The sequence below is a fragment of the Suncus etruscus genome, chromosome 11 (assembly GCF_024139225.1).
Source record: "Suncus etruscus isolate mSunEtr1 chromosome 11, mSunEtr1.pri.cur, whole genome shotgun sequence".
NCBI classification, from domain to species: domain Eukaryota; kingdom Metazoa; phylum Chordata; class Mammalia; order Eulipotyphla; family Soricidae; genus Suncus; species Suncus etruscus.
Window position 1 is genome coordinate 104,809,649 of NC_064858.1, and position 71,761 is coordinate 104,881,409.

General features: G+C 46.3%; 1 protein-coding gene and 1 non-coding gene across 4 annotated transcripts; both read right to left on the reverse strand.

The window, feature by feature from the left end:
* Nucleotides 1-10,404: 10,404 nt before the first annotated feature.
* On the reverse strand, nt 10,405-10,512 carry LOC126023472 (U6 spliceosomal RNA). Its single transcript, XR_007500593.1, has one exon. It is a non-coding gene; the product is annotated as a U6 spliceosomal RNA (small nuclear RNA).
* A 23,324-nt stretch (nt 10,513-33,836) lies between these two features.
* WASHC1 (WASH complex subunit 1) lies at nt 33,837-54,172 on the reverse strand. Of its 3 annotated transcripts, none has more exons than XM_049783217.1 (11): nt 54,112-54,172; nt 50,016-50,169; nt 38,247-38,358; nt 37,894-38,040; nt 37,578-37,714; nt 37,219-37,354; nt 36,862-37,063; nt 36,612-36,782; nt 35,347-35,505; nt 34,594-34,662; nt 33,837-34,286 (listed from the first exon to the last, which is right to left on the reverse strand). In XM_049783217.1, exons 2-11 carry the CDS (start codon nt 50,162-50,164, stop codon nt 34,141-34,143), a joined length of 1,428 nt encoding a protein of 475 aa, XP_049639174.1. In that variant the 5' UTR covers nt 50,165-50,169; nt 54,112-54,172; the 3' UTR covers nt 33,837-34,140. The 3 variants fall into 3 exon arrangements, with proteins under 3 accessions (XP_049639174.1, XP_049639175.1, XP_049639173.1); XM_049783218.1 differs by lacking the exon at nt 54,112-54,172 and adding an exon at nt 53,153-53,198; XM_049783216.1 differs by lacking the exon at nt 54,112-54,172 and adding an exon at nt 50,751-50,985.
* Nucleotides 54,173-71,761: the final 17,589 nt, after the last annotated feature.

Sequence of the window (71,761 nt, forward strand, 5' to 3'; positions counted from 1 at the left end):
TAGGAAAGGAAGAAGTCAAGCTCTCACTGTTTGCAAATGATATGATACGATATTTAGAAAACACTAAGAACTACAAAAAAAAAAAAAACCCTCTGGGAATAATAGGTTTGTATAGAAAAGCAGTAGGATACAAAATTAATTCAAATAATGATAGAGAAGAAATAGTTAAAAAATCTCATTCACATTACTGCTACATAAACTCAAATACATTGCAGTCAACTTAGCCAAAGAGCTATTGAACCTATACAAAGAAAACTACACAACACTGTCTCAAGAAATAAAAGATGATACCAGGAAATAGAAGCATATACCCTGCTCATTGATTGGGAGGATCAACATTATTAAAGTGGAAGTACTCCCTAAAGCACTCTACAAATTTAATGGAATCACTCTATGGATACCAATGTCATTCTTCAAAGAAGTGGATCAAACACTCCTGAGATTCATATTGAAGAATAAATGCCCATGAAAGCTAAAGCAACCCTTAGGAAAAAGATGGGAGGCATCACTTTTCCCAACTTTAAATCATATTGCAAAAAAATACTCATCAAAACATCATAGTACTGATAAAGACCCTCAGATCAATGGAATAGACTTGAGTATTCAGGAAATGAACCCCAAAGGTATGATCAATTCATCTTAGCTAACGGGGGGTGGGGGGGGAGGGATGCACAATGGTATAAGGAATGTGTCTTCAACATGTGGTGTTGGAGAAACTGGTCAGCCACAAATAAAAAATACAGAACTCGGGCTTCTATCTAACACCAAGTACAAAGATGAAATCAAAATGGTGCAAAAGCTTGATATCAGACCTGCAACTATTAGGTATATAGAAGAAAACATAGGCAAAATACTCCATGCCATTGAGATTCTAAAGGAAGAAACACTACTGTCAAAACAGGTGGAAGCAGAGATCAAGAAATGTGAGGATTACATTAAATTAAGAAGATTCTACACCTTTCTTTCCACAAAGAAAACACTGGTGAGTATACAAAGGCTACCCACGGAATGGGAGAAACTATTCACCCAAATCCAATCCAACTGATAAGGGGCTAATTTCCAAGATATACAAGGTACTAACAGAACTTAACCAGAAAAAATTCATTTTAACCCCATCCCAGGTCACATAAATGAAGCAGACAGAGCCTGGATCCACAAAGTCAGTGTGGCAACAAGCTACACATATACCTCCAAATCTTAGGAAGATACAGAGAAGAAAAGAGAGGCAACAGGCACAGCAATGGCTGAAGGTGAGGAATCAAAGCTTCTCTCCAAGGGAAAACCAAACTTCAAGCCTCAATACCTTTTCCTAAAAGGCTCAGCAAATGAGCTTCAATCTTTGTTCCATCTCTAAACAGATTCCAGAATTCTCTTCAACTCAGTGAAAGAACACCCCCATTCATAAACAGCTAGAATCTGACTCGGAAGTACCATCTTTGTAGATTACTCCAGCTGAGAGTGAGCTCAGACTGCCTGAGGTGACTCTGATCCAATGAGTTCCATACTTGTGAGGAAGCAGGTCTCATAAAGAAAGAAAGGATCCTTGTGGGAAAAATGGAGGGATGTGCCATGATCAGGAATCACCAGGAACAAGGAGGGATGCAGGGAACAGTTTCTCCTTCAGAGGCTCCAAGGAGAAACTAACCCACCCATAGCTTGAGTTTGAATTTCTAGGCTTGACCACAGTGGGAGAAGAAAGAAAGAAAGAAAGAAAATACATTTCTGTTGTGTGCAGGAACTCTGTAGTGTTATTATTATGGTCTCCCTAGAAAAGGAAAGCAGCAATCTTCCTGGGCTCTTCCCCACTGACCTCAAAAAGGAGCTCGATCCCTTCTCATCAACAACAGCTTTCATTAGGTGAACCAGAGATTGAAAGGTCTTCTTGAAGATTATCTGGGGAGAAAAGAGGGACACAAACAATTGGCATGTTCTCAGTCCCATCTCACTTCCAAGACCTTGTCAGTCTGTGACTGTCCAATGGAGTCTTTTTGAAGAAATTCTGCCCTTTCAGTCAATACCAGTCTCAGTTTCAACAGCCTACTCTGGCCTTCTACTAAAAAGAGGAAATGCCACTTTTCTGTTCATTAGAATGTGCAGTAGGTGCCAAAGACCTGGGATATCCTGAGGACATGGCCAACCCCAATTCTGCTCCAGTGAGGCAGCCAGCCTTCTATGCAACTGCCATACAAAACCTACCATGCTCGGACATGGCACTGTCCCTAACACTGAGAGTCAGGAGAGGATCTCACAGCATGGAGCACATCCCCTTGCACGTGAATGTGCCAGGTTTAGGGTCCCACCCTGCTCTGTAAATGAAGACACAGCCTTGTTGGCCAGTCCTCAGAGGCCCAGAGCGGTCCTCTGTGCGTTCTACAGACAAGAATGAACTACATGCAACACAGAACACACTCATCACAGACATTCCCTTTGGTGCCTCAAAAAGTGGCATCTAGGGGTGGAGTGGTGGCGAGAAACGATAAGGTGTCTGCCTTGCCAGCGCTAGTCCACGACAGACCGTGGTTTGATCACCCGGCTTCCTGTATAGTCCTGTATAGTCCTGTATAGTCCCGTAAGCCAGGTGCATAGCCAGGAGTAACCCGAGTGTCACCAGGTGTGGCCCAAAAAATAAAACAAAACAAAAAAGTGGCAGCTAGGTACCCACTGTGCTGTGGCACTCAATAAAGATCGTCAGGAACTGAATGAATAAGACCGGGATTCCTGCGTGTTCCATTTTATAGCCCTAAGCCTCCCCCAACAAAGCTTTGCATATGTGGTTGGTGCTTTGTAAATATTTGGTCACAACCAGACAACAACGTCTTGGAAATAAGATGTCTGAATTCCTGAATTCAGAATCCTGAATTCCTGAATTCAGAATCCTGAATTCCTGAATTCAGAATCCTGAATTCCTGAATTCAGAATCCTGAATTCCTGAATTCAGAATGAGATTTCTGAATTCCCAATCTACCCAAAGACTAAATCAAGTCTATTCGGTGACAGGAAGACACACTTAGAAGTCTCACAAACATATCCAAGCATCTGTTTCACAAACATACGTGGAAGATTCTCTGGATTATTTCTGGACCTGTAGATCTGTAGATATGATAAACAGCTCTTGGGTCCCTCCCTTCTGAGATGACAAAACACTCTCCCCATTTCCTTGTTTGATCCTCAGCTCTACTTCAGGGACCTAAAGGTGATTTTTGCTCCTACGCAAATGAGGCTACTTACTATCCTTTGCAAAAAAAAAAAATAAATAAATAGAAAAAAAAAAGCAGCAGCACAAACCTTTTTATTATATAGTTGCTGGTTGGGGATTTCTGAATTTTTTTTGTTTTGTTTTGGGGTTTTTTTGGTCATTTTTGTAGTTGCTGGCTTTGATTTTTTGTTTGTTTGTTCTTTGTGTTTGTTTTGGGGTTTTTTTGTTTTTGTTTTTGTATTTTTTCTTGTTATTACTTTGTTGTTTTTGTTTGTTATTGTTTTCCATTTTGTTACCTTTTTCTTTTTTCCTTTCCCTCTTATAAATTGATATTTTTTTTCTTTTTCTGTATCTCCACAGAACCACATTGCTTGAATCATCTTGTTCAGCCTCATAAATTGAAGGGGATAATGAATGGTACCAGGTCCAGACACTCTCATGAACATTTAGTGAAAAAAAAAATGATCAGACCTGAACATCAAACCCAACATCAACGACAAAAGAATCTATACCTAACACACAGCAAGCTGTACAAGAGGGGACCGGTTACACTAGTATTCTGCGGGTAAAGGAGGGAGATATGGGATGCATGCTGGGAACACGGGGGAGGGAGGACATAACTGATGGTGGGAATGCCCCTGATTCACTGTCACTATGTACCTTAAATATTACTGTGAAAGATGTGTAATTCAATTTGGCCACAATAAAAATTAAAAAAAAAAAAAGATGCTGTCATTAGAAAGCTACACAGGAGACAGACTGGATCTTCTCCAGCCCCACTCCTTCCCCATTTCCACACTCCACCCTCTATCATACTCCCACATTATTCCTCCAAGCTTTATGACCTGTATTGCCTCTTTTTAGAGCCTTTTTGATCCTTGGACCTACCTCCTTATCCATGACCATCAAAAGGCCTGGGATTAAGGCGAACTCAATTATTTGTGGAATGATTGAATAAAAGGTCATTGGAGAAATGGAACTGTGAGTGAATAGATGGAATAAAGGGGGAGATTAAAAGGAACAAATGAGCGGCTGCATGGATGAACAGGGTGATTGAGTGAGTGGTCACAGATCTAGTAACCTTCCCAATATCACTTACCAAAAGATTGATCATGAGTTCCTGAGAGGACATAAGCTGGGGGGCTAAGTTAAGAAAAAAATAAAGAAAATATAATGAGTCCAAGGTCTATGTGACTAAACTCCAGCCCACACTGGCAGCCCAACATCAGTATTTCCCAAGATGAGAAAAAAACAAGTGGCAGGGAGGCATGATGCCAAGTGCACAGAGGCATGTGACATTTGAACTCAGTCTAGGAAAGATGCATGTTCAGCATAATTCACACACACCTAGCATAAGCTGAGTCAACTACCTCACCCTATCCTGAATCCCATTGAGATGCACATCATAGATGGGCTGAGTTAAAAAGAGGCTCAGGGCTATTAAAAGAGGCTCAGGCTTGGGACTAAGGAAAAAAGAGAGTCAGGAAAGGCTACAGAATCATGACTTCATAATTAATAATACCATCTTTGTGTCTTAAATCCAATGATTTTCACATGATGTCTAAAGGGAGAAGGAATAGTGCCCAAGTTACTTGACTCTCCAATGGGCCCTAGCATCAAGTTATTGATATTGCCCCAACCCTTTACCTGAATCCTCCCATTCTGAACAGAATCTGATCCGCAGCCCTCAAACCACACACAACTGTCACCTCTCTCTTGCAGACACAGCCTGCCTGGCCCCAGACTGGGTGCCCCTAGGAATCTGTGTTCTCAAAGTCACCCCATCAGAAATAAACCACCAGTACTTACAATTGAGGTGAAACCTGTTGAGGTAGGGTTCCTGGTCCTGAACCATCTTTCTCATTAATATTTCACTCATTGGCACAAATAATGAACAATTCTTAGGGTGACAAATCACAGTGACCAGCTGTGGTAAGCTGACCTAGCAGGGAATGAAACAATGCTTTCAATGCCAGCCCCAAGTCCATTTGCCCCAAGCTACTCTCTGATTTCCAATCAATACCTTCCTTCCCTGGGAGCCTGGACACTCATGCTGCTCCCTCCCGCTGCTTATCAGTAAAGCACCAACAAGTCCTCAGCTCCATGTCATGAGGGCTGAGAGGAGGCACAGCAGCCTCCTGAAATGGGGAAGCCCGAAGAGCACTCCAGGAGTAGGTGTATGTACTAAAGGCCAAGGGGACAGGAAATGTGGTGCCAAGCATAGTGGTGACTGCAGGAAGGAGACAGCCATGTCCTGCCCTTCCTCCTGATTTCTTAGCAAATTCTGATTGATTTCTCATGGCTTATTCTCCCTTACCCTCTTCTCATTTCTGAACCATACCTCAAGGCACCTGAGAGTTGGGGAGGAACAGGCATGGAGGAAGAGGTGAGGAGCACCTGTCTTCCATGTTCACAGCAGGGAAAACTACAGCCCAGCCAGAAATACACTCATGATTTCACAGGGTGAAAGAGGCCGTGCAATGTCCAGCTGCTTCTCTAGGCTCTCCCATAGTATCCTCAACTGTTCCCCCAAACCACTGCTTTGATACCCAGAGGTTGAGTGAGAAGCTATGGAACTTGAGGTGTTGCAAGCAGCCCCTGACGGGGTTGACTGGTGGAAGGATAGAGGATGAGGTCTTTCCCCTCCAGCTCGGAGCACTCGTCTGCACCCTGTCTAGCCGACGGTTCTGAGGTGAAACGGCGGGTAAACAGCTCGCAGACAGTCAGGCAGGCTTGTGGAAATATTAGCTTTATTCGGTGGGCAAGACTGAAGTCCAAAGACTCAGCCTCAGTTCCAGCAAAAAGCCTCTCGCCTTCCACAGACCCGTTTTTATCCCCAGAATCAGGTACCACCCAATGGTGGGATCAGATACCACCCAATGGTAGAAGCAGAATCAGGTACCACCCTAGGGTGGGGGCAGAATGCCAGATCACACCCTAGGGTAGGGCACAATCACCGATCAGGGTAGGGTCAGTAACATCATAATCCACTAAAATATTTACATACACAACACTTGAGGGATGGATTTACTATACTCGGGTGAGAAGGAGGGGGCAACACTATTTTATAGTCAGGAAAGTGAGGGGGCCCACTGTGTCCCTGAGTGAATGTACCATCACTAGCAGTCGTTGGCCTTCCAGTTGGCAATCCCTTTTAACCTAGAAATGGAAAAGAGTATGGGAAGGTTGAAATTGTGAACAGACGCCACCCTCCTTGACTCACCTCCCCTCCTACTCCCAACCCTCTCCTCCCTTGCTCCACCATCAATCCAGACCTTCCTCTGATCCTACCAATGGATCCACACTCAACTTCATGAGCTCTAGGAGGAGAATGTTGCCATTAGGGGACAACAAATAATCTTCCCCAATCATCTCTTCAATCAGCTGAAGGAGGTCATCATATACCTGGGGAGACACAGCCAGGATGAGCCAGAGAATAAAACTGGAGACCACCTAATAGCCCTTCAGTGTGCAAGAGAACTAAAAAAAAGCAAAACCAAGCCAGGGAAGGGATGTCCCTACAGACTCAAGCCCAGTGTGCTTCTTCAGGGAGCTTCAGAAACAAACCTAACTTCTGGCTGGGCCCTCCTCACGCTATGCTACTGGGGAACCTAAGCATGCATAAATGGTATCTTCAGATAGAGAGACTAGCAAAAATGTGGAGCCAGAAGAGAATGCAAGTCCAGGCTAGATCCCATACACTGGCATTCAGCAGAAAACCCAGGCAACAGTATCAAGATTCTGGGCTCAACATTGAGGTTCTTGAAGGGTTAGGAAGAGTCTGAAGAGTTGGTCTTTCTAAATCATTTTCCACCATTTTCTTCCAGTTCCCAAGCCCAAGTTCATAGACCATCCATCCAGTACAATTCTGAGGTGATACCATTTGTGCTGTCTGAACTCAGCGGCAGATCTTGGTCAAAAAGGGCCTCCTGGAGCCTCACTTAGTGGACTGAGTACATCTATGCATGCTGGAATAATAGACTTGAGCCCAGGCACAAAAAGGTGCCCTGAGAGGGCCAGAAAAGACCTCCAACATCTGAGCACTGCCAGGTTTGCTATTTTACTCCCACCTCCAAATGAGAATGGTACAGCAGGTAAAACATTTACAGTGCATGCTGTCAAATTACATTAGATTCATGGCAACCTATATGGTCCCCTGAGCCTGACAGAAGTAATTCTTCAGCACAGAGCCAGGAGAAATGAGTAGGCACTACCAGTCTGGCCCAAAAATCAAAAGAAATTGCAAAATGAAGGAAGAGAAGGTCAGAGGAAAGAAGGGACGGAAGAAGGAACTGAGAGGAGGGATAACAAAGAGAGGTAGGAAAGAATGAAGAAATGACAGAAGGAAGAAAGGAAAGAAGGAAGGAAGGAAGGAAGGAAGGAAGGAAGGAAGGAAGGAAGGAAGGAAGGAAGGAAGGAAGGTAGGAAGGGAGGGATGGAGGGAGGGAGGGAGGGAGGGAGGGAAGGGAAGGAGGAAGGAAGGGAAGGAGGAAGGAAGGAAGGAAGGAAGGAAGGAAGGAAGGAAGGAAGGAAGGAAGGAAGGGAGGAAGGAAGGAAGGAAGGAGGGAGGGAGGGAGGGAGGGAGGAAGGAAGGAAGGAGGAAGGAAGGAAAGGAGGAAGGAAGGAAGGAAGGAAGGAAGGAAGGAAGGAAGGAAGGAAGGAAGGAAGGAAGGAAGGAAGGAAGGAAGGAAGGATGGAAGAAAGGAAGGGAGGGAGGGAGGGAGGGAGGGAGGGAGGGGGAGGGAGGGAGGGAGGGAAAGAGGGAGGGAGGGAGGGAGGGAGGGAGGGAGGGAGGGAGGGAGGGAGGGAGTCTTGAACCCACACCACTGAAGATGATTCAGTCCTCTACCTATGGCTGTAAATTCTCAAGGGTTGAAATGACATTTAGTCCCCGCTGGGCACACCATTGCTTCCCAAAGAAACGTGTAGTAAGTAGGTTAAACACAGCCATTCTCTCTCAAGCCTACTGAGATTTGGAAGAGCTAAATGTGACCCGCAGCCAATCCTGACAAAGAGTTGGGTGAGTAATCCTCATTATCATCCTCACCAGCTTCCTGTTCCTTTTCCCTTCATCTCCATCTCAGAAAGCCCTCAACACTCAGGGACATCACACTGGCTGCTCACTCCTTCAAGATTCAGCCTCAGCACTTCAATGGTTGACTGCACCGCCTCTCTCTTCAGCTCAGTACTCTGGGGCCCTGAAGAGAAGACACACACAGAGCTCAAGTCAGCTTTCAGGTGCTGTCACTGCTACATGGCAGTGGGGTAGGAATGGCATGAATATGCAGGCAGTGTGTGTTTATTTTGCATGTGGTCAATATAGGTTCAATCCTCAGCACCACATAAGTAACTGAGTCCCTCCAGCTCTGCCAGGAGTGATACCTGAAGCTGAGCCAAGAGTAAATATTGACAACCACCAAGTATTGTCCAGAAACAAATAGAGGCAGGAGGGGGAAGAGAAAGAACATTCTCTGTATTCAAAGGCCATGTACCAGCCATGCACCATTGCTCTGCTTTAGCCCTGATAGAAAGAGACCTAAAATATGTACCCTGGAGATGGTCCCCTGGCTCTGTTGAGAAACCTTCCACTTCAGTCCATATCTCCCACCATGCCATTCTCTACACTGCCAGGGACTTCTATCCTCAGAATGGTGTTCTCTTGTCTTCTTCCCTGGGAGTTCTCCATCCTCTCTTTCCTGTTCTTAACACATTATCATCCTCAGCCCAATTCATGGCTCCTACTTGATACCTTTTCTGCATGCCTGTGTCATTTTGCCATGTTCAAATGAAAGCTAGGTACTACCAAATATGGCGAGTCCCCCAGAGAAAGCTCCTCTTGGAGGAGAGCAGCAGTACCCCTATTTCCACTCACCTTCTCGGAGGAAATAACTGAGGGATTTCAAGGCCAAGTCGATTGTCCCTGGGTCCCTTGATTTAATCCCTTGGCGCAACAACTGCACTGAGACTAGAGAGGTGAGAATACAAGGAAATAAAAATTACACCGGAGAGGATTTGAGAAACTTTTAGGGTATCAGTGATTACTCAGGTGAGGCATATGCAAGCAAATGCCTTCCTTACTGTGCTACTTATTGGTTTCTCAGGGCTTTCTCCAGGGACTACTCTCTGGAATCACACGTGGTAGGATTTGTGAAACTTTTTGGGGTGGCAGCAAAATTACTCAGCAAATGCCTTCCCTGCTATGCTATCACTATGTCTTTGAAAGCTAAATATATGAAGGAAATAATACCATTACCTCTGAGACTAGTTTGAATAGAAAATCCTTAGTTTAGAATTTCATTTCATACAGTACACCAAGATTAGTACCATTGGAAAACCCCCTCATCAGCATCATAATTTAGCCTGGGCAGCCAGCACTGGCTTCTTCTCACCCATATCATCCAAGATCTGTACCACAGAATCTAAGAAATATCCTCAGAATCCATCCCAGCCCTGACCTGATGTGGACACTGTAAAGAAATTATAGAAATTGTATAGGCTAAGCACTGTGTAGCCTCCTCCTCCACTCACCTCCTCCTCCACCAGATCTTTTTCCACAACAAAACTCTAATTAGAACTCGAAACCACCAACCACCTAAAAGAAGAGGATCAGATTAAATCAGAGCAGTGCCTCCTGCTTACCTGTTGAAAAAAATCTCATTTGAACAACGTTTTGGGGTTAAGACCTATCCCCATACCTCACTGTGTCCTGAATCAAGTACAGTAAGATAGGAATCTATAGCTCCTCAATGGTTACTTCAGGTTAAAATTTTTCTTAGTTTCTTTACTTTACCTGCCCCAGTCATCCTCTAATGACATTCGTGGCTTCCCGATAATGCAAATTTTCTCTGAGCCCTTAGGACATATCTTGGACCGATGATGTAGGTAGGGGGAGTAGAAATGTGCCTAGCTGTGAAATTCTGGTCTATAGCACTCCATCTTTATTAACATTTTTATATAATATTTAATTTTATGTCTGTTTTTATACATAAAAGATATATTTTTGTTTATTCAAAAATGCATTTATCCAAATTGTGCCTTCCCCATAGAAAATATGCACAATGATCATTTTCTCCTGTTAGCAAGAAAAGAGCTGCAACAGAAATATATAAAATCAACTTGTGTTGATGGAAAATTGTGTCTTTGTTCTTTTTTTTCTTTTTTTTTATTGTGACTGAAGTTCATTTACATAGAATTATTTACGATACATAAAAAATATGGAACGCTTCACGAATTTGCGTATCATCCTTGCGCATGGGCCATGCTAATCTTCTCTGTATCGTTCCAATTTTAGTATATGTGCTGCCGAAGCGAATCACAAGCATATACATCTGAAAAAATGGCATAGACCTCCAGGTACTTGCAACCAATTTGACTATGTATAAATGGATTAAAAACTGAACAAGAAGCCCAGAGTCGGTCTTATGCCAATAAACTTTGGGGGTAAGGCCTTCTTGTAATCAGGCCAAGGATTTTCTTTCCTTTTTCCCAATATTTTTCTGGGCCTATGCAAACAACAGCAATTGCCACTGTCACACCTTTGTTATTCTTTTTTAACCCTTATCCTTTAAGAAATAAAAACAATTTACTGAACTTAAAAACAAATAACTGTAGTAGAATGCCTGTCTCGAATACAGGCAGGAGATGGAAAGGGGGGAGGGGGCCTTGGGAGGGGGGAATGTTACACTGAAAAGGGGGTGTTCTGTTTGTGACAGTAACCCAACTATAACCATGTAACTTAAATAAAAATATATTTTAAAAAAAAACTGAACAAGATCTGTGGATTAAACTCTTAGCTGGTAGTACATGGACTATATCTAAGAAGGTGAACTGCTTAAAAGAATTACATTAGACAATTTTCATCACATATTTTTCCACTTAATTGTTTGAGTTAATTTGGTAACACACAAGCAAATCTGCTGCAATATTGAAGTGCCTGAAGGTCAACCGCTGACATTCCCAGACACAGAGAATGATAACTCCTTTCTTTTCATATCACAAGACACATTATGGCAGCCCCACTATCTCCTAACCAGCACCACCCACAACCCTGCAGAAGAGTGATTCTAGCAAATCCCTAAAATCCTTAAAATACCTAAAATCCTTCCTTCCTTGCCCTGAATGTTTGTCTAACCTCCTACCCAGTCATAACTCTGCTCTCCAAATATCCTCCCCCAATTGCCGTATTTAGGGCTAACATCCACCTCCAAACCACCACCCTGCCACTAAAAACCCTCAAAGACCAGGAGCAGTTAAAACAGCCAGTACCTCTGGTCAATTTTGGGGAAATAATCTCACCTCAGCAGCCAGCCCTGACAAGTGTCCGGGCTCAATATCCCACCATGTTCCCTTTGGGGAGACTTAGGCTGAAGAGGTTCTTGATCCACAACTCAAACTCAGAAGAGAAATCTCTGTCAGAAATAATGCTTCTTCTTTGTGTGGCTTTCTTGGGGTCCAAACTTATTGGTATTATGGGCTTTCTTCATGGACTGCCCTCTGGGATCACACCTGGTAGGATTTGTGAAACGATTCGGGGTGGCAGCGTTCACTCAGGTATGACACGTGCAAGCAAATGCCTTCCATGCTGTGCTATCCTTGTTGCTTACAAAGCTAAATATTTTAAGGAAATAATTTCTTAACTCAGAGGCCAGTTTGCATGAAAATCCAGTTTAGGACTTTCACTGCATAGAGTACTGCAATCTTAGCACTATACCCCCATTTAACAATCCCTTCACTTGATTCATAACTTACCCTGGACAGCCAGCACTAACATTTTCCTCCTGCACCACCCATGGTCTGTACCACAGATACTAAGGTATATCCCTAAAATCTCTCCCAGCCCTGCCCTGATGTGGACACTGTAAAAAAATGCTGGACACATTGTAGGCAAAACACTGTAGCTAGGCTCCATCCCACACTCACCTCCTCCTCCACCAGATTTTCCCAACACCAAACTCCAATCACAACTCCAAACCACCAACCACCTAAAAGAAGAGGATCGGATTAAACCAGAGCAGTGTCTCCTGTTCAACAATTGAGAAACTATCTCATTTGAGAACATTTTGGGGCAAAGAACTAACCCCATGCTTCACTCTGTCCCATATCAAATACAGTCAGCATGGGAAACTTAGCTCCTCCATGTTTATTTAAGGTTAAAATTATTCTTACAGTTTCTTTACCTTACCCGCCCCAGTCCTATATCATTTAATGAGACAATTTGCTTCATGTAATTTTTATCTGAGCCCTTCGGACATATATCTGGACCCATGATGTAGGTGTGGGGAGTAGAAATGTGCTTAGCTGTGAACTGCTTATCTATAACACACCAAGTCCTTTAAAATTTATATGTCATCTTTCCTTTTATGTCATTTTTTTTCATAAAATAGATATTTTGCTCATTCAAGAATGAATGTGTCCAAAATTATGCCTTCCCCATAAAAAATGTACAGTGATCGTTTTTTGATGTTAGGGAATAAGCTGCAACAGAAATACTCCTTCCTCCCAAAATACCAGCAACACTGTGGCAGTGACACTGTCTCCAATCCAGCACCACTCACAGCACTGCAGATCAATGATTTTTAGAAATGTCCCTGAAATACACCCTTTCCCTGTCCCGAGTGCCTATGGGATGGATTCAGGTCTGTCTAGTATTTATCCCAGACTCATCTCCTCCACCAAATCCACCAATCGCCATCTATATCGCTAAGCTCCAAATCCACCACCACAAACCCTCAAAAGACAAGTTCAGATGAAAAAAAGGCCAATGCCTCTGGCCCAATTGTTAGCAAGCAATCCCACTTAGCAGCCATGCCCTATCCCATGACCTGGACCAATGCCCCACCCTGTCCACTTTGGTGAGAACAAATGCTGGTGGGAGATGTCTCCCCAATTCTAATTCTGAACAGAAATGGATTTATTTTGGAAAAGCTGCTTTATTTGGTTATTTCAGCACTACACCCATTGGGACTAATACCTGACTCTGACTCTACCCATTGGATTATATCTGGTAGGAACTAGGAAACCATTTCTGGTGACAGCAATCACCCCATATAGGGCTCATGCAAGGAAAATACCATCCCCTTTGTACTATTGCTACATTCCTGATGTCTTCCTTATGTTAGTGACTATGTGACTGGTTATTGATAATCTATCAGTAAATGAAGTTGATTTTGAAAATCTCATTGTCAATCAAATGTATACACAAGTTCTGAGGATGTGATCAGCACCAAATCATATTCCATATATTCATGTGGTTTCTATTCAATTCCAGGATGTCACAGAAACAAAAATGGACACACAGAACAAACACACACAGAGTAGCAAGCATGGGGACAGGGATAGGGCTCAAAGGATTAGAGATCATCATTTCCATTATTGAGGCCCAGGTTAGTTTACTGTTATTGCATGGTCACCAGGTTCTGCAAGGAGAAACCAATTGCTAACCCCATCACTGCCAGGTGTGGCAAACAAATAAAACATAAATCAGTGGGTAAAGTGAGTGAAGAGCACATGAAGGCATTCGCTATGGAGACTTGACCAGTGAGAACAAGTGTGTGGTGTGGAGGAAGGTCAGTTATCAAGGCCACTGGCATCATCATAATCCTCAGATTGACATTAGGGATTGAACATGCTCTACACCTGAAGAGAGTTTTGTCTTCTTTCTCTTCCAAATGAACACTCATAAACACTGTTCAGTTTAGATCTGATTCTCTTGGTCTCTTCTCCCATTCTCTTGCCTGCCAGTCATGCTTTTGATTGGGTAAAATGTTTTAAGCATCTAACACACCTGTTACCTCAAAAAAATTGCAAGAAAATACAAACAGAAATTTCCAAAAGCATGCAGATGATCAAGAGCCATAAGGCAGCCATGTTTTTTTCAAAACATGGAAAGATTTCTAAATCACTTATTATCAAGGAATGCAAATCCAAACAACAATGGCTAATCATCGTAAACCAGTGGCACTGACACACATCCAAGTGTTTTTGTAGATATGGGGAAAAAGGACCCACATTCACAGCTGTTGTTTGTAAAACAATGTGGACGTTGCTCAAAAACAAAAACAAAAAAAAAATAAACCAGTAAATTGAGCTTCCATATGAGACAACAATTCCATCAATTCTCTACCCCAAAAATCAAATGATTCTATTCATATAGGACATTTGCACTGCCATTTTCAAAAAGGCCAAAATCTAAAACAACCCAAGGATTTAGAATAGACAAGTGAATCAATAAGCTAGGATACCTATACACAGTACAATACTTCTCAGCTATAAAAAAGATGAAGTCATGCAGTGGTTTGCCACATGCACTGATCTGAAGCTGAGTGAAATATCATGCTAAAAGAACCTAGTAAGAAGAAGTGGGACAGACACAGAGTGATCTCTCATATGCAAAACCTAATAAAATACAGTAAGGTAAATAACAAATGCCGAAAGGCCACAAAAAAAATGAGAACTGGTCTTCAGTAGGAAGTTAGCAGACCTGCAGAGAGTTAACGGGGCACTGCAAGGATGGAGGGAATGAGGCATTCTGAGTAAGGAGGCAGTGCTGGAATGATCTCTGTAAAAAATCATTTCATAACTCCCACCAGGAGTTATTCCTGAGCACAAAGCCAGGAGTAACCCCTGAACACTGCCAGATGTGCCCCCCTAAAGGATTCCAGGCACTGGATCAATTGTACAGTGGGCAGAGCACTTGCTTTGCAAAAAAAAGTGATACAGGTTTGAGTGTATGTCACATGAAATATGGTTCCCTTAGATCCACCAGAAAGATCCTTGAATTCAGAGCCAGAAGCAACTCCTGAGAAGTACTGGCTGTGATCCAGTAGACCCTAAACTTATTTTAAATGGTCCCACTAAAATGCACCAGTTAAATAGCACATGGGGTGAATTTGTCCTTGCATGTGAGTGACCCTGGCCCATACCAGGCATTATTCACAATCCCCCAAACACATTCAGGAATGACCCAGTGCACTGAGCCCAGGCAACCCATGAAGGGCCAATGAATTATAGAAAGTGCTAAACATCTACTTCTGGTGTCCTGATGGCCCAGAATTCTGAATCATGAGCTCCTACTCAAAGTCAACTCTGCTGAGGCCAGAGAAATAGCATGGAGGGTGTGGCATTTGCCTTGTACTTGGCCATCCCAAATGGTCTCTTGAATCAGCCAGTAGTGATTTATTTGGGGGGGGGGGTTCACATCCAGCAGCACTCGGGGGTACTCCTCGCTGTATGCTCAGAAATCGCTCCTGGCAGGCTCTGGGGACCATATGTGATGCTGGGATTAGAACCACCATCCTTCTGCGTCTAAGGCAAATGCCTTACTGCTGTGCTATCTCTCCGGCCCCTGCCAGTAGTGATTTCTTTTGTTTGTTTGTTTGTTTTGTTTTGTTTTGTTTTTTTGGGCCACACCCATGCTCAGGGGTTACTCTTGGCTAAGCGCTCAGAAATTGCCCCTGGCTTGGGGGGACCATATGGGACACCGGGGATCGAACCACGGTCTTGATCCTTGGCTAGCACTTGTAAGGCAGACACCTTACCTCTAGCGCCACCTCGCCGGCCCCGCCAGTAGTGATTTCTAAGCACAGAGCCAGGAGTAACTCCTGAGCACTACTGGGTAAAAATCCCAGAAAAAAAGGTCAACTCTGCTGAGCACTTCAACTTTAAGGCAGGTAATGGAGAGCTGTTCAAGTGGTTGAGCACATGCCGAGCTTATGGGAAGCCCTGAGTTGGGTCCCAGTCACTACACAATCTCCACCAGCATTATCAGGAAACCTCAGGCCCGAACCTCTCAGCCAAACAGCCACAAGTCCAACCCAAGCTCCCCAAGCATTATGGCAGTAGTTCCAAGTAAGAAATTGACAACTGAGACAGGAGTGAAACTGAGGTCTGGTGCCTCAACTCGATTGGGTCACCACAGAAGTACTTGACATTTCTGAACAGGAGAGGACAAGGACCAGGACTATGATCTGAATTCCTCACATTTTGGTAGTGCTGGGAATCCAAGTCAGGAGCTCCCATTGGCAAAACAGGAGACTTCCCCTGAGCCCCAGCCTGAGAAATAAGTCTAGGGAAGTGTCCTAGAGAAGCAGAGACATAGCCCAGGGCTCTAAGTGATGCTGATTCAAGCTGCTGCCTGAACTCCCTTTCAGGCTCCTAGTCCACTATGAGCATGGGAACAGGTTATGGACTCCCACAGCAGAATGTGAAACCCTCCAGGAAAACTGCCTGCCTCCCCCAGGCATAGAAATCAGAGCAAACTCACCTCCCAGAGGCATAGAGTAAATTCTCAGGGATGGCCTTGGTCTCTGTTGCCATCTTGTCTTCATACTGTTGAAAAGAAAACAAGGTTTCAGCAGGCCTCTGCCATTCCAGGTAGTGGAAAAGACTAATAATCCTCTTAAGCTTCGCTTGCATCGCCAAGATAAGTGACTCAAAAGCCCCCACTTCGGGGAGCTCCCCTTTCAAGAGACACTAATCCTCATCAGCCTCATATCCTGGTCTGGGAGGTCTCAACAGAAAGGGGGATGTAGTCTGAACAGATAATGGGAACTACCCCCTTGGGACTTGGTGGCCCAACCTATATCTCCACCTCTGTGAACTGGTGCCAGAGGAGAATGAATGGAATGTGCACTTGCAAAATTATATCAATTATAGGCCCGTAATGGCAGAGGTGCCAGTAATGGTGTAGGAGTTGCTGTCGCCGACCGTCCCTCAGGTTGCACCAGTGAAGCAAAAAAGTGTCAATTACAGCAAGTTGAATTTTATGTCTGCCCCCACAGAGATAGGGGGATAGGTTAATAACCAAATGTGGCAGTATTGGTGATTATTACTGTAATAAATGGGAATGTGAAATCACAGGTGAAGCCAGGTGAAACCCATCCTCATCCTGGGATTGGATCACTGTAACACGTAGAAACCCTTTTCTGAAAAAAAAATGCCAATGCAAACAAAGGCAGTCTGTCAGCAACACTGTAATACCCTACAGTTAGGCTTTACTGAAGGCAGTCAGCAAATAGATGGGCTCACTGGCTGTAGTTAACTGCCTGCTTGCTTTTATTCAGGAACGAATAGGGGCGGTCAAACTATAAGTCATAAGGCAGCAGTGTCAAGAGCTGGAGGCGGGGAAAATGGCGGAACTTTAGGATTAAAGTTATGACCCATAGGAGAAGTGGGGAATGAAAAGGAACGAAAACAAGGTTTCAGCAGGCCTCTGCCCTTCCCCCAGCGTGTGTACATGTGGCTTTGCACATGAGCTTCCAGCCTGCAAAGTTTCAGTAACTAACCACCCACATCTTGCCATAAAATGTAGCCTTGAGTCTTAAAGATCTTCTTTGTGGGAAGGTCATGTTTTTCGAACCCTGTAAAACGGTTACAGTGCAGCTGAGACTGCAAGATAAATGATGTTGCCTGTTTGAAATAATGCTTGTTCTTTGTGTCTCCCTAAAATGTAGCCTATACAAACTCTACTTATTCCTTGCTCAGGGTTTTTGTTCACTGGCTTGCTCTGAGGAGCGCCATGAGCATTGAACCTGACGTGCCAGAAATAAATCACCTCTGCGACTTGCATGGCTTCTGTATCTCCTTGAAAGGCTTGAGACGCCGCTTGGGAGAGGGGGATTCATCCCGGACCCTAACACCGTGATGAGGTATGAGACATCAGCAAGGCCCAAGTCTGGACTCCTGGAAAGTTAAGGTGGCCCTGGGCCTAGAGCATGGCAACTCTGACCTGAAGTCTGGCGTCTTTTCCCCAGCCCAATAGCTGGCTCACGCTGCAGAGACCTTACCAACTCCTGCAGAAACCCAGTTCATCTCCCAGAGATGAAGTATGTCCTTCAGAAACACCAGGCCTGCAGCCCAAGGGATTGTCCTAATAGGACTCATACTGCACATCTTCTCTCAAACCAAATGTTGGAGTTTCTTGTTTTATTTGAATGTACCTAAGTATCATATATATTCAAGTATAAGCCTAGGTTTTTGGCACAAAATTTGTACCGAAAACCGCAACTCAGCTTGTACTCGGGTTATACATGTTATTTGATTCGGTACACCTATGCTGAATCAAATGCATGTAGTCTCCAGTCCTCTTCTACCGTCGGATGGAGGGGGTGGTGCTTCAGCTCAATCTACAAGTCGCAGCTGAGATGAAGAGGTAGGTGGCTGACCTGAACTGCATAGCACTGAACTATCTAACTCACAATATTCAATGGCACATTTAATTAAGTGAAAAACCCACTTAAGGCAGTAAAATCGTGTAAATGCATGGTTATAAATCCTGAATCCTTATGATCCGGGGTTGGGGAGTATGAGGATTCGGGATTTTTAACCATTTATTTACAATGCTTTACTGTCTGAAATGGTTTGTTCACTTTATTAAAGGTGCCGTTTCATACTACGGGTTAATGTGGTATGTTAATGGTATACAGTAGATCATGTATTGTAACTGTAATCATGTATTTATTTATTTACTCCTCAATTATTGTCATTGTTTTGGGTATTTATTTTATATTTGAAATTTACCAGTGGCTGCTGCATATTCCACCTCGGCTTATACTCAAGTCGCTAAGTTTTCCCAGTTTTTAGGGTAAAGTTGGGGGTTCGGCTTATACTCGAGTATATGTGGTATTTGCTTGACTTCACAAAATGCCCAACATTTCTCCACTGTTGTCTGGTTCAACCTCTGTGGAAACTTGAGGAGTCCTGAGTAAACTTAGGATTGAGCTGTCATAGGACCTAGCAACTCTACTATTGAGTATAAAACTCAGGATATAAAATTATTCATGGAAAAGAACATACACATCATTTATTGCTCACTTATTACAATAGGTATGATATGGAACTAAACAAAGTGCCACAGAAAGACGACTAGATTATGAAGATATGGTACATATACACACTGGAACACACCACAGCTGCAAGGAAGAATGAAATCATACAATTTGCTAAAACTTGACCTTTTCTGGAAGATACCAGTTGAATGGAGTAAACCAGAACAAAGACAAACACAGGATGCTCTCAGTTATCTGTGGTATATAGAATAACTGCATGATAAAATGTCATGTAAAATGAAGTCATGTAAAGGTCTGATGCCTAGATCACCCTTGACCTCAGAGCTCTGTTAGGAGGACAGAAAAGAAATGAAATCAAGGAGAAAAGGAAGATGAGAAATAAGAAGTAAGAAGGACATAGATGCTGGGGCTTGGCTTACTGTACTAGCGATATGGGGCACTGATATAGCTAGATAATTCAAAGCACAGATTCAAGGACACTGAAAACATATCAATGCTGTACTCACAAACTCTGTCCTGTGCCTGTCAAGGGAATGCAGGGAGGAGGGTATGGAATATGAGAACATTGGTGATGGGAGCTGAACTCATGATGATATTGATGTCAAAATATTGCATGTGGGGCCGGGAAGGTGGCACTAGAGGTAAGGTGTCTGCCTTGCAAGCGCTAGCGTAGGACGGACCCGACCGTGGTTCGATCCCCCGGCATCCCATATGGTCCCCCCAAGCCAGGGGCGATTTCTGAGCTCATAGCCAGGAGTAACCCCTGAGCATCAAACGGGTGAAGGCCCAAAAACCAAAAAAAAAAAAAAAATATTGCATGCCTAAAACTCAACTATTAATAGCTTTGTAAATCATTCTGTTGTTTTTTTCTGTTTGTTTGTTTGTTTGTTTTGGGGCCACACCCGGCGATGGTCAGGGGTTACTCCTGGCTGTCTGCTCAGAAATAGCTACTGGCAGGCACAGGGGACCATATGGGACACCGGGATTCAAACCAACCACCTTATGTCCTAAATAACTGTTTTTTTAAAAATAGCCAACATCATCATTTCTAAAGTATAGCGGTTTCATCAGCATAGTCAAGAATAAATACTGAACAATGCCAGTTGTGACTCAAAATTTTGTTCTCTTTCTTTTGGTCTTTAGGCCACACTCGGTGATGCTCAGGGGTTACTACTGGCTAAGTACTCAGAAATCACTCCTAAATTTTGGGGCAAAAGGGACTCAGGGACTCAAACCCAGATCCGTCTGGGTCAGCCTCATGGAAGGCAATCGTCCTACCACTGTGGTATTGCTCTGGACCCCTGCTCTCTTTTTTTTGTTTGTTTGTTTGGTTTTGGTTTGGGGGCCCTACTCAGGAATGCTCTAGGGTTACTCGTTTTGCTGCAATCAGGAAATACTTCTGGCAGTGATCTGGAGACCAAATGGAATGTCTGGGACTGGACTAAGATCGTCTGTGTGAGGCCTGGAGACAGAGCACAGTGGTAAAGCATTTTCCTTGCATGCAACCAACCCAGAAAGGATTTGATTCAATTCCCCGCATCCCATATAGGTTCCCTGCTTGCCAGGAGCGATTTCTGAGTGCAGAGCTAGGAGTGACCCCTGAGCGCTGCAGGGTGTGGCCCCAAAGCCAATCAAGCAGTAAGGTTTCAAAAAATATTGGCTGTAAGGTAAGCAACGTACCCATTGTACCGTAGCTTTAGTTCACTGGCTCTAGAAAAGATCACAGAGGCATCACGTCTTTGCCTTCCGTGTTCATCCCTGGGTGCAGGCACTCTCATGCAAGAATAGCCAAATATCTTGTTTCTACTGAGTAAGCAAAATCCTAAATGCATGAAACACAAATTGGAAAGTCATCAAACCAATGTTTTTAACTCTGAGAAGAGTCCAACCCTCGGCATCACAGCACTCGATGCCATTGGAAACGTACCAGAAGAGGAACAACCATTCCGGATGCCTAGAACCAGTGGATCAAAGGCACTCCACCACCACCAGGCAGGCTAGCAGAGCAAGGAGAGCTCTCTGGTTCTCCTCCAGCCACACTTACATCCCCCCAATGCTTGGCTTCGAGACACGTTCCTCCTCCTCCTCCTCCAGTTCCTTCTCTTGTTCTGGAAAGGGCGCAGTCTCCTCAGCTGACTCAGATCTCTAGATGTCCACCACCTGCTGATCTGCAGCAGCTCCATCCCCAGATCTCTCCAGCTAGAGCAAGCCATGCCAAGTCCTAGTGCTTACCTCCCAGCACTCTGGACAACTCCATCCCTCCCAGACTTCTTGGCTGGACCCGTTGCTCCCCTGTTCCAGTGTGCAGGACCATCATGCTGCACCAGTTGGAGCCTGTGTCCAGGAATCTTCTCAGACTCCAGTTTCCTCTGTCTGAAGGAGAAGTAGAAATAGTGTCACCAGAGAGTGGCCTCTCAGCTGCCAGAGACCCCATGGACACGAGGGGCAAATGCACAGGCGGCTCCAAGGGCTCCGAGCTTTGCACCAAGCTTTGCACCGAGCACCAAGAGGCGAGGCCCAGCGCCAGCCACACCAGGGGCAGGAGGACAAACGCCCAGAAACCCGAGCACAGCCGGCCTAGTGCAAGGTTCTCAAGTGCCCTCTTCCCCCTCCACTGCAGGCCTCCCTCCTCGCCCCTCCCTGGTCCCTCCTGGGCCACCCACTAGCGCCCAGGCCCAATCCCAACCTCCTGCTCCTAGACTTGCCGCCATGATCCCGAAGCAGAAGGCAGCAGGCCTAGCCCGGGCACTGCGCATGCTCACTCGCAGAAAGCCCAGTAGAGGGGAGATGGGAGGGGGAGAAAAACGGAGAGTCAGAGTCACTGCGCATGCCCACTCGCAGAAAGCCCTAATGGAGGGAAGCAGGATGGGAAGGGGGAACTGCAAGGCAGAGTCACTGCGCATGCCCACTCGCAGAAAGGCCTGGTGGAGGGAAGGAAAATGGGAGGGGGGAAACTGCGAGTTAGAGTCACTGCGCTTGCGTGACCAAATCAAACGGTATCATTAAACTCCAACAGGCTGTGGGGAAAGGAATGGATTGGGCAGAGCTGAACTCCCCTAGCTCCAAATGCAAACTCTCTTCTTTCAAGCGCAAGCTTCTCCCCTACTGAAATACAAAGCATATTGAAATACAAATCTTTCCCTGATGTTCTTCCTGGGCAGCCTAAAATTACTGTTAAGATTCTTTTACCAATGAGGATTATATAGGGAAGGGATAGAGGGAGGTTCCAGCTTTCTGATGATCCTTAAAATGATGGGCTCTTGTCTAGGGGTATCTTCCTTCTGCTCCCTTGTCCTTCCCTGATAGGCTACCTGGTATAGCCAGGTAGACTGAGGCCGGGTCTATGGAAATAGGCTTCTGAAGTCCCAGCACGTAGCCCACACCATATGGTCCTTCCAAAATGGTGTTTCTCCCTGCTCAAAACCTAAGAAGCCTGCCATGTGGCTTTTACAAAATGGCGTCCCTCCTTATTCAGAATTCAGGTCCCAACATTCCCTCCTCTTCTTATGGACCTGAGTCCAATCTTTGACTCTCTCTGAGGTTTCTCATCCTTGTCCCTGCTCATGGGGACAGACTGGACCTTAGTACGAGCATCTTAATCAGGGAGGTTTTCTAGGGTGATAATGAATCACTGTTTATACCAGGTGGCAGAATCTTTCCATGTCCTCCTTCAGTCCTGCAAACTAGGCTTCACCTGCTGCAGTGTCTCGTGGTTGAATCTTCTGACTTGTTAGCAACCAGAGCCAAACCTAGGTCTAGTCCCCACCTGCTCTGGAAAGCAACTTCAGCTAACTTCCTGATTAGCATCCACTTTATGGGAGACTATCTTGTTCTGGCCCACCCTCTCCTGCCAGCTATGACACCTGGGGGCGGGAGAATGACTGATGGTGTAAAAATAATCTGGGTGTGCAAAAACAAGGGCAAACATACATGCTGTCAGTTCCTTGATACACACAAAGCCATGGCCCAATTAGACTTGATGGGGATTATTTCCGCATGCAACTATATTGGCCTCTGCAGTCTCAAATCACACCAAGTCAAAGTTTAGGGGAGGAATCCCCATAGTGACAGTCTGGCCCACAAATCTCCGCCCCATCCATTCTGGGTAAAAGGGTGTCATTCTTGCTAGTTGCCATGCAGTCATTAGGTCACTGCTGCAGGAACACCAGGACTGTCTGCCTTCTGTTCTGGTCCTGTGAGCTGAGTCGGCTGGATCTGAAGGGTTTACTTCTTATTTGGGCTGTGATTCCACCACGAAAAAAAGGAGGTTCCTGCTTCCTCTTCAATCCTGCAACTTAAATGGCTGTTAGGGGTAAAGAGAACACAGAGCCCTAAACTCCAGTTGCCTTTCCTGCACTGGGTCAGACAGAGATGAAGAAATCTCATACCTAGTAATAATTCTCTTATCCTTAATATTACCAAGGGAAGCATAAATTTTGATCCTTCCCTTTTACTACCCATCCTTGTTAAATATCAGTGTCGGTTTATTCTTGCTACCTGCTCCAACCTCTAAGATAGATAGGCATAGTGTCATTTCCAATTGTCAACTTGGCTCATTGAATTCTTGTGGCCCTTTTTCCCCTTATTTCCATGGAAGCTTTTCCTGATGACCATTCTGCTCCATATTTTCCCTAGAGATTTCATCACCCTAGAAGTCATTAAAGGGAGTGTGGTCGAAGATCAATCTTCTGTAGCTACTTCAGGTTGGCAAGGGACTGTAGTCTCCATTTCTAGATAGGGTGAAATCTCACATTACCCTAAATGAGCAGTTAACTGGTTCACTTCTGCAGTCTCAACACCTGAAAAGGATCAGATTAATTAGACAGGGGAATATTACTTAACCCAATCAGGCCCTGAAGCAGTAAATGGTACAGCTTGAACAGTATGGCTGTCCTTATTATCTGTAATGATAACACAAGTTAAACAACAGAAACCAAAGCATCATAGCATTATCAATAAACACGGCTCTGAGTTACTTCAGCCAGACTAATGCTTGCATTTACAATTTATGATCTAGTCTAGTACAACTAGTAAGAACATTTCCACATATGTTACTCCAAAAAAAGTGGGTTTTAAGTTAGGCCCACTAGAATGTGTTTAATTTAATTAGCTACAAAAAAATAGTTTTTCTCTCCACCTTCACCTTGTACCTTGCCAGATATTTGAATAACTTTTAGGCTCTTTCCTTTGCACAGATACAGAAATGCTGGAGAAATCTCCATCTGGGGCACCCCCATTACTTACAGAGCATTTTTGAGGATAGGTTGGGGACACAGCAAGTGTATCATGTCACAGTCACTCAGGTTTGGCTGATGTAAGGATAAGTTGGTCAATTTAGCATGATGATCTTGTGGATGGCCTTGGGCATCTCACCTCAGCAGAATTTCCCTAGAGGTTACCTTTCCCACTCCTCTTCAGGTTTGGAAGAGACTCTGACCTCGAATCCTCTTTTCCTCATGCAGAGAGGAAAGCCACCTGCTTGTATCTTATGCAAAGCAACATGATGCCATGACACTTAAATGGTACTAAAAGGTGCTAGGAGAGAGAAAAAGCAAATATTAATTAAGTTTGCACAGAAAAGCCTAAAACCGTTTGATTATTGTCTAGGGGATTTTTACAATAAGATTTCCCATATTTTTAATTCTTTAACCCATGACCATATTCACAAAGCTCCTTGTGATATACTTATTAATATCCTTGGCAGCAAATAATGAAAAATTGTAAAAAGAACGTTTTAATCATGCTTAATTCTACGTACAGAAAGTAGAAGTTTTCTTATTCTCCTGGCCTCAGTTTAAAAACAGAAGACATATTAGACACTAGCAGTTTAAAATATTGCACAAATTATACAAAATTTTATTATACCCGTAATTTGAACAAAAATTAATTTCAAATACCAAAAAGAATGGTCACTACTTCTGGCAGACTTTAGACCTTTAAAAGATTTACAATTAACAATCACTAATTTTTCAAAAACCTTTAAATCGAACCTCAATGATTTTTCTCAAATTCTTGATTATTTCCTTTAAAACTAGAACTTTTATCTTTTAGATATTTATAGATCTTCTTATTACCTCCATTTTCACCCAATAGCATAAAATACTATAACATGTTTTGAAACATTCAAACCTTTTTTTTGGAGGGGGGGCCACACCTATTGATGCTCAGGGGTTACTCCTGGCTAAGCGCTCAGAAATTGCCCCTGACTTGGGGGGACCCTATGGGACGCCGGGGGATCGAACCGCAGTCCTTCCTTGGCTAGCGCTTGCAAGGCAGACACCTTACCTCTAGCACCACCTCGCCGGCCCCAGACCTTTTTACAATGCAGCATATTAGCTAATTTAGCCAAGGTTTAATCACCTAGTTTGATCTGACAGTTTCTTTCTTAATACATATCCTCAGTCCCTTTTGCACATCCTCAAACTTTCTGCCTGAACCTACTTTTCTTTTTCCTTTCTAACCTTCTTGCACATACTCAATCTTCATGCCTGCACTACTTTTCTTTCCTAGTACACATTACCAATTCCACATTCAGCTACTTTCCTCTTTCCTTTCTTCTTCCCCCCTTTTTTAGTCACACCCAGCAGCACTCAGAAGTTACTCATGGCTTTAGGCCCCAAAATCACTCCTGGCAGGCTTAGGGTACCATATGGGGTACCAGGATTCAAACCACCATCCTTCTGCATGCAAGGCAAACACCTTACCTCCATGCTCTCTCTCCAGCTCCTTCTCTTTTCCTTCTAACCTCTTCTCCATTCATCCTCTGGGGGCAGGCTTGCTGCTAAAGACCACCACGTGCACCCAACTCGGAGTCTTTATAGATTAATGGTCCAGTCTCTCCTTAAGGACCAGCTTCTCAAGTTAACAGCCTAGAACCCAGCATTAAGGCCTAGGAATGAAGCTTTAAATTGTCTGCTGCCAATTTGGAACAACTTTGCTGAATTTTCTTGCACCTCCCTGGACCAAATTTTTCTTATGGTATTTACTAAAGATCTTTAACCCAGTTCTGTTGATTCCCTTCTTTCAGATATTCACAACCTAGAACCACCAAGATTTTTACATTAAAGCTATCTTAAGACCAACCATTAAGTTTGGTGAGATAAATTTGACATGGAATTGAGTTACTTTAACAATACCATGCATTCATAAAGTTAAAAATATTGTCTAAAAAGGCCAACCACTGCCGGCTCAGGTGGACTCTACCACGGTCCTCAGGCTTTTCCCCTTTCTCTCCCAACACTAAGGGGGGTGGGGACACAAGGGGTGGATGATGGGCGGGCCAATGCAGCACTGGTGTATGTCGGGACATTACGTCATGACATTCACTGGTATTTTTTTTCCTTTTCATTGGTCTCCATTTCAAAAACCGTGTGGGGGCTAGTGCCCCCGCGTGTACCATATATATTTAAAATAAAAATGGGAGGATTGACTCTCAGTTTGGGAAGAGACCAGTTCGGGTGGGGGTACCATATATTTTCAAAATAAAAATGAGAGGATGGACTCTCAGGCTGGGAAGAGGCCAGTACTTTTACCTACTTGTTTACTCTCAACGGCCTCTTGGCCTCTTCCTTCTTTCATTGTGTAACTGTGGTTGCTACCTTACTAGGTTTCTGATTAGTTCCCATGAACGGTAACAATTGAGTTCACTGTCTTAAGTTAGATTGTTTATTTTCCTCACTTTTTATCTTTTCTCCTCTTTGTGAACTGTTCAATAAGGTATTTTGGTGAAAGAGTCCCTCTCTATCTTTCCTTCCCTTTGTTATTCGTTAAATAAGAAATGTTGTAGAAGTGTCCCTCCATTTAACGTTTATAAAAGAACCAAGTCAATTGGATTGTTGGACTTGTTCTAGCATCCTCATAGGCACCAATCTTGCTGTGAACTGTTCAATAAGCAATTTTGGTGAAAGAATCCCTCAGTTTAATGCTTATGTTTGAACCAGGTCACGGGGATTGTTGGACTTGTTCTTGTGGCCCCCTTATGCGCTGATAACACCAGGTGGCATTATTTATGTTTGCATGGACACATTAAAATGGAAAATACTATACATACAAATAAGTTTTTATCTAATAGAGATAGGAACACACAAATCTTGTGGTGCAATGGAACCTTACAAACCCTGAACATTGACATGATGACCTGGCACAGGCCTCAGAAGTTTGGATATTTTCCAGTCACCCCTGAACCAGGGAAGCCATCTATGAAACATCCAATATTGTTTATGACATCACCTGGGAGCAATCCTCTACCAGGGAAGACCCTACTGCTGCTCTGACATCGATTTACTCAAAAGAGTCTTCCCTTAACACTGAGAAGATTGAAACAACAACGACGGCCTGCGTACTGGACAGGGCTTTCTGCATTGCCTGTTAATTGCGAGTTGAAATTAGATGCTGCTCTGCACCATCCTGACTTCAATGCAGGATATAAGATTCCAGGACCTTCAATACAGAAACGTGAGATCAACAACAGAGACTGTGAAAAATATAACTGTATGGGCACTACAGACAATGACCGGGATTGGACAAACTAGTTTGCCTGGAGCCTAGAAATAGTCTTATGTCAGGAAACTTCAGGGTAGAGTCTCCTTGTACTTAGGCCAAAGTTTTTCCTTTCCATGACCCCCATACTTTGGTGGGCCCATACAAATGATAATTGCCACACTAACATTGTTTTTACAGTGCTCCTTTAACTCTAAACCTTTAAGAAACCACTAGTAAAAATATCTGGAACTGCAAAAAAAAAGGTTTACATTAGTGTTAACATATATGCTTTTAGTTACACTAGCATTCTGAGGGATAAAGGAGGGAGATAAGGAATATATGCTTGGAAACAGGGATGAAGGGAGGACAACACTGGTGGTGGAAAGGCCCTCATTTATTGTCACTGTGTACCTTAAATATCACTGTGTAAGATTTGTAATTCACTTTGGCCACAATAAAAATTTAAAAAAATATATGCCAACCCCATCACCCATCCTTGATGAGGACTCTCTGGCTTGGTTAATAGACTCAAACATCATTTGAACCTTCCTGTCCTTCCCTTTCTATTTAAAGAAAATAAAAATTAAAAAAAAAGGCCAACCACATAATTTGCAACATTTCCCACCCAATTGTTCATTCTAAGAAACTTCTAAGTCAGAGAAATTTAAATGCTCAATTTTTTTCCTCTTGACTCCCAGCCATTAACTAAATAAAGACTTTCTCCCTTAGCTATTGTCCCTCCTTTGATATGTCAAGGACCCACTGGAATCACTCTGCCTACACCCACACCCCCCAGCCAGGTGAGTCTGGGATTACAGACAATAGACCCTGGCTGCTGGGTGAATTCCTCTCTTCCGATAAACTCCAGTCTCTCCAGACAAAAAGCGCCCAGGGCACTTTTTCTTTTCTTCTTTCCAGCCCAAAAACCACCCAGGTCAAAAGTGGCCAGCACAAGCTTCCATGATATTTTGATTCTGCCCTTCCCCCTCTCTATCCACGTGTAGATAAATTCATCTTCCTCTGGCCTTAACTAAAGCATGGCAGGGAAGCTAGGTGCTCGCAAAATCCAGATATTCTCTGGGGCAAATTTATCCCTATGGCCACTGAGAAAGCTGGGGTTATGATCCCTGACACCCTCTGCCATGTCCCTAGAAGAACAAAGCCGGCTCAACACACAATTTATGACCTAAGGAGGGGTAGCATTCTCCCTAGAGTTTCCCTCCATGTTCAGAGCAGACAGAGAAAACACAGAACACAAAGAAAACAGAGAACACAGAACCACAGACTAAAATACAGACAGAGTGACAATGGCAGCACACTGGAACACCCCCAACGTTGACAAGAATGTATCCCTGAGTGTAACATTCAGTGGGACTCGAACCCACATGGGTGCCCCCCCCAAAAGAGTGGGTGCCAGACGCTGGGACCCCTGACGGGACTAGAACCCATGAGATTTCCTATCACCCCCGGTGGTGACGTGAAAAGCATCCTCAAGACACTTAGTGGGACTCAAACCCACATGGGTGCCACCCCAGTGTAACCCCTGGGAGGACTAGGGCGTCCCTCTAGCCTCCTGCCCTCGGGAGCAGTAACATTCAGTTTCTCTCTCTAGGGCTTCCCCGGAGCTCCATTTCTAGGCCTTTACATACCTTGAGGTGTCCCAGTGTATACATGGGACTGGGAAACCTTATTGGCGACTGGTCATGTCAGTTCTATCCCGGACGAGCCCCCAAATGTAGGGTTCTAGAGTAGAAGGATGATTAAAGTTTTAACACTTCAATCTGCCTGCCAACAAGATTCCCCAGCCTGGCCAGGCAGGGGCCATCCCCTGAAGGAGATGAGCCCCGCCCAACGTCATGATGAGGATTATATAGGGAAGGGATATAGGAAGGTTCCAGCTTAAAACAATTGATCCTTAAAACGATTGGCTCTTGTCTATTGTCTACTTGTCTACTGTCTACTTCCTACTGCTCCCTTGCCCTTCCCTGATAGGCTACCTGGTATAGCCAGGTAGACTGAGGTGGGGTCTATGGAAATAGGCTTCTGAAGTCCCAGCATGTAGCTCACACCATGGGGTCCTTGAAAAATGGTGTTTCTCCCTGCTCAAACCTAAGAAGTCTGCCATGTGGCTTTTACAAAAGGGTGTCCCTCCTTATTCAGAATTCAGGTCCCAATGGTACAAGAAAATAAAATGTGCCACTGCGGGCCCTGAATTTCATGGACATTTTCCAAGTCTCTTCCAACACCACCTCTCCCAGTTCCCCTCTTGTAAATAACCCAAGACAGGTGTATGCACGAACGTGCACAAACACACACACACACACACACACACACACACACCTTATTTCTAAAAAAAACAAAACACTTTATTTTATTGAAGTGTTCTTCATAAAGACTAGAATGAATTTTTTTTTTAGACAAGGCATTATTGATGATCACTAGGAACTGCCTGGAAAATAGAAAACAAGGAAGGGAGAGGAAGGTCACAGAGAAAGATGGAGCCCTTCGACCACCCAGAAGTGGGTCAGAAAGACGAAAGATGCAACAGGTGGCATAGTCTACACACATGAGTTTAGGAAGGAGAGGTTGATGTACAAAAGGGGCTTTGTCAGGACTGGAGGACAACAAAGTTCAAAGGTGGGAATGCCACTGGTCTGAGTGAAGCTCTTTCCTACCACCAGCTCTCAGATGATTCTGTGAGAGAGGATCGATTCTGAGGAAGCATGGGCAGCCAACACCAATAACCTGCCCAAGACACAAAGCAAAGTCTTGATGGATAGACTTTGGGCTTCAAAAGAGGGCGCTGAGGCGAGCAGAAGTTGTCATAGACACTAATGATAGGAGACAGGAGACCTGGAAAGAGATTCCTCTAAACAGAGTGGGGTGGACTGGGGGCTTGGTCATAGCCTCCTCTGTTTTGGGGGATCTGGGGGTTTCTCCTCCTTCCTGAAAATGTGCATGCAGTTCACCCATTTTCTGACTGCTCCAATTTCCATCCCTAGAGAAGGAAAAGGGTGCAAGTATAGAATGAGGTAATTATCAAGGTGTGTACACCTCAAAGATCATGTGTTTCCATTCCTGATATGGGTTGCCCTCCTCTCCATCTAAGGACAGGAGATATCTCAGAAAGGATATAGCAGGAAACCCCCTTCCACACCTACCAAAAGGTCAGGTCAGGAGAACCCACACAAGAGAACTAACCTAGAACCTGGATGCCCGCCACCTTGTCTTATCCCCTCCACAGTCCCACCTGATAACTAGGAGCCCCCTTGATTGAGGCAGGAGATAATCCCTTTCCAAAGGCCAAGGAGGCACAATGGTCTGCCCTTTTAAACAGTATCAGTACCAAGATACTACACAGGGACTGTTTGGTTCCAAACTTCTGCTCATCACCCACAACAGTTCCAGAACTCTATTCAGTGAAAAATAAATAAGGCCAGGATGAGCCAGAGAGATAGCACAGCTGTAGGGTGTTTGCCTTGCATGTGGCAGACTTGGAGGGACCCTGTTCCAATCCTAGCATCCAATGTGGTCCCCCAGCCTGCTAGGGCCGATTTCTGAGTGCAGAGCCATGATTGGCACCTGAGCGCCGCTGGTTGTGGCCCAAAAACCAATCAGTAAATGAATAAAGATTTTTTTGTTTTGTTTTTGTTTTTGGGCCACACCCGGCAGTGCTCAGGGGTTACTCCTGGCTGTCTGCTCAGAAATAGCTCCTGGCAGGCACGGGGGACCATATGGGACACCGGGATTCGAACCAACCACCTTTGGTCCTGGATAGGCTGCTTTCGAGGCAAACACCGCTGTGCTATCTCTCTAAAGTTTTTTTTTAAGTAAAAAAAAAATGCCAGGAGATTGGGATCATGCACTCAGCCTTTCAGGAACACAACTGTCAGAATTTTCTTCTCACCACCAAAGTCCCTCCTAAACCCCAGATGTCCTTCTCTTTTGGAATCTGCCTCTGCCCCAGCTCCACCTGCATTCCTAGCTGAGGTCTTAGCATTCAGCATTTTCAACATCTCCAGATCTCCTTCCCTACACAACTGTAGGAAATTGGAGGCCATCCAATCAAGGTGAAGGTGAAGGTGAAGACAGGTCCAAGGGTAACTTGGGATAAGCCACTCAGAAGGCTCACTCGTATGATAGCCCAGAGATATAATTTATTCTCATGCTGTAGGTCCCAGGGCTCACAGAGGTGCAGAAACCCAGCCCAGCAGGAGGACCACGACCTGGGAGTCTGAGCCTTTGCTGGCTCAGCTCTCATGCTCTGTGTCTCTCTGTCTTCAATGGAGAGAGAGCACAATGCCCAGTGTCACTGTAAAAAGAAAATGTGGGTATGGTGAATCTTTATTGTCCTGTTGTGTTTTTTGGAAATAGGATAGGGCTCCTCTTTTTGAACTCTGCCCTTTTTAATAGCTCACACTCCAGTTTTAGCCTTTTGTTGGTCTTACACCAGCCATAGGATCCTCCAGACAAAGGCCTCTGCCAGCCACTGAATTCACATGGCAGAGAAGAGCACTCCCGCAACCCTTAGGACCAGTCAAAGATGTCCGGGATGGGGGTGTCAGAAGAAAAGGTCTGTGCCCATTTTTGAGGGAAAGTGGTGTTTCCAAATCTTCACATTCCTTTCTTTGGAGGGAAATTGGCATCCCACACTGCAATGCTCAAGGGTCACTCTTGGAAGTGCTCAGGGGACCCTATCTTATGACAGGGATCTAACCAGGGTTGATCTCTGGTTAAATATGCATCTGACCACATGCAAAGCAAGTCTTTTAATCCCTGTGCCCTTCATTTCTGCCCAGCTCCCCCCTGCACTCCTTGCCTTGCCCTTGGGTCATAGCCCAGCTCTGTACAACTGTTATTCACACCTGGCTTCTGAGTGCCCAGGTAGCTATAGCTCCTTTTCAGTCCCCTACTGCCCACCCAGACACTAGGGAGGACAGGGTGGTATTCTGTGAATGGGATTAGCTCAGGTGTCTGTCATAGATACTTCCAGTCCCCAGGAGCATGGCTGTGTGTACTCAGCACGGAGACTGGCGCATTTCAATGAGTAGTTTCCACTCTGGTTTCCAGAGGAGTCACCTGGCCACCATCTGTCTTTCTGGGAAGATGAAGGTGGTGGTGCCTCGTCTCTCTCAAAGGCAGAGACAGGTTTTGTGCTCTAAAATCCATGTCTGTCTTCCCTCCTGTGAGTACCAGCGCCAGGTCCACACCCACTAGTAAGAGAGGGGCCTGTTGGGTAGTCAGGCTGCCAGGAAAAATGTGAGTGGCCAGTCCCACCTCGCATATTTGTGAACATAGGGCAGAATTGTTCCTGAGAGGTCTTGTCGTAACAATTCAGACTGAGACTAAATGCAGGTTGGGGGCTGCCCCCAGGCCCCGGCCCTACCTTGTTTCACCAGCTTCTTCTGAACCTGCTTCTCTTCTGAACCTGCCTCTCGCACTCCTGTTCTACTGTATTTTGCGGCGTATAAGACAACCCCCTAATTTTACAGTTAAAACATATGTTTAGGTCTATATTCGCTGTATCAGACAGAACGTTCCTGTGCTGCAACTGTATGTACCACAGTAAGCCAATCACAACAAGCAAAGGTTCAAAGGTTATACTGTAATAGACTTCCTCTCTGACTTTGGCCCATTTGAGCAGGCTTTTGGACAGTGTAGATTTGAGTCCAGAACACTGTCTAATTTGCATGCATAAAAAGCCTGCTTAGATTGGCTGAGTTAGAGAGGTGGTTCGAGCAGCCTTGCAGTGATTGGTGCAGGATCAAGTCCAAAAATTTGTTTCTTGGCAATATCCAGATGATTTTTGTTTAACAGGATATGGAAACGTTTCTTGGGATATACTCGTTGCATAAGACAATCCCTGGATTTTCGGTTGACTTTTTTTCGTTTCAAAAGTCATCTTATACGCCGGAAAATACGGTAATTCCTTGAGCCTTTCACCCTCTTCAGGAAACTAAGGACATTCCCCAGGTCCAGACCCTGCTTTCCAGAGGGTCCTCCTACCTGGGAACTTTGCCCCTTCAGGCAGCTCCCTAATCCAATCCCCACCCCCAAGCTGTGGCCTCCTGCAGCCAGACCCCTCAAAGGCTTCCTCCTGGGCCTGACTCCCTCCCTCAGTCACTGGAGTGGCTCCAAGACGCCTCCCTTCACCTGGGCAGTTATGCCAACGGCCATTTTTAGAAACCTCATGTCTGTCACCGAGGTATTATCTCCGGTGTGGAAAACTTGTTCCCAATCAGCAGCAGCTGCCCCTGCTGACTTGACTCATCTCACCAGGGCCCCAGAGGAAGGGGCCTCGGGATGTTGATGGGAAAATGGCTTTTTGTACTCTATTGGGCTGTGACCCTTCATTAAAAAGTGCTCTGTGTGTCTTTCTACTCATTTCTTGCAGTTTATTGTGGCACATTTTGTCTCCTCTCCAAACCTCTTTAAGGAAGTGCCCAAGCAAAGAGCCAGGGTTGTCTCCTCCATCCCACCCCAGGCATCTGGCCTCAGAAACACCAGCCCAGGCTCCTTAGGATCCAGGCCTGGGACATTTTGCTGAGGTCTCTCCTGGCACAGCAGGAACTGAAAGGGCCAGGAAGATGGGAACCCTTTAGGCTGATCCATTTGTCATCATCTCATACAGGCACTGGCCTGACCCTGGATATGGAGGGCCAGAGGGTGGCTGAGCGCCTAGGATTCCCAGTCATCCTCATCATCTTCACCCTCTCCTGAGGGCTGTTGTGGAGGGGGCAGAGGCGGGATGGAATCTGACATTCGGGCAAAGGCTCCTCCTGGTCCCTCAGTGGTCCCTGCCCCGGGGCCTTTCCCGGAAATACCTGGGAGAAAAAACAGTAGGGGGGCGGGGTGAGGATGTTTGATTGGATACAACAGTGTACCAAGTCCCTTTAGACTTAAAACCAGGAAGGGGCCAGAGCGATAGTAGAATGTACAGGGCACTTGCCTTGTACCTGGCCAATCTGGGTTCAATTCCTGGCATCAGAATACTTCTGAACCCACCAGGAATAATTCCAGAGTGTAGAACCAGGAGTAACCCTTGAGCACAGCTGGGTGTGGCCCCAAAATGAAACAAAACAAACAAAAAAACAGAAAGAACAGGGTGAATCTCAAAGCCCTGCCACCTACCTTTGCGTCTCATAACCAGCTTGTTAAAGAGATCAGACATCAGGTCCCCGCCTTGGCTGGTGGCTCTCACTGCCAAGAAAAACATCATGAGGAATGGATGACACCAAGTACCAACTACCCTAAGTGTGTTTCTCAGTCTCTCTGTCTCTGTCTCCCCCACCCCTTTCCTCTCTAACCCTCTCCCCCTCACCCTCCCCATACAAACACACAACCCTGTCCTCCCCAGATCTTGGACTTTGATCTGATTTCGGGTCCAGCTGCCTGTGGGTCCAGCTCAACGAACTCACCTAAAGTGTGGCGTGCATAACACTAACAGGGTCACACCATGTGCTAATGGGGCAGATACACACTCTGCTGTTTGGGCATAAAACTAGCCCAAGGGCACACAACTTTGCCAGGGGTCCCAGTACAAAGCCTGGCAGGGCTGCTTTATGAGTTTGGAAGTCTGCGATCTCAAGAGGCTGATGGAAGCCTCAATGCCCTCTGTCTGTCTCAAACTGTCTGGTCCCTGACCATTTCAGAGTCTCTCATTTGAGTGAGGTCAGGCTGTGTCTTCCTACCAGCTCGGAGAGGAAAGTTCCAAGAAGCAAGTTCCAAACACATGGCGAGGCAGGAGGAAGTGGAGGGTGAGGATGGCTGCCGGGGCTGAGCCCATAGCAGTGGGAGAGTGCCTGGAAGCCAGCTGGGAGGTGCTCCCAGAATGGGAGGTGCTCCTTAACTTCACTGAGCTCAACAGGAGGCACTTCTCCTCACCTTGCTCCTGTTCTTTCTGCTTCTTCTTCTCCAGCTTGCGCTCCTTGACGCTACGCAGCTTGGCCTTGCCGATGCCCCCGGCCTGGCGGATGGACTCCAGCAGAGTAGCCCGGCCACTCGAGGGTTGCACAACGTCCTTCGGGGCTCCCTGGACCAGCGCTGATGTGGACAAGGGTATGAGAAAGAAAAGTGGCTGGGGCAAGACGAGGCTGTTGGACAGCCCTGCTGAGCCTTGTGTTTGGGGGTCCAGATGCCTCCTCCCCTCAGCTGTGAGGACAGGCTCTTCTTCTGGAAGGGGAAGCTCGTACTGCAGGCCCTGGGTGCTGACTGTGCCCTCCACACCCATCTTGGATCAGCCTCCTGCTGCCAGTATCTGAGAATACCACCACCTCCCCTGAGACTATGTGTCCCACTTCTGGGTGCTGGAGACAAAGTGGGATGCTTTAAAAATGGAAGTGTTGTTGTTTAGAGATAAAAATGGGTGCTTTAGGGACCAGAGCAGTGAGGCAAGTGGTAAGGTGTCTGCCTTGCCTGTGCTAGCCTAGGACGGACCGTAGTTCGATCCCCCGGCATCCAATATGGTCCCCCAAGCTAGGAGCGATTTCTGAGCACATAGCCAGGAATAACCCCTGAGCTGCTTTTTGGGTGTGGCCCCAAAACCAAACCAAACCAAACAAACAAACAAACAAATAAAGCAATGGGTGCTTTGGGGCTGCCAGTTCCATTGTTCTAAGAGCCCCTTCTTTTTTTAACTTTATTGATTGATTGGTTGGTTGGTTGGTTGGTTGGTTGGTTGGTTGGTTGGTTGGTTTCTGGGCCACACCCAGCGATACTCAGGGATTACTCCTGGCTCTGCACTCAGAAATCGGCCCTGGCAGGCTGGGGGATCATATGGAATGCTGGGAATCGAATTGGATCCCTCCCGGGTCAGTCGCATGCAAGGCAAACACTCTACCGCTGTATTATCTCTCCAGCCCCTAGGAGCCCCTTCCTGTTGGTTTACAGAGGAATGAGGGAACCATAGGTTGAGATTGCATCTACTCTGGATTTCTGTAGGGGTCCATAGTTGTAGAGATAAGATTCAATAACCACAGTTTTTACAATTCCAATGGAACAAGATGTTTGAAATAAGAATTATTCTGAAAAGTCTAGAATTACAATCATTCGGCAAATTACAGAGTCCTTTGGGGAGCCAGAAATCTGACATAGGGGCCCTTGGAGGGAACAAGTGGCCCCCACAGCCCCCCGTGGCTGCTGCCCCCTACCTGCTGGATGTACCCCACTGCCTTCATCTTCCCGTGCCCCTTGGCCTGCAGAGGCAGTCTCCTGGTGTGGTGGCAACGGTGGGGGATCGCTGACCAGCACAACTGGAGCCGGGGGAGGTGGTGGAGGGGGTGGCGGTGGCGGGGGTGCTGTTAGCACCCCATCTTCTAGGTCTGAAACAGAAAAGTGAGAGAGCCCAAGGTGCCTGGGAAAGAAGGAAAGGGGGGCTCCCTCGCCTGACCCTCAGCTCACCAGATTTAAAGGGCTCCGCCACTTCTGTGTGGAATGTGGGAAGCTCCGGGATGGCTCCTGGGGCCGAGGGTGCAATGCCAGGACCCAGGTCGGCACTGTACATGAGGTCATCTGCGATGCCTGGCAGGTCGGGCAGGTAGGATGGCACGTCGATCTCGGGCACTTGTCCCAGGTCAGGCACATAAAAGTAATTCTCTTGAACCTGCAGGATGAGGCAGTAGCCTGTGAGTGTGGCTCAAAAGGAGCACCAAAGCCTGCAGTGGGGTTCTGGGGCTCGGCTCCCGGGCCCAGAGCACCCCGCAGACTCCCACCTCCTCCACCCAGGTGCCCCTCGCCATCTCCCTGCCTCCTCTTTACCTGCTGCTCCAGCTGCTCTCTCTTGCTGATAGACAGAGGCGCATCAAACAGCTTCTCCTCTGTCTCGGACCCCAGCATCACATGGGTCTTTGTGACAGCACCAGCCAGCGGGTCCAGGAAGACATATTTCTTATACCTACATTGACGACATACTGGGGTGAGGCTTCCCATCCATCTGCTCTAGGGCCCTGACCCACGTGTCCATTTTCAGGAAGGGACTCAAGTTTGTACAGGGGATCTCCAGACCCACAGACTTCCAAGCACCGCCACCCTCGGCCCTACCCTACTCCTGTAGGGCCATGCTAAGACGCCTGGTCCCCCGGCCCACCCTATACAGTGTCCCACCGCTTTGGACATACAGGTTCTCTGTGGTGTTGAACAGCAGTAAGGAACTGACAGAGGTGATGTTGCTGGGAAGACCCCCGAGACCCTCCTCAGCCTCAGCCTCAGGCTCCAGCTTGGTGTTCACACGTATGGGGAAGTATTTCAGCTTCTCCTGTGGGGTTGTGGGGGATGACAGGGAGATAATGGGTTCCTGTACCAGGCCAAGTGACCCCCATCCTATGCAGGCCCGTCTGCTTGAAAGCCATGACCCAAAGGTACAGGCCTCCCCCGGTATCCCTGGCTGCCACTGATCATGAATAGACACAGGAGCTGTGCGCCCGGTGGGCAGACCTGCAGGGCCCGCTCATCCAGAGGCCGGTGCTTGCTCTGGATCCTGTGGCGGGGGCGTCTCTGCAGGCCAGGGTCTTGAGCCCCCGTGAAGATGGAGTCGTATTCCCGCAAATGCTCTGGCGCTGGATACTTGGCACTGGAGAACACCTGCAGAGAAGAGGGGAGACCAAGTCCCTTTTTCCGGGTGCCTGAGATATTCCAGCGAGGCTAGGACTGGCTGTGGAGAAGTCTGGGTGGAAAGGAAGTCTGGGACTTGGGACTGGTCAGCCTAAGTAGAAACCTGGACAAGTTGAGTGAGCTAGGAGGGACCATCCAGGAGAGGGGGTGAAGGGCCACAGGGCCACCTGGGCTACCTTGATGGCCTTCTTGCTGCCTTTGATCTTCTCAATCTTGGCCTGGGCCAAGGAGATCCTGTCCCCAATGGCCTGAAGCTGACTCCGGCTCTGCTCCACACGCTGGGAGATCCTGTCATGGGGAAAGAAAGAACATAGGTGGGGGAGTGGGGGGGGGCTGCCCCTCACACCCCTGCAATTTCCCTTGAGCGTTCTATGACTAACAGCAACCCGCCATACTGGGGGCTGTCCAGCGGAGTTTGGAACTGCCCAGCAGTCTCGACAGGGCTGATCCATGGGAGGGTACAGGAGTGAAGTTTAGTCAGCTCTTGGGAGCTGGAGGCGAGTCAGGCCGCCAGTCACTCCAGTGCAGAGTGGCGCCTGGACATACCGATGTGTGGAAACATGGTCTCACTTCCCCAAGCCACCCCCCCCCCTGCAAGCAGAGAGAATCAACATTACTTCCCCCAGACAGATTCATCTCATTGCCAATAGGAAGCCTGGAGCTTGGTGAGGCCAGGTGATTCGCAATGCTGGGCCCAAAGTCAAATCCCTGCCCACCTCACGAGAACTGCCCCACTGCATGGGAAAGGACTTGTGTAAGTTAGTCTGAAGTCCTCCCCGTGGTCCTCAAGGCCCTCTGTGGCTGGGTGCCTCTCCAGCTTCCTTCCCCCACTCCCACATCATAATCGATCCTTCAGGCTCCTCCTCCTCCCATTCCATGATTCCTGGGACAGAATGAACATGTTTTTGGCTTGTGGCCTGTGCATCAAAGCAATGCCTGGGCCCCTAGACATCACATGACACCCTTCACTAAACCCCCTATTTGCTGAGTAAAAACATACCCGTACTTCCCAACCCTGCATCACTTGCTTCCTGGGAATCACTTAAAACCCTGTATCTTTGGCCCATTTGTATCAGCTTGGGTTTTTGTTGTTTGATGGTATTTTATTGGGGGGCTGGGGTGGTGAGGGGTAGGAGGTACACCTGGCGATGCTCAAGCGTTACTCCTGATTGGCTCTGTAACCACCAGGGAATTACTCCTGGTGATGCCCAGCAGGTTATATGGGGTGCCAGTGATCGAACCCAGCCATAGGCAAGGCAAGCACTCCACCTGTTCTATACTATTGCTCTAGCCTCAATGTGCTTCAGCTTGGCTTTGTTCCAACTGTACTGCCAGCACCTCCAGCAGTGCCTGACCTGGCACTTATTAGATAATAATACCCGGGCCAAAAATATCAGTGCATACAAGTCTTGTACCAACCCCACCACCACCATCAGAAAGGAATCAACAGTGAGCTTCCTCTCTTGGGCCATGTGTCAGAGCATCCTCCTGACTACTCTCCCACCCCCAACACCACCTGCCCCTGCCCTCAATGATATCATGCCACATATCTAGGGCATTACAACTCAGCGTTCCCTCCAGGCCCTTCAGGAAGAGGGTCTGAAGAGTGTGTATGTGCACAAGAGAAGCCAAAGATCAAGTTTGCAGGGAAAGGGAGAAGACTAGGGAAATGGCCAAAGAGGTCATGATATTTGGGGGACTGGAGAAAACAGGGCCTTGAACTGGGTTTCCTTGAAGGGTGAAAGAGCACCTGAAGGACAGCCTAAAAGGCTATGTGTGTGTGAGTTATACGCAGAAAGCCTGGGTTTGATCCCCAGCCCTGCAAGCCCCTCCTACCACCAAACACTGCTGGGAAGGACCTCTAAGCATGGACGCCTGAATGGTGCCGGTGTAACAACCCAAAAGAACAAAGCAAAGGTTCTAATGGTGATCAGTCAACACTGGGGCCCATAGGGGCAAAGAGCAAGTACAGCAGGTAGGACACTTGCTTTGTATCTAGCCAACCTAGGTTCAATCTCCAGCATCTCATATGGTCCTCATGGCCCATGCAATTCCTGAATGCAGATCCAGGAGTAACTCCTTAGCACTACTGGATATGAGTGGCCCCAAACCAAAACCAAACCCAAACAAATAAATAAACAAACCAAACTAAAAATGCACTCTAGCCCAACCTTCCCAAACTATCCCCTAACCCCAGAACCCACCCAATCTGCCAATCGCACAGCCCAGGGATCTTTTCTCCTGATTAGTTACTGGCTCCTCAAAATTTGGGGGTTGGAGAGGCTCAGTGAAGTGGGGTTTGCATGTAAAGCAACTGGTTTCTCCTGAGTACACTGGGGCCACCAGACAGGAGGAACCATGAGGCGACATAGCCCCCATGTCAGATGAGCAGCATCTTATCAGAAGAAAGAGGGGTTGAGTACAACTGGCCTCTTCCAGTCAAAAACAATATTACAACAAATATACAACACCAGACAATAACATTCTGGCCCCCTAGCAAACTCGGGGTAAAGCCAAAGCTCTAGAATGGATGTAGAGAGTGGGAGGGTCCTGAGGCCTGGAGATGGACGATGGCAGAGTTGGTTCTTCCATTAAGAAGAGAAATGGAGGGGCCGGAGTGATAGCACAGCAGTAAGGCACTTGCCTTGCATGCGGTCAACACAGGGCAGACGCCAGTTCGAATCCCAGTATCGCATATAATCCCGCAAGCCTGCCAGGAGGGACTTCTGAATGCAGACCTAGGAGTAACCCCTGAGTGTCACCGGTGTGACACCCCCCCAAAAAAGAGAAATGGAGCTAAAGCAATATAGTACAGCAGGTAAGGGGATTTGCTTTGCATGTGGACAACCCAGATTCGATCCCCAGCATGCCATATGGGACCCCAAACCCTGACAGGAATAATCTCTGAATGCAGAGTCAGGATTAAGCCTTGAGAACGCAGATGTGCCCACACAAACCCCCCTACACACAAAAGAAACACTTATTAAAAAACAACCAAACACAATATTGATTTCTCAAATCTAAAAACAGCTACACTGACACGTTCTCTTTAGAAAAAAAAGGAAGAGACAAATCTGTGTCCTGGGCTGTTCTAAATTCATATTTCTCCTCCCCACCCCCTACTCCTCACCCCCACCAGCCCCAACCCTGACAGCATTATTAGAGTGACCCATCAGGGGAAAACTTTCAACACTGTGGATCTTGAATCAGCAAGGATTCTGACGGCTTCTCACAAAAGCCTCTGCACAAGCTGGAGCTAAGGGGGGCTTGGTGGTGGAGGGGAGCCCATTAGGAAAAATTCCAGTCAGGTGAGTAACAGCACACACAAGGAGCTACTGAAGACTGGATCGATTCCAGCTTTGCAAGAAGGTCTCTGACAGGACCCTGTCCAGCTCCTTCAAAACTTGATTAGAAAACTCAAGATGCTAAGGGAGAGAGGGTGGCGGTCAAAAATAGTCTGGAAGACAGGCTCAAGATTCAGTCTTGAGAGGTCAGAAGAATGAACTGCACTCAACAAGCTGAAGGGAACAAGAAATGAATGTGAAGCTCAGCATTCAGGTTGAAAAAGTCCAATGTGGGGCTGGAGAAATAGGAGAGCAGGGAAGGTGCTTGTCATGCCAGTGGCTGACCCAGATTTGATACCCGGCACCATAGCTGTCGCCTCAGGCCCTGCCAGAGTTGACCCCTTAGTACAGAGCCAGGAGTAAGTCATGAGCACTGCCAGAAGTGGCCCCCAACCAAAACAAAAAATTAAACCATAGAAATGAATATATGGGGCCGGAGCGGTGGCGCAAGTAGTAGGGCATCTGCCTTGCACGTGCTGACCCAGAACAGGCCATGGTTCGATCCCCCAGTGTCCCATATGGTCTCCCAAGCCAGAAGCAATTTCTGAGTGTATAGCCAGGAGTAACCTCTGAGCGTCACTGGTGTGGCCCAAAACAAACACAAAGAATATATGCAAAGTCAAATGTGTGACTAGAGCTGAGTACATGCTTAACACAAGGGAGGCCTGGAATCAATCCCTGGTACCACACGGTTCCCTCGGCACAGTTGAGAATAGCTCCAGGAATACCAGACATGCAGCCAAAAAAGGGGAAAAAATAAAAAGAGAGAAATATACAAATGCAGGGGCCAGAGTGATAGCACAACAGGAGGATATTTGCCTTGCACGCTGACATTCAGGATGGATACGGGTTCAATCCCCAGCAGCCCAGAGTCCCCCGAGCCTGCCAGGAGCAATTTGAGTAACTCCTGAGTGCTGCTGGGTGTGGCCCAAAAACTAAAAAAAAAAGGAAAAGAAAAAAAAATTTTCAAATGCAGAAAAAGGGGGCCGGGCGGTGGCGCTAAAGGTAAGGTGCCTGCCTTGCCTGTGCTAGCCTTGGACGGACCGCGATTCGATCCCCCGGTGTCCCATATGGTCCCCCAAGCCAGGAGCAACTTCTGAGCGCATAGCCAGGAGTAACCCCTGAGCGTTACCGGGTGTGGCCCAAAAACCAAAAAAAAAAAAAAAAAAAAATGCAGAAAAAGAAGTCTATTAAGTGAAGACAGAGTCCCTGCCCTATTGAAGTCTCAGCAGCTGCAGTCACTCCTTATAGCCACCGCCATTTAAATAGCCCAGCTTCATGACTAACTGAGAGAAGATGCCAAGACAACAGAACTCTCAGGCACACCAGTCTATGGGCTAACAACTCTGGTCCCTCCTCGGGAGAAGGGCAGTTCTACAGATCTCGAGCTCCTGGAGCTTATGTGCCATTCGCAGCTGCTCGACACTTCTAAGTTACACGCTGCTAACAGCCCACTATGAGTACAAGACATTGGATGATAGAGTAGCAAAGAAGCCACTAGGCTCAGTAAGCAGAAACAATAGAAAGTTCAACTAGAAACGAAGAGCTCGGTAAATCCTCAAGGACCATAACAACCCCATTGTGGGATACATTTGTGAAAACAGTTTCCCTGACTTTTCTTTTACTGAACTCTTTTGGAATGATTCCACTTACCATTTTGATAAAAACAAATCATGGAAAATTATTTTGTGCCTCCCAAGGGGGCAGGACTTGTGGAGGAGAGAAACTGGGGACAACGATGAAGGGGGAACATCACACACGTGGTAGGACAGGTGCTAAAATACCGAATGCTCAAAACGACAGTATTATGAACACCTTTGTAAATAATGGTGTTTAAGCAAAGTTTTAAAAAGAGTTTTTTGTTTTTTTTTTTGGTTTTTGGGCCACACCCTGTGACGCTCAGGGGTTACTCCTGGCTATGCGCTCAGAAGTTGCTCCTGGCTTGGGGGACCATATGGGACACCGGGGGATCGAACCTCGGTCCGTCCTAGGCTAGCGCAGGCAAGGCAGGCACCTTACCTCCAGCGCCACCGCCCGGCCCCCTTAAAAAGAAAATTATTAATGAAAAAAATAAAATAAAAAGGAAATGGAGGCCAGAGCTTTAGTACAGCATGTTGGACATTTGCTTTGGACACAGCAGACCCAGGTTTGATTTCTGACACCCATCTATGGTCCCCCAAGCCAGGAGTAACCCCTGAGCACCATTGGGTGTAGTGCCCAGACCAAAAAATAAAATAAAATAAAATTTAAAAAATAAAAGGGGAGCAGCCAGAAAGATAGCACACTGGTAGGGCATTTGCCTTGTGTGCGGCTGACCCAGGACAGACCCGAGTTTGATTCCCAGCATCCCATATGGTTCTCCGAGCCTGAGATTTCTTAGTACAGAGCCAAGAGCAAGCCCTGAGCGCCACCAGGTGTGACCCAAATCAAAATAAAATAAAAAGGAAATAGTGTGGAGCCAGAGACATAGGACAGGAATGATCTCTGAGCACTGCCAGATGTAACCTAAAAACATAAATGAAAAAATAAAATAGTATTTGAGGACATCCAGCTCCTTTCCCTCTTTTCTTTGAAGGGAACATAATACCCTTCCTCTCCGAAGCATTAGAGAGGAGAGACCTGGATACAAGGTCACCAAGTGCCAATTATACCTTCTGATGCTCCTTTCAAATGGATCCACATTTTTCTGATTTACCTTGAGGTGTCAGCATTTGAACCCACGCGACGCATGTGCTTTGCTGCTGAGCCAAATCTGGATTCTAGGCCCACCATCTAAGAGATTTTGGAATTCCCTTCCAGATTCATCCAGCCTCTCTCCTGTGCCTGACATGTAACAGCTATTGGCTGGATGAAAAGGGACAAGTTTACAAAAGTCCAGAGAAGGGTGATGATGGGGATGGCGATGGATGAGAAATGTGTGGCCTACGAAGAAGGTAACTGAAGGACGGTTCTGGAGAAAGACGAGATGACTTAAAGATGAGGAAGAAAAGCAGTGGACGCACTCTGTCACTTCCCAGTAAGGACCAGGAGGTGGAGCTAGAAGGAAGCAGATCTCGCAGTAAAGACCAGTAGATGGAGCTAGAAGGAAGCAGATCTCGCTTCTCTCAAGGAGAACTTTCTGGAAAATAGCTGCAGAGCTCTGCAGAGTAATTAGATTCTTGCAGGGGGAGCTGAGACATGGCTCCAAGGGTTGAGCTCTTGCACGCAGGCGGACTGAGCTCAATGACCGAACACAGCATGCTCTCCAGAACACCACTAGGCCCAGTTGAGCCCTAAGCACTGAAAGAAGCACAGAGTCCCCCAGGCCCAGCACTGTAACTGTCCCTCAGGAAAAAAAAATTACAGTTGGAAGGTAACTTGTGAGGAGAGAGTGAAGCCAGGGACTGAAAGATGACTTCCAAGACACACTTGGGGGATTGTTGGTATATTTTGGGGGATCACAACCTCCTGGTTTTGTGCTCATGAATATCCCCTAACACTACTAGGGGTCCTAAGGGGTCAACTGCATGCAAGGGCAAGACCGTAACTCCTGTATTATCTTTCCATCTTATTCAAGGTCCTTCTTGCACCCAAGTAATTATAAGTTTAAGAAATTTGGGCCCGGAGAGATAGCATGAAGGTAGGGCGTTTGCCTAGCATGCAGAAGGACAGCGGTTTGAATCCCGGCATCCCATATGGTCCCCTGAGCCTGCCAGGAGTGATTTCTAAGCATAGAGCCAGGAGTAACCACTGAGAGCTGCCGGGTGTGACCCCCCAAAAAAATATTTTTAATAAAAAAGAAATTGCTTAATTCAGGGTTCGAGCAATAGCGCAGCAGTAGGGTGTTTGCCCTGCACATGGCTGATCCAGGATGTACTTCGGTTCTATCCCCGGCGTCCCATATGGTCCTCCAGGACAGGAGCGATTTCTGAATGCATAGGCAGGAGTAACCCCTGAGCATCACCGGGATTGGCCCCAAAACCAAAAATAAATAAATAAATAAATAGCTTAACTTTCTGACACGACCCCAAGGTAGTTCAAATCTCTCAACCATAATAATGGAGAGTATGTGTAGACCAAGGATAAAAAGATTCCAGGGGTAGGGAGCTAGAGCCCAGTGATCTGGGGTGCATACTTTGCCTGCACCAGGGCCCAGGTTCAAACCCTGACACCTCACAGTCCCAAAATTAATGCGGCATACGTCCTGGTAGTTCCTGGCAACGCACGGCCCAAGCAGTCCTATGTCCTCAGGTCCTCACACTGAACCATGTGGCTTCGTTGGCTGAACGTCACGTGGAATGGTCCCTGCATTGCTTGAGACACCCCAAAAGAAAAACCACTTCCCATTTGTATGCTGCCCCTGGCAGTGGGTTCGAAGGCCATGTATAAAGAAATGACTTCACAAAGGCTGGAATGCTCACCGTGTGACTCATTAGCAGGATCTACCAAGGACAGATCTTAGACAGATGACAAGCAGGCAACTGGTTTGCTTTTCCTGATCTGCACCCCCCTAGGTGGTGGCTGGCTTTAAGGTAAAACCTGTCTCTAAGCTTGTCACACATGCCCTGGCCCTCTGGTTAGCACTGCCACCAGAATGGAAAGAGGCCTTGGGACTGGAGTGATAGTAAAACAGGCAGGGTGCTTGTTTGCGCACAGCAGACCTGGATTCATTCCCCGGCACCCAACGTGGTCCCCAGGACCCTGCCAGGAGTGATCTCTAAGCAAGAGCCAGGAGTAACCCCTGAGCACCATTGATGTGCCCAAAAACTGGGGGTGGGGCACAGTCTCTGTAAACTAAGGGTAGACAATCCTCAGAGTGTCCCTCACAAACAGCCCTGGCACCACCTTCTACTACCCTTCACTGTGCAATAGGGCAGCTGTGCAAGGATGGCATCTGGAAAATGCAGGGCTGAGAAAAGAATGAAGCACCACACCAGCCCTGGGGGAGTTCCAGGGAGAGAAATGACCTCCATGTCCTACTGAGCTGGGTTAACATCTGGACATATCTGTCCCTCAGCAGGGTGGCTTTGCCTCAGCATCAAATGAAAACACTATTTCTACCTGCAAAACCTAGTGGGATAAGAGGGGCTGGGGATGGGGACTAGGTTAGACCAGAGAGAGCTTAAGCACTAGATTGTATGCAGGAGGCCCTAGTGTTTTTGGGGGGGTTGTTTTGGGAGGCCATACCAGCAGTACTCAGGAATCACTCCTGGAGATGCTCGGGGGACTGAGTGGGGTGTCAGGGATCAAACTCAAGTCAGTCGTGTGCAAGGCAAGCATTTTTCTCACTGTACTGTCTCTCTGACCCTTGGAGGTACCCAGGTTTGATCCCTTGATCCCCACCAACACTTGGTTATGGGTAAGGGCATACCCTGAGCACAGAGCCAGAATAGCACCTGGACACAGTTGGGTGTGGCCCCAAACAAAAACACGGGGTTGAGGGGACGGAGTTCCAGGGACTACAAGAGGTAAATGGGTATGGGAGGGAGAGTAAGGGGGACATTTTGAGATGAGCTCTCAGGCAATGAAAACAGGCACAGGGCAGAGAGAAGTGTGGAAGGGGAGCAGCGAGCCACAGTGAAGGGGATGTGGCTCCCACCTGAAGGACCTGTCTTCCGAGGGTTGGGGTGCCCAGGTTCCCTGTGCCAACACCACACAGGCTCAACTCCCATTCCTTCGCAGAAAGTTTCCCTATGAACCAGGCAGAACCATGGTCCTTCCCAAGCAGCTAGGGGCTGCTGGGAGATGGAACCGCAATTCTGCTCCTTCCCTTACCTAGCCCCAACTGACCCTAAGCCCACTCCTTGACTGCTCTGTATTCCCCAATATAATTAGGAGGGAGCTGTGAACTGTGCTCCGAAGACTGTGCAGGCGCTGACAGAGGCTTCCAAGTCTTGATGCCAACCACTAGGGACGAGGAGGGGGAGGCAGAGACAAGAGAGACAGGGAGGGGCAAGGCGGAAGGGAGGAGGAAGGGGATAGGGAGCAAGGCAGCAGGTAGAAAGCAGGAAGGGGACAGGAAGAGCTTTGCCGACCAACTGGTGCTGGGACTGCCGGAAATGACACCCCCCCCCCCCCCGCAACTTTCCTAAATTTGCCCAGCTCCTCTACCAGCCCTGCCACCCCCTCTGCCCCATCATGGAAATCATGTGAAGCAGGTGACGTCTAGGGCAGATATTTTGGGGTCTGGCTTCACCCAGGTGAAGTGGGGACAGGGGAGATGTGTGAGGCAGGGAGGGCCAGGGAGCAGCTGGAAGGAGCCAGAAGGAGCGTCCAGGGGCCAGCTGAGAGGTACTTGTCATGTGCTCCCTCCAAGATCCGCAGCAGAGCTCTCTCTCTCTTTCTCCCTCTCTCTCTTCTGGGATGGAGGTGGGGCTGCAGCAGAGCCTGGAGGAGGCCAGGCCAGCCTGGAATGCTAATGTAGCCTGAGCTTACCTGCCTGCAGAAGTGAGCACAGGCTGCAGTGAAGCCCAGGGGTCCAAGCCTGGGCCTCAACTGGTTGGGTGCAGGAGTAAGAGAAAAAACAAGTGTCTCCTCTCTGCATCCCCTCTGCCTAGGTGAGGCTTCCAACACATTTCAGGGGGAGACAGATTCGCAAGTGCCATGCCTACCAGCAGAGTCCAAGCCATGAGCACTGAGAAACCGATCTGCTGAGGCTGGCTAGGCGAGGTGGGTACCGGCCCCCCTCACCCCCTGCTCAAACAATCTGACTTCTCCCAATGTGTCACCAAGTCCTGTCACCATCCCCTCTGTGCTCTCTCTCACCCAGGCCTCCCTGCCAGGAACTCCTCGGGACTGCACCCACACTCTGAGCCCTCACTGTGACTCTCCAAAACTCTCAAAGTGCCATCCAGTACCCCTGAACTATACCTTACTAATACCAACGTCTCCCTTCCTGCGACGGCACTCAGGAAGAACCAGCTTGAGTGTGGAAAATCCCAGGGGTGTTCCATCCCAACAGGAAGTCAGTACCCCTAAACCCCTGGCCCCCAGAGATTTGGCTTTTCATATACGGCTGTGAAGAACAAATGTGTGGAGCATGCAGTTCCTAGAATGTGGCACCCCAAAATTCAGAAGCCTGTAACGCCATTTCTGGGTCCCTTGGTATGACCTGGACACCCACATTCCTCACCAGGCCTGACCATCACTAGACCAGTTCCTGTCCTTCCCCTCACATAGTCATGTGCCTGTTTATCCACAGCCCTCACTTTCTCCTCCATCAGAAAAGTCCCAGGGCCCGGAGAGATAGCACAGCGGCGTTTGCCTTGCAAGCAGCCGATCCTGGACCAAAGGTGGTTGGTTCGAATCCCGGTGTCCCATAGGGTCCCCCGTGCCTGCCAGGAGCTATTTCTGAGCAGACAGCCAGGAGTAACCCCTGAGCACCGCCGGGTGTGGCCCAAAAAACAAACAAACAAAAAAAGATAAGTCCCCACCTTCATGTTGTCTTCAGAGAATCCATTACCCACACATTCCCTGTACTTCCTGTAAGAGTGTGTGTGTGTGTGTGTGTGTGTGAGTGAGGCAGGTGACCCTGGGCCAAGCATTTGACTGTGGAGCTCCTCGTAGGCTACGATCTGGACACTTAGAACGAGTAAGCATGTCAGAAGGGAAGCAAAAGCAGAGATTGCAGTCACAGGATTCACTGTTTTACTTGACCACGTTGGGGTGGGGTGGGGCAGAGTGGGGAGCTCCAACTGCTCAAATGAGTTCTCATCAGCTCTTCTTTTCTCTTCATGAATGGCTGTGTGCATGCTATGCCTCCGGGCTAGATTGGCCCGACCACACTGCTCTGCCGGCCCAGCCTCCCCAAGTATCCAAGGGCAGGAACTCGCCTTCCCATCTCAGGATAGTTGGCTCAGGCCTTTCCTTCTGGAATATTCTTCACATAACCACACTTCCCCAGGGTACCCTTCAACAGGCCAAGTCAACACCCTCACTCACCTGCTCTCCCCTTCCACAGATTCAGGACTCATGCCTGAGTCCGGAGCCATCTCCCCTGAACGGGATCCTGGTCTTAGCTACTCGGGCCTCAGACATCTGTGTGCCTTTGCCTTCTCATCTAGGATGGGGACAGAAGCACCGTACCTCCTCACAGAGAGGCTGCAAAGAGACTCTGAGCTTGGAGTCGGGTCAGCCTGCAGCTCCCACTCTAGAAGCCTCAGTTGTCACCCAAGTCTTCTCAGTAGTCTGTCTACCATGACACTGAGAGGAAGGAATGTGTCTCCCCATTGATTCATGGAGCCGTCTCTGTTTTTGGTTTGTTTTGAGGCTGTACCTGGCTGTGCTCAGGGATCACTTCTGGTGATTACTATCTCTCCAGCCCCCAGGTTTCATGAACTGTGGCAGGGCCACTGCCTGATGCAGTGCTGTAACTCAGGTCAGCACCCAGGGTCTTGCACAGAAAGTGTGGGCCATCTGGCCAGGACAGTGGCCAGTAGCCACTGGGTGTGTGTAGAGGTGGGTGTTGGGACCCTTGGTGCCTCGGTCCCAGGGAAGCCAGCTGACCCCCCTGGAACCAAGAACTATCAGAAAGAATGACCAGAAAGAGCCTCTCCTAGAAGCTGCATTCCAGAGAGTAGCCAAGGCAGTGACTGCAGCGGTGGGGAAGGGAAGAGCACCCACCTGCTAAAGATGTCTCCAGAGACCTTCTGGAGGTACTGCAGGGCATCAGCTACCTGTTGGATGGCCTCCTCTCGCCGCAGGTCTGGCTGGATGAGCGGTACTGCGTAGGTCTGACCCGTCAAGGAATTCTGCATTCTCACAGGAGTCATGGTGCCTACAGTGGAAACCAGGAAGTCAGAACCACCCCACGCACCCCCATGCTTTCTCCCTCACATGGCAAAACCCAGAACCATCAGCACAGGGCCAGCCTGTGTGGAGGGGAGGAGAAGTAGGAGCTCCTTTCATACAGGACCTCATCTCATCCTTCTAAGCCTAGAAGAACAAGAACAATTCAATAAAGCCTGGAGACAGCATGGAAAAGGGTGGCTCAGAAACAAAGGGAAAGCTTTTGGAAGGGCATGATGGGAGGACGCTGCCTGCAGCAACTGCCCAGTGACACTGAGGGCTGGAAGCACATAGGAAAGATGAACTCGGGGCCGGAGAGAGAGCATGGAGGTAGGGCATTTGCCTTGCATGTAGGTCAGTGACTCAAATCCCGGCATCCCATGTGGTCCCCCAAGCCTGCCAGGAGCGATTTCTGAGCGTAGACCCAGGAGTAATCCCTGAGTACTGCCGGGTGTGATCCAAAAACAAAAACAAACAAACAAATAAACAAAAAAAAAGGAAATATGAACTCAGGCTTCCTCTCACTTGGACACCCCCCAACCCCTCCGGCCATGTCTGCCTGTTCCATACCTGGAGAGAAGCCAGGGATTCAAGGCACAGAAGTGTCCAGGTGAAAGCTGAGGGGGACACAGGAGGAAAGGGAGGAGCACGTGGGGGCATGGGACAGGAAGGAAAAATACTCCTTTGAATTGCAAGGTGAGGACAGAGTCTATTTATACTGGTTTAATTAACTCCACTCCCTGGTGCCACTAAAGCAGCTCTCACACTGCAGACAGCACTGATTTGATTGGCAAGAGATGCACCAAGCAGAATATTAAGGTACCAGGCCCCTATAAATAGGCCTAGTCACAGCTCCTCAGAAGATAGTGAAGGCATTAATCAGGCCTGGCACTGAGCCCCAGACTTGTTCTTTGAAGCACCTTACTGAGTTCCCTGGTTGCAACAAGGGCTGTGGGTTATGCTGGGTGAATACGGCAGCAAGGACACAGGGGGTTTCATTTGGGCTTAATGCTGTGTGACCTTGGGTAAGTTGGTTGCCTTCTCCGGATTTCTGGTTCTTTACACTCCAGACTGTGCTGCAACTGAGAATGGCATGCTAAGTGACCATTTCCGACGTATCTCACCCACATCTTCTCCAAAGCAGAGCTTCTTACTCTTTGCTCCTTTGCTTTGCTTTTCTGTTTTCCCCAGCCTTTTATTCTCTCTAGTCAACCATGAATTTTCCCCTGTCCAGCATTTTTCATGGTCTGCAATGACCACTCTGATCTTCCTCTTTCTCCTCTAGCAACTGGCAACTCAGCTTCCCAGATCTGAAGCTGCAGGGAATCCTCCTCGGGACCCAGGATGTTATTCAACATCCTGCTTCTCTTCCTTCCTAATCACTTGATCAGCATGGGGCCAGAGGATCCCAGAGGAACCTACTCAGAGAGACAAGCCTCCTTTCAAGAATCTTCAAGCTGGTTTTCTCTCTTGAACTTGGATCTCACTTGCTGATCTGTTTCTTTGCTTGCCTATTTCCACTTTGAAGAAGCCTCTACTTTGGGTGGGAGGGGTGTGCCACACCTGGTAGCACTAAGGGGTTACTCCTGGCTCTTCGCTCAGAAATTACTCCTGACAGGCTCAAGGGACCAGATGAGATGCCGGTGATCGAACCTGGGTCAGCCACATGCAAAGCAAACACCCTCCCCACTGTGCTATTTGCTCTGGCCCCAAACTCTCTCAAACACATAAAAACTCCAGTCCCTCACATCTTTCCAAATAAATTTCAATAAAAAAAACTATATTGCTTTATACACACACAAACACACACTCAGCAGAGATGTCAAAGCAGAGAGGGAATTCGCCTTGTATGTGACTAATCCAGGTTCAATCTTTGGCATCCCAAATGATTCATGGAGAACTTCCAGGAGTGACTCCTGAGCACTGCCAGGTATGTTACCTCCCAATAAAAACTTTCATTCTAATGGGGAGGTGCTTGGGAACCATGTGGTACCAGAGCTCAAACTGGGATCAGTCACATGCAAGGCAAAGTGCCTTAACTCCTGTACTACCTCCCTGGATTCCTAGGACCTTTGGACATTTTCTGTGTTTATACTGATGACAATCCCATGGTCATTCTAACTTAGCTTTCTACCTCATTTCTTCCACCTGTAAGATCGAAGGTAAAAGGCAGAAGAGCCTTTCCAGGAACATCCTGAGCAGCTTTTCTCATGATTAGTGACCATGCCTGTATATACATGGGTAGACAAAAGGAAATAGCACAGACTCTTTTTTTTTTTTTTTGGGCCACACCCGGCGATGCTCAGGGGTTACTCCTGGCTGTCCGCTCAGAAATAGCTCCTGGCAGGCACGGGGGACCATATGGGACACTGGGATTCGAACCAACCACCTTTGGTCCTGGATCGGCTGCTTGCAAGGCAAACACCGCTGTGCTATCTCTCCAGGCCCTAGCACAGACTCTTGACAGAGAAAGCAGCAAGTCCATTTTAAGAATTCAAAGATAGGGAGCAGAACAATAGTAGAACAACAACCTGGATTCTATTTCTGGCATCCCATATGATCCCCCTAGCACTGCCAGGAGAGCAAAAAACAAGAAGGGAAGGAGAAGGGAAGGAGAAGGGAGGGGGAAGGAGAGAGAGGGAGGTGACAAAGTAAACTATATATTGGAGATTACAGGACCAAATCAACACTTTCTTCTTTTTTTTTTTTTTAACTTTATTTATTGATTGATTGGTTGTTGGACCATACCCAGCACTGCTCAGGGGTCACCACTGGTTCTGCACTCAGAAATCACTCCTGGTAGGCTGGGGGGACCATATGGGATGTTGGGAATCGAACCGGGTCCCTCCCGGGTCAACCACACACAAGGCAAACACCCTACCACTGTGCCATTTCTCTGACCCCTCAACTCTATTTCTATATTGCTTTTTACTTTTCAACTTTAAAAATCATATAGGAAGGCTGTAGCTCACATATTTTGACTGGAAGGCCCAAACCAGCGGGAATCTGGAACAACGGTGAAAGCCTGGAGAAAGACACCAGAGGAGTCTCGTGATGCTGCTAATCATTCTATGCGTGCAATGACATCCTTCCTGCAAACCTTCCCCTGCCCAGGCCCGCCCCTGCTCCCTGGGTCAACAACCACAGCAGCAGGCGGGGCCGGAGGGAGAGCTTAGTGGGCAGAGCCTGGCTTCCACCCCTGGCATCCCCTATGGTCCTGGAAGCACAGCCAGATGGAATCTGAGTGCAGGGTAGGGCCAGGAGTCGGTAATCCCGGAGCATCGCTGGAGTGTAGGCCCAACACAAAGCAAAACAAAATAACATAACACGAAATAACATAACATCAAATGATGTAGCATAAGATAATAAAATAAAATAGATAAGTTAAGAGATAAAATAAAAGAAAATAATAAAATAGATCAGATCAAATATAAAATAAAATAGATAAGATCAAATATAAAACAAAATAGATAAGATCAAATATAAAATAACATAACAGAATAAAATAGATAAGATAGGATAACATATAAAATAAAATAAACAAGATAAAACAAAATAGATAAGTTAAGATATAAAAGAGATGGGATAAGATATAAAATAATAAAATAAAAAATAAACTAGTAATAAAACAGATAAGATATAAAATATAATAAAATCAATAAAGGAAATAAATGAAATAAAATGCAAAACCTCTGCAGTCAGCAGGCAGGGAGCAAACCCGCTCGGGGCAGAGCCCCAATTCCTGCACCCCGCAGGCTGCAAGCACAGAAAAGTCCTGGGCCCAGCTGTGCAGCCGGGAGTCCAGCCAGGGTCGGCTGCAGGTTCGGATCCGGGCCTGCGGGTCCCTCCCCACGCCCGGCCGGGTCGCGTGCCCCGCTCCAGCCCCGCTCCAGCCCGACCGGTCCCCACCTTAGCCTCCCGCGGGCCTCACCTGACAGCCGCGGCGGCCGTCGCGCTTCCGCCCGGACCTGACGCCGAGGCCGTCGCGCTTCCGCCCGTTCTGGACCCGCAGCCGTCGCGCTTCCGGCCGGCCCTGACGCCGTCGACGGTCGCGCTTCCGCCCGGTCTTAATGCCGCCGCTACTGTGGCTTAGCGCTTCTGCCCGGTCCTGACGCCACGGCCGTCGCACTTCCGCCCGGTCCTGACGCCGCCGACGCCGCAGCTCCGCCCCTCCTGGTCGCCGGGCGGAAGCACTGCGCGGCCCTGGCGCAGCCCTGGGAGCAGAGCGAGCTTCTGGTGTTCGAGCCCCGGGCTCCCTCCCAGCTAGTCCCAGCCTCTCGGGGCTTCCCTGGCTCTGGCAGTGCAGAAAGTGTTGGGGCCAAGTGCTCCAGCCTTGTTTCCCCCGGATTACCCGATTTCCCCCCAAAAATAAGACATCCTCTGAAAATGAGGCCTACTATAAGGCATCTCCCTAAAATAAGCTCCCCCAGGCTCTGCCTCAAAATGAAAATTAATTTACCATAAACTGGTTGCTAAGGCCGCCCCAAATGATTCACAGTTCGTCTGGCTTGCCTTGACAACTACTGCACTACCATGCCATGCCATGCCATGCCTTACCATCCATACCATACCATACCATACAATAGCATAGCATACCATACCATTACACAGGTAATACATTTCCTTTATTTTCATTTAACAATGAATGTGTTCGGTATTCTTCATGCAAAAATGAGACACCCCCTGAAAATAAGGCCTAACGCATCTTTGGAAACAAAAATTAATAGAAGACACTGTCCTATTTTGAGGGAAACAGGTTTTGCTCTGGGGCCTCCGGAGGCATGACCCTCCCTGCACAGCTCTAGGCCACTTTAGTTCCTTACAATGCTCTTAGCATGGCCTTATTTTATTTCTTTTTATTATTTTATTTTAGTTATATCTTTATTCAAGCACCATGGTTACAAACATTTTTGTAGTTGGGTTTCAGTCATAGAAAAGAACACCCCCCTTCACCAGTGCAACCTTCCCCCGGCCAATGCCCCCATCACCCTCCTCCCCCATTCCTGCTTGTATTGGAAACAGGCATTCTATTTATTTCTCTCACTCACGACCATTGTCATGATAGTTGTCAGTGTAGTTATTTCTCCTTATTTATTTATTTATTTTAGTTATTTTTCTAACTAAACTCACCACTCTTTGAGGTAAGCTTCTTTGTGGCTTTATTTTATTTCATTTTTGGTGCATCAGTTGGGGGGCTTGGGGTGAGATTAGGGCCACAACCGGAGTACTCAGATGCTACTCTGAGCTCAGGCTCACTTCTTGTTAGTACTCCTAAGGACTGACATTGCAGGGTCAGACTGGGGCTGCTGCATGCTAAGCATGTGTTCCTCCTTTCCTTGTCTTTGGGGTTTTTTTTTGGGGGGGGGATGAGAGGGCATGCTCAGGGATCACCTCTGATGTGATCAGGGAACCGTATGTGATGCTGGGGATTAAAACCCTGTCAGTGCCCTACAGACTGTAGACTATACTTTCACTCTGGCCCCTACCCTTAGTTTTGTTTTTTGTTTTTTAATCAAATTTTTCCCTTTTGGGGGGAGGAATGGATCTGGTTCTGTGCTCCAGAAACACTCCTGGCAGACTCAAGGAATCTTTTTTTTTTTTTTTTTTTTGGTTTTTGGGCCACACTCGGCGGTGCTCAGGGGTTACTCCTGGCTGTCTGCTCAGAAATAGCTCCTGGCAGGCACGGGGACCATATGGGACACCAGGATTCGAACCAACCACCTTTGGTCCTGGATCGGCTGCTTGCAAGGCAAACACCGCTGTGCTATCTCTCCAGGTCCTGACTCAAGGAATCTTCCAGGTGCCAGGAATTGAGCCCGGGTCAGCCACATGCAAAGCATTACTGCTCTCACCTCTACCCTTATTTTCTGGATGTTCAGGCCACCCCATACATACACACACACACCCTAGACCTCCTACTTAGCTCCTACCACACCTCTGTTTCCCCCACCCCCAGCTTCCTGATAAACTAGAAATGAAAAACAAGCCAAAAAAGGCATCTTAAAATGAAGTATACTAGGCCAGGGTATATGGCTCAGGAGTAGGGCACCTTGAGGTCTCTCATTTGAAAGATTCCCCAAGCATACATGGGTGGTCTAGGGCTAACACTGCTGGTAGGATACCCCATAGGGACAGAGAAGAAAAGGAGAAGAGAAGAACTCTGATCAAAATCTTTCTTTGGCTAAACTTAAGTCAGACCCCTCTGAAGCTTTCTAACTAGGTTTTGACTTGAATTATAGCAAGAATTCTGGCAAGTTGGTTTAACTAGAACCCCTCCAGCCTTACTTCACCTCCTCTGGATCAGATCACATTCTGTCTCTGACCAAATTCCTCATTCCCCTCATTCCTGGTTACCTGAATCTGCCTAAGCAATGATTTTATTAGTTCAGTTTGCCAAAGAATATCCTACCTGCCTTCTTAGTAACTATCACACACACACACACACACACACACACACACACACACACCTTGACTTAATTTTTAGGTTTTTGGGTCACATCTGGTGATGCTCAGGGCTTACTCCTGACTTTACATTCAAAGATCACTCTTGGCATGTTCAGAGGACCATATGGGGTGCCAGGAATAAAATCTTGATGGCCACGTGCAAGGCAAGAATCCAGTCCATTGTACTATTGATCTAACCCACTTTTCTTGGCTTTACATCACCACCTGCAATGCTATTTGCATTTAACCTCAGTTTCATACAAAGTCCTGGAGAAAAAAATTTTTTGTTTTTACTCTTTGAGCTATTGCACATTTCTGCTTTCTTTGTCAGGTCAGTTTGGAACCAAAAAGTCCTGAATATTGGCAGTAGAGATAGTTGCACAGTATTTTACTTCTAATTAATGCCACTGAACTGTACCTTTAAAATAGTCGAATGAGGGCCAGAGAGATAGCACAGCAGTAAGGCATTTGCCTTAGACACAGAAGGACGGTGGTTTGAATCCCGGCATCCCATAGGGTTCCCCGAGCCTGCCAGGAGCGATTTCTGAGCATAGAGCCAGGAGGAACCCCTGAGCGCTGCTGGGTGTGACCCAAAAACCAAAAAAAAAAAAAAAAAAAGTCTAATGAGGCTGTTTTGACCCATTTTGAGATAGTACGCTTGCCTTCCATGCAGTGACCCCAGTTTGACTCAGGCACTTTCTTCACATGAAGTGACCCCACTTTGATTCCCAGCACCTCAATAGGTCCCCAAGTTCCACCAGGATTTAAGACCTGAGCACTGCTGGGTGTTCCAAAAACAACAAAAGAAAACTCCCAAAAAACTAAAAACTAGTTTCTTTGTTAAATATGTAAACAAATCTTCAGGCCAGAGATACTGCAGTAGTAGTCACAGATTTACCAGATAGTTCTTGACCACTGTCTTTTAGAACTATCAGATGAGAATATAGACCAATAAGGAAATTTGAATTACAGAGAAAATGCATACATATATTTAACATAGCTACGTAAAATATCCATCTATAATATTTCTCCAATTATCTATGTTTATCACTCTGGCCCCTGTTTTTTTTTTGTTTTTTTTTTTCATTTTTTGTTTTTGGCCTGCACCCAGTGATGTTCAAGTGTTACTCCTGGCTATGCACTCAGAAACCACTCCTGGCTTGGGGGACCAAACGGGACCCAGGGATTCAAACCACCGCCCAGTCCTGAATCAGCCTCGTGCAAAGCAAATGCTCTACCACTGTGCTATCACTCCCGCCCCCTGATTTCTTTTCTTTTCTTTTTTTTTCTTTTTTTCTTTTTTCTCTTTAGCTGTTTCTGACAACCTTTCTTTCTAAATACTGTGGATTTTTTTTCCTCCTCCTTCCCTGAGTCACTTCTGTGTATCAATTTGACTTGACTTTGTGTGTGTGTGTGTGTGTTTTGTGTTTGTTTTTTGTTTGTTTTATCACACCCAGCACACCAGGTGTGGCCTCAAAACAAAAATAATAATAAATCTCTCTAATCCCCATTAGTGTGAAGTACAGATTTCCACAGGGAGATAGACCAAGTGTGTGCTCAGCTTTATTCAGATGTTGAACCTCCAATCAACCCCTCCCTAGTTGTGTGATAATATTTGGAAATAGGATCTTTGGGATATACTTAGGAGTTAGGTACTCACAAGGTTAGGGACCTCAAGATGGGGTTAGTTCCTTATAAGAAAAGCAAAGGATAAAGAAATGGTGGTACATCTACACAATGTTATGCAACTGTTAGGAAAAATGAAGTCATGAAATTTGCTTATACGTGGATGGATAGGGAGAGTATTATGTTGAGTGAAATGAATTGTAGGGAGAGGGACTGACAGGATAATTTCATTTACTTGTGGAATATAAGAAAATAAAAGATTGTATGGTAATAACATCCAGAAACAACAGAGATGAGGATCAGTGAATCCATGGTAGGAAATTTGTCACAAGAGCTAAAAGTGCAGTTAGGGCAGAGAAAGAACCACTTATGACAAGGAGAGTTGGGACTGATCACTATGGACAAGAGCTGAGTGCTGAAATGAGATAAAGTGATAAGCATGGTACCATTTCATTAACATTAGTGCAAATCTCAGTGTCAAAAGAGAATAAAGGGAAAAGAAATATATATAGAGAGAAGTAAAATGTCTGCCCCAGTGGCAGGTGAGGGGTGGGAGGGAAACTAGGGATATTGGTGTCAGAAAATGTGCATTGGTGAAAGGTGATGTATATTATATGACTGAAATTCAATCATGAATAATTCTGTAACCACGGTGCTTAAGTAATTACAAAAAGATAGGTTTATGCTTTAGAAGGCAAAGGTTCTATGAACATCATGTTAGTTTATGAAGCAAAGTGAGAAGAGGTGTGTGTGTGTGTGTGTGTGTGTGTGTGTGTGTGTGTGTGTGTGTGTGTGTGTTCAGGCAGAAACATAGGCCCTAAAACTTCTGGCTTCAGGTTCTTCAAGCTTTAATTTCTATTCAAACTTAGGATCAGATGTAGGATGTCTGGCTCTTAGCACTGCTCTCATACAGGAAGCTACATGCTATGGCATGCTGGAAGGAGCCTAGAACCTGGATCCTGGTGTTCAATGCCCAACATGGCTCTTTCCTTCTCTCCTGGCCATAAATTGCCTCCAGCTCCCTGCTTAAAATTCCACTTACGTGGGTGCTGGGCACTGAGCAAAGAGCTCAGAAGGATTATCCCAGCGGCTGGACAGCACTGGAGCAGATTCATTCCTGGAAGGTCAGCAGAAGCCTGGGCAGAGTTGTCTGGGGAGAGCAAGAGGGTCTGAAGAGGCTTCACCAAGAGATCATTAAGGTCAGAAATAAAATCCAGAGATGGGGTTATGCCAAGCAAACCAAATCTGGCCAGAGCTGAAGCTTAAAAAAGAAAAACCAAACCAGAATCAGCTTGCGGCAAAGAGTTTAAATGATAAAAATTTTAAAGTTTGAAATGTGAAATAATCCCTTAAGGTGCTTATTTGACAACCAATTCATTCATTCCGAGACAATGAGCCATATGTAAAATGTCCTCCTCCTGCCCCCCACCCCCATAGGCACTTTCCTTCCCACCCACACTGCCACCCTGACTCAAAGAACAATCCTCTTTCCTGTCTACTTCCTAAACCCAACCAGTACCTCCCCCTGACTTGATGACAGGAAGACCCAGAATGGAGGCTCCATTCTGTAGGCAGAATGCCTTCAGATCCTGGAAGTGCAGATTTGACTCTAGAAGGAGTAATCAGTATGCAAATTTGCTTCCTGCTAGGCTAATGTTTATGCATAGAAATAATGATCTGATTGGGAGGCCAGGTGGGGAAGTGGGTAGGGGTGGGTGGGTATGAGTCATGTGCAGCTCTGCAAGCAGGAGATAGGTAGGGGTGCTGTCCATATCTCCTGGACAACTTTGCTTTTACACTTGGGGGTCACTAAAGAAATCTAACTTGGGGCCCAGGGAGAATGTTTTGTATAAGAGGACTAGAAGTTTGATCCCTGGCACGCCAAGTTCCCCAATCTGGGAATAGTCCCTTAATATTTCAGAGGGGGAAAGATCTGGCAGGTTTCAGAAGAGTCGAGAAGACAGGGCAGAATACCCTGTGGCATAGAACCAACAGGAGCCGGAGGTGGTGAGGAGTAGGAAAGAGATATGGGGGTATGTCTCTAGACATGGCAATGTTAAAAATGAGTTCTAGGGCAGAGATATAGTGTAACAGGTAAGGTGCTTGCCTTGCATGTGACTGACCCAGGGTCTATCCCCAGCACCCTATATGGTTCTCTGGGCCCTTCAGTGTGATCCCTGAGCATAGAGCATAGAGTCAGGAGAAAGCCCTGAGCACCACTAGGTGTGGCAAAAAAAAATAATAATAATTCTATATGTGTGTGTGTGTGTGTGTGTGTGTGTGTGTGTGTGTGTGTGTGTGTGTGTGTGTGTGTGTGTATGTCTGGCTCATTCTCCCACTTGGAGAATGGCCTGCATCTCAACCTGGCAAGTGCACTTTTGGCTTTTGCCCTTCTGGAGAAACTCATATACCTTATTTCTCTTCCCATGAGCTCTATTTCTCCCTCCTCACTCCAATCCAGACCCTTGAATCATCTTCCTGGCTCCTTGGTCTGGATCCCCTCCCCCCCCCCACACACACACACAGTAGCTTCCTAACTGGTCTCTTGTTTCATCATCTTCACTTGACACACTCTATTTTCTCTCCATCTGGCAGCCAAAGGTGTCCTCCTGTTTGGTGATCTATGCATCTTCTTTTTCATTCTTGCTGTGACAATATCCGGGGGTGCACACCTCTGCTTACAGTTTATTTCTATGTTAAGTTTGCCCTACTTTCACACTCACACACACCTGGTTGTGGTGGGTCAGATCACTTTGTGGTAGCACCAGAAACCCCAAATCCTGGTTAGGGCCACTGTGACTGTGCTGCCTGCTTTGGCCACTTGGCTGTCTTGCAAACTCCAGAGACATCTTTCTAAACATGTCTGACTGTGTGACTGCTCAGCTCAAAACTCACATCATTAATCATAACACAGCGTGTTAACCTGTTTGTTTCCAAAAATTACATTGAATTACTATGTGGTGGTCCCTACCTCATGTCCCTGAGGGTGGGTAGAACCCTGGAAATTGCTTTTGATCCAGAGCATGTATTCTAAGTGTTAGGAAAGGTGTGACTACTTGTATGTAATTATGTTAGTATGAAAATGTCAGGGCAGGAGAGAGAGGACAGCCAGAATGGAGATTGCCTTGCAGATAGCTGACTTGGATTTGATCCCCAGCATATCCTATGGTCCCCCTGAGCCTTGCCAGGAGTGATCCCTGAGCACAGAACTAGAAGCAAACTCTGAGCACTGTCAGTACAGTCTATCCCTCCCCAAAAAAGACAATAATTATTAGATACTCTGGGCCAGTGATGAGCCCTTAATCCAATATGTTCTCTGAAGAGAGCCATAAAGTGGAAACTGAGGCCAGGGAAAGTCCGGATGTTGCCACTAGGGCTCAGAAGCAGAGTCTGCCCAAGTGAGACCCCAGTGGAAATCCAGTACTTGCTCATACCTTTTGGCTTTTAAATTCTTTTTTATTTGTTTTTTTTTTTGTTTGTTTGTTTGTTTGGGAGGCAAACCCTGCAGTACTGATGGGTTACTCCTAGCTCTGTATTCAGGGATTACTCCTGGCAGACTCAGGCAAGAAATCGAAGCCAGGTTAGCTGCTTGCAAGGCAAATGTCCTACCCATTTTACTATTACTCAGGCCCAAAGTTAGGCCCGAAGTCCTAGTAAGGTCAAAGCTAAGGAAAGTCCTTTTAGGAAAACTTACCTGAAGCAAATTTCTCTAGGCAGTAAAACAATTATAGATGTTTTACTAGACTTGAGGGTGTCTTGTGTGACAAGGGGCACCTTGGAAACATCCTGACCTTTCTGAGAAAGGAATGCTGACAGCTTATTGTACATTTTTCTGTGATTTAATAACTCCTGTTATTATGAATATTTTGCCTGCCCATATTTGCCTGTTAGCTAGTCTGTAACCTATTTAAGGTGATTTTGCTGTTTTAATAAAAAGGAACCTTCCCATTCTCTCTGTCTCTGTGTCTCTTTGTTTATCTGTCTTGTGTCTATTGTTTGTCTTTGTTTTGTGTTCATTCACACATTTCCATCCGAGAAATACCCACGAGAAAAGTGTCCCTCGGGTTGGGACACAAAATTGCTTTTGAATTCTAATACACACACTTTGCCCTCTAAAAGTGTGCAATTCCATAACTGTCCATATCCTTACCAAGGCTAGCGACATCACCATCAATTAATTACCTCCTAAATATTTTTGTCACATTAAAAGGAAACCCCACGCATATTTTTCCTTGTCCTGCCCTCCCCCAGAAGTCATTTCTGTCTCAGTGGGTCATCTCTGTAACAGTCTCACAGAGAATCAGCCCAAATTCTGCCCTGCAGAAATAGAGATAATTAGCAGATGATGTTTGAAGCCTTTACATTTGCAATAAAATTATTACATAGCCATAGACAACTAATATTTGGGTTTTGGTTTAGGGACCATACCCAATGGTGTTCAGGACTCCTTCTGGATTCTGTGCTCAGGGATCCTTGCTGGTGGTTCCTGAGGGACCAGATTTGGTGCTGGAGAATGAACTCAGGTCATGGGCATGCAAGGTAAACATTCTGTACTATCTCTCCAGTCTCAACTAATACAAAATTTGGCACCAGGCGTGGGTTGCTGCTATAACAAAGATCTGAGAATATGGGAGTGCCATATATAATATATAATATAATAATATATTACTATATTAATTAGTAATTAATATAATATATATGGCCAGAAGCTAGAAGAAATTTGAGGCACATAATAGAGAAACCCTAGAAGTCAGAGAAATAGTTGAGGAGGTAAGGCACTTCCATCCTGCATATGGTCCTCCAAGTACCACCCGAAATGATCCCTGAGCACAGAGCCAGAAATAGTCCCTGAGCAGGGTGGGTGTGGACCAAAACCCCGAGCATCTCCTCAAAAGAAGAAAAGCCAAAGGATGCTGATGAGAATGCAGGTAGAAATGTAGACTAGGAGGGCTTGCCAGCCAGAACACATAGGAAGTGAGAATTTTATTAATAGCAACTGGAGGAAGGGTACCTTGTTAGGTAGCAGCAAGAACTTAGAAAAATGGCTTCCTGCAGTTATGTGGAAACAGACTGTGTAAGTCTAAATTGCTTTATGTAGCCGAGGAGATTTTCAAACATAACGTGGAAGGTGTTGTCGGGCTGCTTAAGTAATAAACTGCGAGTGTGATACATTGAGGGGGAAATGGGCTGGAAAAAGAGTGGGTGAAAAGGAATCAGGATTTAAGATTTTAAAATTTCTCAGCCTCCCCCAGATGCTAAAAGTACAAAATGGCTTCTGAATTCTAATTCACTTACCAGATACTTTGCCCTCTAAAAGTGTGCAGTTCGCTAACCGTCCATATCTTTATCAACGCTAGCAACATCAAAAATCATTTTAACTCCTAAATATTTTCACCATATCAAAATATTTTTACCCCATGCACATGATCAGTTTTTCTTTGCCCTGCCCTCCCCTAGAAGTCCCTTCTGTCCTAGTGGTACATCTTTGTAACAGTAAATATCTTTTCAAAGACACAGAGACTAGGCATAACCCCAAACCTAGAGGAAAGGAGAGCAAGTATGACGAATGTGCCATTTATTAAAGTATTGGGACAATAAAGAACAGCTGAGATTGAGTCATACAAGTGGGTGTTTATTTCAGGGCTTAGTCCTGGCTCTGCAGTCAGGTTTTATTCTTGGAGAAGCTTGTGGGACAATATGGGGTGGCTGGGATCGAACCTGGGTTGGCTACACACAAGGCAAGGGCCCTACCTGTTGTACTACGGCTCTAGCCACTCTTGGTGGGTGTTTGGAAAGATGAGGATCAAGTGTCAGGAAGACTCTTCCTTCATCTAACCTTGTTCTCCAGGAAACCTCTATGAGTTGTGCACAGTAGCAGAGAAAAGTTTTTCCTACAAAAATCTGGAGTATGCTTTTGCCTGATGGGTGAATCCCATTAAAATCCACAGTAGATGAAGTTGTTTTGAAAAGCTCAGCTGGTCCTTCTGAAAAGGATAGACAGAGTAAAATGAAAGGAAACTACAGAGTCCCTTAAATTCTACTATCACGAAGCAACCTGATCAAAAGGACTCAGCAGCAAATACACTGCTACCTTTCATGGGAAAGGAAGAATGACCCTCAGGGCAGAAGCCCCGAAGGCAGTGCTGGGAGATTTGGAATTATTCCTAGGACTTAAAAATCTAATGAAGTAACACTTTGCATATGCACAGCTGGATTTCAGAATTGCTATGGACCAAGGATTCTTTGCACATACACACACACACACACACACACACACACACACACCCTATGTCACCTCCCTTCCTTTCTTCCTTTCTTTCTTGAAAGTCCAATTTCAAGTGTACCTTGTAGAAAACATGATTCTTTTCCAGTGGGGGAATGGAGGAGGGGACTTCCCTTTGTCTATATGGCAATGGCTATATCCATGTTGGTAGCATGTAGCCCTTCGGGTGCTAGTCAGATAATGTGATGTCAGACAGGTAGTGCAAGTTAAAACATTTGTCTTGCAATTAACCAACACCAATTAAAATCCTGGCACTGTACCCTGGAGGTGACCTCTGAGCACAGAACAAGGAGTATCCCCTGACCACTGTTTAGTACGTCGCCAAAGTTACTGCCAAAAGAAAAACACAAAGCAACCGATTCAGTCTTTCTTCCTCTGCTGTTCTTCCCTCTGATGCTACTACCATCGTCACAACCCTCTGACATTTCGATCTGGGACTGGTTCCACTTCCACCTAGCAATTCTCTGATACCAACTGGGTCTCCTACAAATGAAGTCAATCTTGATCTACCTGGAGACAACCTCAGACCCTGCAGCTAATGGGCTCAGTTCCACTGAACAGTCTCCATCCTCACTGTAGATGCCTATCTGAGTCTAGGAGTTCATGTGTGTTTTAGCTTAAACAGCTCCAAAGCAGGGGCTCCTACCACCCCTCCCTGGGTTCTATCAATTTGATAGAAGAGCTTATGGGAGCCAGCAGGCTGTTTCCTTATTGTTTTCCAACTACAGAAAGAAGCAATGAAAGCTCAAATGAGAATCAAGAGAGGAGTAAAATGCCTCAGGCAAGCAGTGGCAGAAGGGACTTCTCCCATTATACCTCACTCCCCATCTCTCCATGTCCTCCTCAGGCTGCAAGCTCTCTGAACCCTCATTGGTTGGGATTTTTAGGAGGGCTTCATCACTCTATTTCCAGCTCTTTCTCCCACTCTAAAATATGGCTGGTGGGGATGGGAATTCTGAGCTTCTCATCATGAAATGGTCTAAGAATTTTCCAAGAGAACAAAACACGCCTGTCACCCAGGAAATTCCCAGGGACTTTCAGACACTTTTCCTTCTCCTTACTTCTTCCTTGATTCTTTGTCTTTCTTTCTCATTTGCCCTTTCTTTTCATTGAATCTCTGGATTTCTCAGTCCATTTTCGTCTTTGTCTTTGCCTTTGTTTCTGTATTTCTCCCCTCCTGTTCCTTGAGCTTCTCCCTGCTTTCTACCTTTGTCTGCTTTTTCTTTAAACCAGAATCCTCCAGGTTAGCACATGGAACCCTCAGATCTGGTAGGGGTTTGTGTGTGTGATCTTAAATGATTCCGCAACAGTGGGCCCAGAGAGAAAGGAAGTGAGCAGGGCACTTGCATTGCAAGTAAAAGATCCAGATTCAAGCTTCAGCACCCGACTCGGTCATCTGAGCTTTCCAGGAGTGACCCCTGAGCACAGAAGCAGGAGTAAGCCCTAAGGATGTCTGGTGTGACCCCAAAAAAACCAAAACACTTTTTAATAAGTAATTAAATGACTCCATAAAGATTGTATACTAGAGTAATTTCCATGTGTAGGCAGATTGTTTGTAGCTGGAAATTCTACATGGAGACCAAATTCCAGAGGCCTAGCAAAACCAGAGGTAAGGACAGCAGTGTGGGGAAGATTATTGACTTGCTCAGTTTCACTGTTTTACTCCTAAACTAGCTTGTGTGGCTTTGGGAAAGTCACCTAACTTCTCTCTGCACTACTTTGGTTTTTCGGGCCACACCCATTTGATGCTCAGGGGTTACTCCTGGCTAAGCGCTCAGAAATCGCCCCTGGCTTGAGGGGACCATATGGGACGCCGGAGGGATTGAACCTTGGTCCTTCCTTGGCTAGCGCTTACAAGGCAGACACCTTACCTCTAGCGCCACCTCGCCAGCCCCTCTCTGCACTACTTTGATGCAAAATCAGAATAATGACTCCTACCTCACTGTTTTGTTTTAAGGATGGACTTGAATCAAATAGGCATTTCCCTCAAGGTTTGGATGTGTCAGTCAACTGTGTCAGTTGCAGGTGAAAAATGAAGACTGATTAGGATTCAAAGCAACTGGAAGAAAGTGTTATTTATACATTTTTCCGCATCAACAGACTGTTATTGAGTCACATTTGGGGCTATAACTGGCTCTGTGCTCAGAATAAGCTCTGGTGATGCTTAGGGGATATTGGTAGTGCTGGGGATGGAGATACTGGCATGCAAGCCAATCCCCTCACCTTCTATGTTCAATGCCTTCCTCTCTTCTCCTCTTTTCTCTCTTCTCTGTTTCTCCCCTTTTCCCTCTATAACTTTATGCTGTGTTTTAAATTTCCTGTGTTTTAGGGGCCGGCGAGGTGGCGCTAGAGGTAAGGTGTCTGCCTTGCAAGTGCTAGCCAAGGAAGGACCGCGGTTCGATCCCCCGGTGTCCCATATGGTCCCTCCAAGCCAGGGGTGATTTCTGAGCACGTAGCCAGGAGTAACCCCTGAGTATCAAATGGGTGTGGCCCAAAAAAACAAAAAAAAATGTTTTTCCTTTGTTTTAGTTTATCCTTTGTTTTGGTTCTCTATCTTTTGCTTTCTGGCTTATTTCACTTAACTTAATCACCACAAGATCCACCCAGATTGATAAGAAAGGCACAATCTCATCATTTTAAAAATAGTTAAGTGTCAGAAACTGATATTTGAAGTAGCCTTTATTAAGCAGGGACAAAAGTGCCACCACAGGGTATTTGAAAACACACTATGCGAATGAAAGAAATAAGCAATGAACTTTGTTTAGGGAAATAGTTGAGATTTTTTTTTAGAAGCATATGACCATGAATATGGTTCAGTAGTAAAGTGTATCACTAAATTCCATTTCCTACACTGCAAAATAAGGGAGGGGGCACTGACATCTCAGCAAAGCAATCTTCTGCTGTAGGTTTTCAAACTTTGCTTTTATTTATTTTATTTACATTTATGTTGTGTGGAAGATCTAGAGAGTGTCTGATGGTGCTGGGGAGAGTCCCAGCACAGTGCTATGAACTCACCCCTACCAATGCTTAGGGAACCATTTGATGCTGGAGATCAGACCCAGGGCTTCTGTTTGCATTCGGCATTTTGAACTATCTCCCTTGGCCAACGTCTTAGAAGTCTTGACTATATTCCACAGGAAGATGCACACACACATTTTATCTTTAGTCAGTACTTACTTGGAGGTAAACTTAATTGGATTAAAAGACTCAAGGGTGACATTGATATAATGACCTGGCACAGGCCTCAGAAGAATGGGCATCCTCCATTCACCCCTGAACCAGGGAAGCTATCTATGAAACACCCAAGGTTTTTTATAACAACACCTGGAAGCAATCCTCTGCCAGGGAAGACCCTACCACGGCTCTGACATCCACCTGCTCAAAAGAGACTTCCCTTAACACTAAGAAGACTTGACAACAACAACAAACTGCTTACAGGACAGGGTTTTCTGCATTGCCCTTTAATTGTGAGGTGACGCTCTGAACCATCCTGACTGCAATATAGGATATGCAGATTCCAAGATCTTTAATACAGAAACATGATACCAACAACAGACTGTGTGAAAAATAAAAGTGTATTAGCACTACAGACAATGACCTGGATTGGACAAACTAGTTTGCCTGGAGCCTAGAGTTGGTCTTATGCCAGGAAACTTCAGGGGTAGGGTCTCCTTGTATTTAGGCCAAGGCTTTTCCTTTCCATGTCCTTCATATTTTGGTGGGCCTATACAAACAATAATTGCCACTCTAACACTGTTTTTACTGTGCTCCTTTGACTCTAATCCTTAAGAAAAACAACCCACTTAAACTTTTGAGGTTAACTTAAACTAATATGCATGTTCATGGAAATGTAAAAAAGTACTTTGCCTTCAATGTTTAAGGAGTTACATAAGTTTTATGTCTTTAGATTGCTTTGGGTGCTGCTAAGAAATATCATGTACTACAATCTGGGGAGTTGAGGGACAAAGTAATTGTACATGGGTTCTGTTTTATTTTTCTTAATGTTCTTTGGCTGAAAGTTCAAAGTTAAGATATCAGCAATGGGACTACTGAGAATTCTGTTTATGGGTGATTGTCCTTCCACTGTAACTTTACCTTGTCCTCTTTCTTTGCATCTTTGTTCTCATAATTAAAACTAAAAAATTAGGGCCCGGAGAGATAGCACAGCAGCGTTTGCCTTGCAAGCAGCCGATCCAGGACCAAAGGTGGTTGGTTAGAATCCCGATGTCTCATATGGTCCCCCATGCCTGCCAGGAGCTATTTCTGAGCAGACAGCCAGGAGTAACCCCTGAGCACCGCCGGGTGTGACCCAAAACCCAAAAATAAATTAATTAATTAATTAAAAAAAATTAAAAAAAAGACTCAAGGGTGTGATATTGAATTGTATTATATGTAATACATCCTTTCTTTTCTGCTTTTGTCTTGTTTTAAAATGAGCTGTTATATGGCCCAGATCCACCACTGAACCTTATCAAACTGCCAGGACACTGAATTGTTCCAGATCTATGAATCGTGGGTTGTGAGGTCTTATATGTGACTGCATGACCCCTCAAATTTTCATAGGAGTGTCTGTCAAGTAGGATTATAGCAAATCTAATGGGAAAGTTGCATAGAGGAACATCAAGCTGAGTGAACATAAACAGTAAGAGAGAGCACAATTAAAACCAACCATAGGCCAGTAAATCCTTAGACTCTGTCTTTAGAAACACCATTGGGAGATAGAAAAATTGTTATAAACTGCTTCTGTTTGATCTAAGTTTTGATAATTCTATTAGTCTTTGTGTTGTACCAACAACATAGAGTAAATTTATTTGTGCCTGCAAGGGGAAAGGTAGAGCTTGTGGATGGGAAACTGGGGACACTGGTGGAGAGATTTGTGGTGGATCATTTAATGCCTGGAACCACTGTATTAGGAATAACTTGGTACATCACAGTGTCATAAAATTTTTTTAAATAAAATGAGCTGTTATAGCACCAGAGAGAGAGCTCAACAGGCTACTTTGTCTGCCATCCCTGGCATTTACATGGTTCCCTAAGCACAAAGCTGGAAGTAGCCCCTGGGCATCCTGTCAGGTGAGGCCCTGTGTAGCTAAAAAAATAAAATAAAATAAAATGCAATAAATAAGAATGAAGAGGTATGATGGGGAAGGCACTTGCCTTTCATGAATCAGACTCTAGAGTGATCTTCATTACTGCATATGGTCCTGCCAGGAGTGGTCCCTGAACACAGAACAAGGGGTAAGCCTTGAGTACCACTGAGGATTGCTCCCAAACCAACCAAAAATATGAAATGAGCCATCACACTGATTTTTGTTTTCACTAATTCTTGCACAGTCCACAGACACAGCTTAGACAGCAGGGAACTGGTAGAGAGTTTTGGAAGAATTGAAGCAAGAGTATTCCCTGGGGACGGTGTAGGGCTCTATTAGAAGAGACTGGATAGGCTGCAGAGGGAGTCTTAGTCAGATTGTGTTCATGGTGCCAGGGAGAAATCAAGTCCAGAGGGCTGGGCTTGGGCAGATGAGGATGGAAAGGATGTAGTTGTTCAGTAAATGCTTTGAGAGTTAAATAGCATGAACAGAGGCTGGAGCAATAGTTCTGCAGGTTGGGTGTTTGTCTTGCATGCAGCCCACTAGGGTTTGATCCCCAGCATCCCATTTGGTCTCTTGAGCACCACCAGGAGGAATTCCTGAGTGCAGAACCAGGAGTAACCCCTGAGCATCACTGGTGTGGCAAAAAAAAAAAAAAAAAGCCAATACATAAATAAAAGAAAAAGAAAAGCACAGACAGCTATGTCAATGTTGTGCTAGCTGCTTAGCTAGGTCAGGGGAGGAATAGTTTTTCTTCAGGAGCAGACGCCATGACTTTTGGAATGTGTGATAGATCTGGACTGAGCTCTCAATCTGGCCTGTCAACTTTACAGAACTCCTGTTGGGCACAGGAATAGATGGAGAGAGAGAACATGTTGGAGGTAGCCCCCTACACTCCATTCTAAGCATTATACAGCTGGAGCTAGTTCAATTCAGATACATCATTTTCGATGACAAAAGCATCGGCGCATGGTTTTCAGATCAGGAATCAACCTCAAGTTTACTGCCTTTCTTCCTCAAAGTTGAGAGACTGGGAAAATAGGAATTTGATTCATCTTCTTGCTTGATGTTAATGCTCAGTCCTGGGCGGTCTATCCTAGGGCATCCATCCTGATTGATGAAGGAATGAGAAGAAAATGGGCTTTTTGAGCAGCAGGCCTTGGACTTGAGCCTAAGTTTCACTTCCGAGGAACTATGTGATCTTAGGAAAGTCACTTTCTTGTCTGAGCCTTGTTGCATGAATTGTGGTGGTGCTCAGGGAACCATATGCAGTGCAGGGACTGAACTAGGGTCAACAATTGCCTTAATCCTTATACTATCACTGACCCAATGTGCTTCCATCTTTGAAGAACTGTCAACCTGTTTTCTAAAGTAGCTACTATGAATGCAGTTGAAGAAATTGGCCAGTGATGGATGGGAGTTCTGGTTGTTACAGATCCTCAGCAACATTTATACATGCTTTTGTAAATGACTTTATAACCACAAAATGACACAGAAAAGAAGTTTAGGAGTAATTGTCACCTCCTCAGTGCTTTCACCCCACCTTTATCTAGTCCATCACTATCTTTTCTCCTTATCACTTGAACCTATCTCTCTTTCTTCTTTCTTTTTCCTTCTTTTTCTCTTTTTTTTTTTGTTGGGGGGGAGGGCACACCATGGTGGTGCTCAGGGGTTACTCCTGGCTCTGTGCTCAGAAATCGCTCCTGGCAGGCATGGGGGACCATATGGAATGCCAGGATTCGAACCACCGGCTCTTAGAATCAGCTGCGTGCAAGGCAAACGTCCTACTGCTGTGCTATCTCTCCATCCCTCGAACTTATATCTCTTTTCTATCCCCAACATCACTCTCCTCCAGATTACTGAATTTGCTAGTCTTTCATATCAGGATGTTCTAACTTGCAACAGTCACTACCAGATCTTTTCATTTTTTTAAATTTTTATTTATTTTGAGAGGGTTTAGGGCCACACCTAGTGGTGTTTGGGGGCTACTCCTGATTTTGTGCCCCTCCTGGTGGTATTGGGGACCACATATGGTGTCAGGGATTGAACCAGGGTTGGCCCCATGGAAAGCAAGTATGTTCACTTCTGTACTATCTCTCTTCCCCTTCATCCTATTGTGTTTAACTCTCGAACACAAC

Coding starts and splice junctions, on each gene's coding strand:
- WASHC1 (XM_049783217.1), bottom strand. CDS start 50,164: ATGACTCCTGTGAGAATGCAGAATTCCTTGACGGGTCAGACCTACGCA. Junction 37,064..37,218: donor GAGAGCAGCTGGAGCAGCAG/GTAAAGAGGAGG, acceptor CTCATCCTGCAG/GTTCAAGAGAATTACTTTTA. Junction 35,506..36,611: donor CAGTGGGGTACATCCAGCAG/GTAGGGGGCAGC, acceptor TGTCCACATCAG/CGCTGGTCCAGGGAGCCCCG.